We start from the raw sequence: 72,089 nt of genomic DNA, 5'->3' as shown, positions 1-72,089 counted from the left end.
GTCTTGCAGTTGTCATTCTATGGAGAGCAAAGGAAATTTCTGTGAGCTTTCCAAAAATGCTCCTTAGGGTATGCTAATATGGAATTATTTTCTTTCACCTATTTCCCGCAGCATATGCTTACTTGGAGGAAAGAGAACAGCCCCAGTGATTGAGCGCTTAGATAAGATAGCTAGTCTCTTGCTTACGGTTGATTAAAAGGAAGTCACGTAGTTGTGAAAGCTTCGAACCCTAAAGGAAATGGGTGGTATTTGATGGGATAAAACCCACTGGCTGCCTTATATTACAAGGTCTGGATGACATCTTTTTAATTTCTGCTGCCTATTTCATTGACTTCCCAGGTCAAATGAGTGAGACCTATTAATAAGATGCTTCACACAGTCTAAGTTGTTGAGTGGTCTTGGATTTAGTATCTCTGATTTGATCTTAGGTCTTTTTAAAACAACATCGCTTATTTCGAATAAACTTTGATTCTCCAAGTTAAAAACAAAACCCAAGAAACAAGTGAAGTATACCAATGAAATGTGTTGAAACCAAATGAATACTACAGAGAGACTGTAATTCTTTTTCACTCCAGTGATACGATTTTGTCAACAGGATTTTATTTTGTAGATAACTATCACTTTTAATATATTAATTTTATAGTTTTAAAAATCATTGTCTCTCCTTTCGCTCATTCGTGGCAGTGAACATATTTTTTGCACTTTTTTGTTCTAATTGTAATAAAGACACCATAAATGGAGTGTACTTTGAATCCTAACAGAAATTGTATTGGTAAACATCATAGATTTCCTCAGCATTATAATCTCTGGAAATAATTGATAATGTTGTCTTTATCAAAAACATATGAGCTCATATGTGATCACATGACCACCTATTACAGCATGGTACCAATCATGGAAAACAATTTTTTTCCCCTTTCAGAAACTCTTGCTCTAAGAAGTTTGCCATATAAGACATGAGGGATGATCATCACTGATTAGTCATAATAAGCAATAGCAGAAAGGTTATATGAGATCATATGAGTATAGCGTTTGGTGATACACATATTATTAATATACTGCATATTTGTTGGGTAATTTATTTAGGTATACAGAGCATTGTTTAAATGTATTCTCTCATTCAGCCCTCCAAAGATATTCCCTCTTTTACATATGAACAAACTGAGGCTCAGATAAATGAAGGGATTTTCCCTAAGATACACAGATGGCAAGTGTTAGAGCCAAATGCAGATTTGTTTTGTCCATATCTCATGTACAACAATTGGAGTTTGGAAAATAAATGTAGGACATAATTTCTGCCTGGAGGGAACATGCAGTTTAGTTGGGAAAATGACTGATGCCATGATAACAACTTGTATGGTTGGTAAGTGAGCACAGTCCTGGCACTAGATAGACTTTGCAGCTCATGTAAACCTGTTTCTTTGAGTTGACTAAAGTCATATGTAAAGTATAAAACAGAAAATCTTTGGACTGATCAAAGATGCTGTTAGAGACATTTATTGTCAAAGGATCTAAGACAATCTGCGATATAAAATGTCTTTTAGTCTCAATCTGCCATATGAAATGTCTTTTAGTCTAGACCTACCTCTATGCAAATATATAACATCCATAATAACGTGTGTTTCCCCAGAAGCCATGCAACACACAATGTAACTACAAAGAGGCAGCCAGACTGTGTCCTTGAGACACGCATTGAGTTTTGCCTCCTAGATAGGTAGGATCAATAAGTGATGCATGCACGGTATATTGATTAAACATGTTACTGCAAGTGACCTCAGGTTTCGGCCTATGTAAAATCACTAGTTGGTGGTTAATATTCAGCTGGGCTGTAAACTAGAGCACAAAAGTGGGAACAGGGTTTGCAATCTGTTAATGTTTTCTTAAAGTCTTGTTAAGTAAGCGCTAAGTTCATCATTAATGGGAGCAACATAAATTGTGTGTTGTGATTAGCAGTACAACTCTGTACCTTTGTAAAAGGTTATCTTTTATGTCTTTTTGTTCATTAACATAATTGTGTGTTTTGAATAATTATAGCCAAGGGGGAAAAACTGAGAACTGCAAAAGTACTACTGCTTAGTCAAACAGAAAAGTAAGTACTCCAAATAAGACATGTAATTAATTAGAATACTACTGAGGCAGTTAAGTTTCTTTGGTGGGAAAAGAGATAGGGACAATTTAAATATAACTCAGTATCTTACTCTTTATGGAGACGATGGACATTTATGGACATTCACAGAGTCTGGCACCTAGTAGGCATTCAAAAAATGTGCTAGCTTTTATGAAATAGTCATTCTGTTCATCGAAGAATATAAGTCCTTTATCACCTACTCCAGCTTCTCTGCTCCTGAAGCCTTCCATACTTCCCTGGAACCCTCACACACCATCGGCTGATGTTTACCTGACTTGTCCCATCCCCCACACTTGGGCTTTTTAAGGACAAGGACCACATTTTACATACTTTTCTTTCTCTTTTTGGTAATTAGCATGTCATCTGGCAGATAATACGTACTTAATAAATATTGGTTAAAGGTTACAGTAATGCTTGCATTTTCATTTTTACTGTTTATTAAATTTCATATTGCCTACCTGATTTCAACTAATCAAAATTAAAATTGAATGTTTATAACTTTTCCAAATTTTATTACCAGACACCTTAGCATACTTCAAGATTCCTTCTGCTTCTTGTCCATCGACTGCCCCTTTAATCAGGAAGCTCCCTAGAGTCTACCTCCTCAATAATTAAATACTTTGCCCCCTTTTCCTGTATTTCCATAGCCACTGCTTTAGTTCACGCCAACACTATTTCTTCCTTCAATAACTGCTGCAGCCTTCAAAACAGTCTCCCTACCTCTATCTAGCCTGATTCCCCTTGAGTTCATATTTCAAATTGAAGTCAGGGGCCATTCTTCACCAAATGTATGATCATGACACTGCCCTTCTTAATTAACTCAGTGAGGTCTTCATAGCTTTTAGTAAAGTTCAGACTCCTCAGATAAGTACACATGTCCTTTCAGACCTCAGACCCTACCTGTTCTCCTTCTCCATTTTATTCCAGTTGTATTAAACTATTTATTATCTCTTAGCTTGGAGCTTTTATCCCTCCCTCTACCTGAAAGACCTTGCCTCTACCTTCACCTCTTCTTCCCCTCGCTAAATTCAATTCATTTCTTAAGGTTCAATGTAAACTTTGTCTCCTCTAAAAAAACTTTTCTGGATCTTCCCAGGAAGATAGGAGACAATCTTTCTCTGTACTTAGTGCATTCCCATTGCATTCTCTGTGTTGGTACATACCAGACACTTGATACTGTATGCGTATCCATCCGTAGGATGTGAACATATAGGTGTTAAAATTCTTTTAAATACAATTCTAGCTACTTTAATTCAAATAGACATTCTCATATACTTCAAGGCTCCCTGGTTAGGATGGGCCAAGCTGGGCATACAGTGTAAGAATTAAATGAATGTCTATTGGCTTCTGTTAAAGTAATTTATTGAAGTTGTGATAGGACTAAAGGCTGTGAATAACACTCATTGGTAAAAGCATATTTTAAACCTGATTTATATTGTCTAGTTTAGATGAAAGGTGAATAAGAAGACCAAGAAAATGCTGTATCTTTTTTTGAAGGTCCCAAAATACATTATTTTCTACTTTAAGTTGGTTTCATTGAATGTTCAGTAGCTACAAATGCATATCTATGGGATATATGTAAATCATAACAAGTAATGATTCAACAAATCCCATGTACCCCTACTCAATGTAACTCAAAGAATACCGTATTACCTTTGAAATCCTGTGGCTCTCTCCTTAAGCCCATTTTCGTCCCTCTTCTCAGAGGGATCACTATATTGAATTTTCATCAGGTTCCTATATTTCTTTATAGTTTACCACCTGCTGGTCTTGCATGGTTTTGCACTTTTTATAGAAGAAATCATACTGTATGTATTTTTCTATGTCCAGTTTTTTTTTTCTCAGTATAATATTCCTATGATATAACCATGTTGTTTTATGTAGCTGTAATTCACTTCACTTCTGTAGCATATTCTATTATTTGAATATACCAGAGTTTAAAAAAAGAATGCATTCTATGGTTGATAGACCTTTTTGTTGTTCCATTTTTTTTGGCTATTATAAATGATGCAAACTTGTCTAGCATATCTCCTGGTATGGGAGTAGATATCCTTATTTTTTATATGTCTGATACAACTCTATAGAAAATAACACCATACTGGGGCAAGCAATTATTACTCACAATATTGTACTTACATGACAATGCTGCATGGCTACACATCACTTGGTTGTTAGAATTTGGTTGACCATTATAAGCTGGAATAGTTTCCACCCATTTCTACTTGCCATTACTGGCACTACACACATTCGAGAAACCATTGTGTTTAAAGCAATTGCCGTGCTTAACCATATATTATAATAACTTATTCATGTCTCTGTCTCCCCAGTGTGACTGGAAGTTTGGGGATAAGTTCAGTAGCTCTGTTATCTTGATATGCTTTTTGCTTTAGTGTCTAGCTCCTATTAGTTGTTTAGTAATTATATTTGAGTGGGCAAGTAGTAGGTACTCCATAAATATTGAATGATAATGGAATAAACAGTATTTACCAAATACCTGTATTATGTTGATTTTTTTTTTTTTTTGTCACGAGTGTTCTATATATATTTCCTCTCCCGCCTGCTCCTTTAAGAGATGAACCAATGAAGAGTAGGGTCTATAGCCATATACCCACTTTGCTTACAGCATTTGGATACAGCACATAGTTAGAAACTTTTTCTTCACAGACAACTTGACAATACAAATGCAATGTAACTGTACTTAATAAAAGCTCCAGGTGACTGGAAATAATACAAAATATACTAATATTTAAATATCCTGTTGCCTGCGTTATTTTTCCAAACTGAAGTGCTTATCTTGCTCTGAATTTGGTCATCTCTCCTTATCCATCCCAAACCTTCTTGCCACTACCAAATGTAACTTAATCTGCAACGATATTTTAAACACTTCTTTGAAGTCTCTCAAGTTTTTCCTTCTCTTAGCAGATGAAACAAAGTCCTGAAAACTTCTCATATTGAATTATGTTGAACAATCTCCAGAGCTGCTCAAGTTCACCTCCCATAGCAACACATCACAGTGTGGGTCCTCAGACCATCTGCATCTGAATCATCCGTGGTGCCTGTTTAAACCTGACCTACTGAGTCAGCATTGCTGAGGCTCAGATCCAGAAATTTGTGATTTCAGCAATCTCCTCTGGTAATTCTTATGCCCATTAAATCCTAACAACTCATTCTCTTATAGAGTAATAAATTCAGTGGGTGGGAGAAGCAGTGCCATAGGGGAACACATGCTGGTAGAACATGAGACAAAAACATTCTAAAGAGATTTAGAATACTTCAGAAATATACATTTAACCATAAATTTAAGCCCCAAATTTTGGAACAAATGTGTGGTAATCTTTACGAGTGTATCACAGTTTGACAGATCCATCCCGATCCCTTATTCTCTGTCTCTCTCACTGTGCAATTTCCCAGCTTCGTCATGCTTCGCAGTCCTCCACCTGCCCTCTTCCTGGTAACTGATTCCAGCTTTTCTTTAACAGGGAACAATGAGGTTACCAGGGACACTCCCTTAGCTTCTTGCCCCTGTGCTGTGATACTTGGTGGCACTTCATTCATCCTTCACCGCCCCCGTTCATCTTAGAAGAAGGACAGCCTCCATCCCCACCTGAGAACAATCCTCTCCACTGTGCTCTGCGCTTCTCATCTCCACCATTTCCCAGGCCAAGCTTCATCAGTTCCCTGTCTCCCTCTCTTTTGGCTATTCTCCTCGCTATACAGACATCCTCATGACTCTTTCATATTCCCCATCTTAGAAAACAGAGAGAAAAAAAAAACCTTCATCTGGTCATTGTTCATCTGGTTATCACTCTACATTTTTTCTTTTTCTTTTGATTTGAGACGGGGTCTTGCTCTGTCACCCAGGCTGGAGTGCAGTGGCATGTTCATGGCTCACTGTAGCCTCAGCCTCCTGGGCTCGAGTGATCCTCTTGCCTCAGCCTCCCCCACCTATCTGGGATTACAGGTGCATGAGAGTACATCTGACTTTTTTTTTTTTTAAACTTTTTGTAGAGATGGGTCTCCCTATGTTGTCCACACTGGTCTTGAACTCCTGAGCTCAAGTGATCCTCTGGCCTCGGCCTCCCAAAGTGTTAGCATTACAGGCATGAGCCACCATGCCCAATCTGGGCTTACTGGGCCCCCTGCCTCTCTTCTCCTTTCCCCACACTTCTCATGATCATTAATGCAATCCTCACAATTCCATCAGCATATCTTTAAAAAACAAAATATGATTATGTCATTCTTCAAAAATTTTTAGTGCTTTCATATGCCCCCGGGATAAATATATAAACTCCTTTTCTTGAAACACAAGGTCTTTCCGTGAGTAAAGTCTTATTTCCTTCTCCAGTTTCTTCTGCCACTTCCTTCTTTTATTTTACACTTCAGCTATACTGCAACATGTCACATCTCCATTTTTCTCAACTTTGCCAACTGCTTGGAACACAGTCTCCCCCGCACCCCACTCTGCTCACACACCCTATTACTTTTCTGCTTACCAGTCTCTCGCTCATTCTCCAGCTCTCAGACCCATTGTTACCTCTCTTGTTACTCCTTCCCCTATTCTCACAGCAGACTTAGGTTCCTTTGCCCTGTTCCCTGCCCCCTGCCCCCGAGGTTTGCATATATCTTTATTAAACCAAAGTTCTTGTCGTATGACAATTGTGAGTTTCAAACAATAAACAAAGTTTGGGTTTGCATGCTCTTCGCTTAAGATTGCAGACTTTTAGAGTAGGGTATTGCTTGGCATCTGATAGTAACTTAAGACATATTTGTTAAATAAATAAATGCAGAAATGGGTGAATGAATTTGATAGATATAACTATAAAATTATCTTCATAAAATCAGAAAAAAGGTTTTTTAAAACTCTGTAATCTGGAGATCTGTTGAAATGACTAATATTTCATGCAGGTCATGGTGGTAAAGCAGAAATAAAAGGAACATCAAGTCCCAAGTATTCAGTCTTGTTTCCCACAGGCACATAAACCAGATGTCCTCATACTTTTTTCCCTGTGCTTTCTGTTTTAAGAAAGAAAGGGACAGGACAACATAACCCACAGGAAATGTTCCATGACATGAAAGAATATCATAAAAGCTGCTATACAACTGGTGAGATGAATGGAAAATAAACTTAGTGATTTAATATAAACTGTCACTTGCTTCTGCGGAAAAGCAACATTGTGCAGCTGCACGCATCCTGGTGAAATCCACATGGGGCTCTGAAAACAGGATCTCTATCTGGTTCGTCTTTGCTTTCTTGACGCTGCCGAACACAGGCTGTACATGCAGTAGGTGTTTGTTGAATGAAAGAGGAAAGAAGAAATCTGATCAATTTTTAAAGAGGCATTGAACAAGTAATTTGAAGGGTACTGAATATTATCCTAATCTCTTGATTATGGTACTGAAGTCAAATGAATGCTGTCAGAAGTTCTTTCACTGCAAAAATAAGCAGTCAAAGAAAGGAAAAGATAATGTCTGCAGACGCCATTAAGCATAAGAAGGGACAATGAATCGAAGACAACGCATATCTCTGGTTACTGGAGGTATTAAAAAATGAGACTTGTTGTTTGGTTAGAAACAGCATGTTCTTGAATCACGTGCCTGCTGCCTTGCTCGGTGTTTTTAACTGCAGCTTAAACAGTGTAGCTTGGGACAGAGGGTGGCAGTAATTGAAGCATTCATCTCACGTGTTCTATCAAGAGCTTGTCTGTGTTCAGTAACTAACTCAGGTGTACTTCTTTCTTTTTGCCTAAGTCTTTCCCTCAACCAACTACCTCTCCAATTCCTCTCAAGATATTCATTGAACACCCACTCTGTTCCAGGCACTGTTCCAGGTGCTGGGGAGACAGCAGGATTCTCTGCCCTTGTTCTCATGGAGGCTGTGGTCTAATCCTGAAAAAGCAATGACAAACAAGTAATGCATAGTATGCCAGGTGGGGATAAGAATTATGAGGGGGGTTGGAGGAGGGAGAGCTCTTTTGGACTGGGTGCTCAGAAAATGCATCTCTGAAGAGGCGGCATTTCCTTTCATTTCAGTCCATTTTTCACTTGTATCCACATGATTGTCACAGGGCCTACCGTAGGTGAGTCTGTGGCTGATAGCTGTCATGGTGGGTTTGGTCCTGCTGGATTATTTTCTATTTTTCTTATTGTCCCCTGGCTGTTGTGTGCCCTATACAATTCTACAGAAAAAGCAATTCTCTTCCTATGCCTTCACTATTTTTTGAAGCTGCAAAAAAATATTAAAGAGCAATAGCCAAGAGTCTGAAGGCCCCAGTGTATACACACACACACACACACACGCACACTTTTTTATGCCAGTAAATAGTATGAATATTAAATGAGATAATGCTTTAAAATGTTTTGTGCCAGTACCTGATACATAGTAAGTACTCAATAAACACTGTTACATTATTATCATTACTTTTATTATTATTTCATAGACACTTGTAAAGATATTGCTGGATCTTGCATTCTTTGATACACTCCCGTTTAGACATCATATTCTCGAAGGCTTGCTGGGTGCAGAACTATAGTAGGTGCACAGGTCCTAGGGAAGACAGAGTTCTCTCCCTTTTTTTCTTATGAGACAGAGCACACACACCACCTGTTCAACTATTGAAAAACACTTCCATTTACAAAGCAGCCTAACCGGAAGCACAAATTAACACATCCAAATTAAAAGCCCAACTCTTTAGGGAAGGATGATTAAAATGTTACCTTCTAGACGATTTCATCTTTTAATCATAGTGCTCCTTCTTAGAGAGAAGCATAACACCCAGGAAGCCCAGTAGGAGAGGGTTCTATTATTTACCACTTTGAAAATGAGGAGAGAATCTGCCTGCTAGAGAGGGGAGAAGCGCTCAGGGAAATTTTTGGTTAATTAAAAGTAATTCTAACCCACTTGCCATATAACTCTACTCTCTTTTTGGTTTGACTCTTGTAATTTCATTTGGGATAGTTCATTACAGATGGAAGAAAATAAGGTTAGCCCGGATGATTCAAATATCTGAATCTCATATGCCAACTATATTTTTGCGTTTTCAACATAGTTATGAGAAATGATGGTATGGTGAACTCATGAAGCAGCGTGGCTATATTGAAATAGATCCATTCCAAAAATTCAGCCAATTAATTTCTGAAGCTAGGGGCATGACTTTAATTTGTAATTTAATTTCTTCCCAATACCTATGTTCCAAGTTACTGTTGCTTTATAACAAATTACCTAAACCTTAGTGACCTAAAACACACAAGTATTTTCTTATCTTTATAGTTTCTGTGAATCAGCTTCTGGGAAGGAAGGTCTTGGCTGGGGCATTTGGGCACATGATGCTCCTGTAGTTGTACACTTAGCTAACCTGGAAAAGCAGGGGCTGGGGCAGGTAGGGGCCCCGTTGATGTCAGGACTTCTTCACGTGATCTCTCTGGGGATGTTAGTTTGGGCTTCCTTCTAGCATGGCCGCCTCGGGGCAGCTGAACTGCTTCTGGGGCACTCCAGCCTCCTGCAGGAGTATTCCAGCTGCCAGGGCAGGAGCTGACCTAGCCTCAGAGGTCATGCACCATCACTCTGCTTCATCCCAATGCTTATGAGTGAGTCTCAAGTTTGCCCAAATTCAGGATGGAAGGGGGAGCTGCAAGGTCTTGGAGGAGCATTTGGGATAGGAGATGACATCGTGGCTGTCCTTGGAAAATACAGTCTGCTACAGCCTACTAATCACAGGTTGCAGGAGGAGGCCTGTGCCAGAAGACTGCCAAATTTCTCAGGAAATGAAAATGTGGTTTCTAGCATTTGTAGTGAGAAACTGGAAATGAGAAGTCAGGAGGGCCTAGATATTAGCTAACTAAACCTAAAAGGGGGGGAAAAACAAACGTTTTCTTGCCTTTTTTTTTTCATATTGGGACAAAAACACCATAGTTATTTGTAACAAAATTGAAGTGTGATTTTTTCATTTAGTACTGCCATATAATTATTCTATGATGAAAGATAATGATCCCGGATCTCTTTAGTAACTTCACCATTTCAAACCCTAACAAAAAACTTTAAAAAAGTTGATACTGATAAGTTTTTTCCTGCTGCCTGAAAGAAGTAGCAAAAAAACTCAAACACTTTATCTCACAGTCACAGGAGAAATGTGATAAAGACCTGTGCAAACGTTATGTGATACCAGTTAGTGCTGAAACCAGGGCTTGAGTCCCTGGTTTACACCTCCTACCTTGCCATTGCTTTATGGTTTGGTTCTGGTTGGACTGATTAGGAATGTAATAGAAACCACGTGGTCTTGAATTATAAATTAATTTGAACCAACTTTCAGGTGTGGGATTCTGTGATCTGAGAAGTAAATTACAACTCAGAACTACTCACTTTTTAATCATTTATTTTTTAAAATATGTGAAAATATTTCAGCCCCTACCACCAGTAGTTGTATTCAAGATGACTAAGAAAACATAATGCTCTGTAATTTGACTTTATTAATGGGTGACCATTAACATACTCTTGATCTTGACTTGGGGGGAATTGCTATATTGTTATCTATTTCATTCCATTATGATTTTGCACATGAACATTCCATCATGTGTATACAGGAGAAGGCAAACTCTCTGACAACAAAAGATTCCCCTTAGATTCATATCAGGCCTGAATTTGCTTCCAGTGTGGAGCATGATATTCACCTCCAGCTTTTTTTTTAACTTTAATTTTTTGAGTTTAAAAATTTTTACGGGGTAAATGTACATATATAATTTACCATCGTTACCATTTTCAAGTGTACAGTTCAGTGCCATAAATACATTTATATTCTCCTTTTCCCCTCATCTCCCTTCTTCCTCCCAATGTGGATTTAAATTCTGTGTGTGTGAGTGTGCGTGTGTGTGTGTGTGTCCGTGTGTATGTGCATGTATTGAGTGAAGGTAAATGTTTCAAATGGGCACAAAAATAGGTAGAGGCCGGGCACGGTGGCTCACGCCTGTAATCCCAGCACTTTGAGAGGTGGAGGTGGGCGGATCACTTGAGGCCAGGAGTTCGAGACCAGCTTGACCAACATGGTGAAACCCTGTCTCTACTAAAAAAACAAAAATTAGCCAGGCACAGTGGCTTACGCCTGTAATTCCAGCTAGTCTGAGTGCTGAGGCAGGAGAATCACTTGAACCTGGGAAGCGGAGGTTGCAGTGAGAGGAGATAGTGTCACTGCACTCCAGCCTGCGCGACAGAGCAAGACTGTCTCAAAAAAAAAAAAAAAAAAAAGAAGTAGATAGGCATTTCAGCAGGACTAGAGAAAGGATACACTCTGAATGAATGGAACAAGCTGGTCCTTATTTGTGAGATAAATACCCTGGACTGCGTGGCTGTCTCCAGAGTCTGTGCTACAGCAGCAAATAACTCAGGTGGGAAAGGCATGTGTCTCAGCTCACCAAACTAAGACTATGCATCTAATTAGCAAAATGTTTCATAACTCCCCACCCTCTTTTAAACAAAAACCCTAGGAGTTTCCTCCAGTGGCCTGCCACTGACAGTGGCTACATGAGCTTCTACTCTGAGTGTTCACATTGATATAGCTCTTAGCACAGATGGTTTGTAGAATCCTTTTTTCTGGAAGCCAATACTGTCAGACATTTTCTCAAAAAGAAAGTGAGAATATCAACAGCAGTAATTTCTTCATTTTACCTTATTTAAACTAAATTGTATGTAGACCCAGACAATTTTTTTTCAGATCTGCCTACAGTTACAGTTAGAGTGTCAAGGCAGACTGTGAAGCAGTTTGTTCTTTTGTCAAAGGGCAGTTAGGTAAATGCAGATGAACCCTTAAACAGCTCTTTAGTTACTACTGAATAAATTAAGCATGAGTGGCAGCCTGGTATTGGACCATTCTGGGTTAGTCTGACATGTTCCAACTGTCTTCAGGTTGAACTTAAGGATAATACTGTACTTCATCAAATACCACCAACAATTTCAAAACCAGAAATCACTTGTAGGGCTCCACTTCCTCCAAACACCTCCATTTTCATTTGATCCAGGAAAGAAGTTGGCTTTCTGTAACTGTTACTCAGACCTCAAATGCACAGAAAATAAGCCAGCTTGACAACAGAGGAAGAATGACAAATGTTATCTTTGGCCACCAGATCTTAAGTGCTAATGTAGGATAGCAGGGAATGGAGTTTGCAGAAGTGTTAAGTGACCAACATTACGGTGAAATGGGAAATGATGTCAAGGATGTTTCTGTCTAACTTCAGAAGACTCAGTTGCACAGACATTCAGGATGTTTGCACATTTCCAGGGAGAACAAGCAAAATTAGAATACTCAAGTCAAAGAAGAATCTAAAACCTGATGACTCACTCTCTCTTTTGCTTAAATAAGAGCCTCAAACACAAATATACAGATTAAATACATCTAAATACGGCACTAAGAAGACAAAACAAGTTCTCAAATAATGTAACAGAAAAGGGGTGAGTGGCAATTAACAACTTCTTAAAGATCTTCCTATTTAAGAAAAGATTCTATTGATTTAGTCATTTAGAATAGCCATTAAAAGTGGAGACTCGGTACTGAAATTGCTGTGTTCAACATAAAGACTGCATCATTTAGCAGGAGTGTGCCTTTGGGTAGGTTACTTAAATTTTGTTTACCTCAGTTTCCTTATCTGTAAAATGAGAATACTCATAATATCGATCTCTCCACTAATACTATACTACTATATTTATCTAGATAATATTAATACTGTAGTGTCTAGATAATGTGTGCAAAGAAAGTGCCTGGTACGTGGTGACTACTCAGTAAATCTTAGGAGTTATAATGATGATGACAATGATGATGGTGAGTACCATCTGGAAAACTAACTTCCTTAGGATGCCAGTACCTATAATCCTGGATGATTCCAAATATTCTGTATATTAAGACAATAATCACATTTACAATAACATCAAGGAAAATAAAATACTTCGTAATAAACTTAAGCAAGGAGTTAAAAGACCTATACACTAAAAATGATAAAACATTGATGAAAGAAATTGAAGAGTACACAAATAAATGGAAAAATATCCTGTGTTCATGTTTTGGGAGAATCAGTATCATTAAAATGTTCATACTATCCAAAGCAATATTCAGATTCAACACAATTCCTAACAAAATTCCAATGACATTCTTCACAGAAATAGAGAAAACGATCCATTTGTATGGAACCACAAAAAAAAAAAAAAAAGGTGTATGGAACCACAAAAATCCCCAAATAGCCTAAGTAATTTTGCCAAAGAAAAACAGTTGAAGGCATCATACTGCCTGACTAAAATTATATTACAAAGTGATAGTAATAAAAACAGTATAGTACTGGTACAAAAAAGGAAATGTAGACTAATGGAACAAAATCAAGTCCAGAAAAAATCCAAACTTATGGTCAACTAATTTTTGACAAGGCACCAAGAGGACACAATGTATAAAAGGTAGTCTCTTCAGTAAATGATACTGGGAAAGCTGGATTTCCACATGCAAAAGAATGAAATAAGACCTCTATCCTGCACCATACATAAAAATCAACTCAAAATGGATAAAAGGCCTAAATGTAAGACCTGAAAGCATAAAACTCCTAGAAGAGAACATAGAAGTTCCTTGATGTTACCCTTGACAATGATTTTTTGAATATCACACCAAAAGCACAAGCTACAGAAGGAAAAATAAATAAGTGGGATTATATCAAACTAAAAAGCTTACACACAGCAGAGAAAGAAATCAACAAAATGAAGAGGTAACCTGTAGACTGGGAAAAATATTTGCAAACCACATATCTGATAAGGGATTAACATCCAACATTTATGAAGAACTCTCACAACTCAATAGCAGAAAAACAACCCTATTAAAAAATGAGCTAAAAACCTGTGCAAATATTTATCCAAAGAAGACATAAAAATGGCGAAACAATATATAAAAAGTTGCTATTAACCATAAGGGAAATGAAAATTAAAACTACTATGAGATATCACCTCACATCTGTTAGGATGGGCATTATGAAAAACACAAGAGATAACAAATACTGGTGAGGATATGGAGAAACAGAAACCCTAGTACACTGTTGGTGGGAAAGTAGTCATTATGAAAAACAGTGTGGAGGTATCTAAAGAAGTTAAAAACAGAACTACAACATGACCCAGAAATCTCTTTTCTGGGTATATACCCAAAGGGGATGAGATCATCACCTTGTAAAGATACCTGCATCCTTCAATGTTCATTGCAACATTATTCACAATAGCCAAGATATGGAAACAACCTAAGTGCCTGTTGACAGATGAATGGATAAAGAAACTGTGGTATACACATACAATGGAATATTACTCAGCCTTATAAAAGGAGATACTGCCATTTGCCACAATATGGATGAACCTGGAGGATATTATGCTAAGTGAAATAAGCCAGACAAAGAAAGACAAATATTGCATTATCTCACTTATATGTGATATGTTTAAAAAAGTCAAATATACAGAGACAGAAAATAAAACAGTGGTTACCAGAGGCAATATGGAGCCAAGGGAACAGAGGAGGAAATGGGGCTATGTAGAATGAATGAGTTAGAGATCTAATGTACAACATAAAGACTGTAGTAACTAAAAATCTATTTTATTAGGAATCTTTGTTAAATAAGATGTTAGCTCTTACTGTGTTCTTGTCACAATAAAAAGTAACTATATGAGTAGCTATATATGTTAATTTGCTTTGCTATAAGTAATCATTTTACTATCTATATGTATCTCATAACATCATGTTGTAGACCCCAGATATACATGATAAATTTCTTTTTAAAATATTCTGTGTAACAGATTTAGTTTTGATATTCTTATGACTTTAAGACAATGACAGGAACTATAGTGGCTGGTTTTGTTTTTTAAATGAAGCAGGCTATTGTCTAAATGTATTAAAGCCAGTCAAAAGATTGACCACATGTGAAAATCTCAGCCAACAGCTCAAGGTGAAAGACAGAAAATATAGGGCTATAATCCTGCAATGTTTCTAAACACAAAGCAGTCACAGCACAGATATGCAAATGAAGTAAAAAATAGGAATCATCATTGCTAGTCTTGAAGGCTTTCTGTCCTAACTGGAGACTCAAGGACAAAGAAACCAAAATGATTTACTGTAATGCTCCAGAGACTCATTTATCAAACAAGGGTACGATTATAGCTTATTTCTTTCTTGGAAATATTTCACATTCGTCTTTCCCCTCCATACACTTTGACCCTACCCTAGCTGGCTTCTTATCCTCTCATGCCAGATTGCTGCCACAATCTAATTGTTCACCCTTATGTGAGACTATTGCTGTCATAACCCTAATCTTAATTGAACTCTTGCTTTAAGGAAGCTTCTGAAACAATTAGCAAAAGTATTCTAAATCCGAATCTTTTATCTCATTCTTCCATTTATTAAGATTCTTCATTACTTTCTACATTAAATCTAAAATTCACTTTCTAGTTTCGAAATTGCAAAGAAACTTTTTTCTTGATGGGAATTATATCTACATTGCTTTTAACATCTAGTTAGAAAATTATATATTGTAAAAAAAGTGACATTTACATTCAAAGTAGTTTAAATACAAGTCCCAACAAGAAAATTATAGAATGTTATAGGCTAACTGTAAAACTCATCTGGAAAATAAAACATGAAACAATAATCAATAAATTATTTTTAACGTAAGAGGGAATTTGATCTTTCATATACTGAAGCATGTACTTAAATTATAATAATTAAAACTGCCTCACATTCCTTCAAAAATAGAACAATAGGGTGAACCCAATAGAGAGTTCAGAAACAGAATAATGTATACATTGAAATTTAGTAATGATAAAGGCAATATCTCATATCAGAGTGAAAAGTAGAAACAACTCAGGAAATAATTTTGTGCCAACTAATTTTTCATTTGAGGAAAAAAGGTAAATTATTTAAATTACACTATGTGCAAAAGTGAACTTCAGCTGGGTTAAAAAGTTAAATAAAAATTGTTTAAAAATAATTTCAACTTTTATTTTAGATTCAGGGACTACAAGTTCAGGCTTGTTACATGGGTATGTTGCATGATACTGAGGTTTGGGGTACAGACGATCCTGCCAGCCAGGTAGTGAGCATAGTACTGATAGATAATTTTTCAGTCCATGCCCCCCTCCTTCATTATCCACTCTAGTAGTACTAAATGTCTATTGTTCCCATCTTTATGTCCATGCATACTCATTGTTTAGCTCCCACTTAAAGGTGAGGATGTGTGGTATTTGGCTTTCTGTTCATGCATTAATTCACTTAGGATAAATGCTTCCAGCTGCACCCATGTTGCTGCAAAGGACATGATTTTATTCTTTTTTATGGCTGCATAGTATTCCATGGTGTATATGTATCACATTTTCTTTATCCAAGCCACCATTCATAGGCATCTAAGTTGATTCTATGTCTTTACTATTGTTGATAGCACTGTGATGAACCTACAAGTGCATATGTATATCTTTGGATATATACCTAGTAATGAGATTGCTGAGCTAAATGTTAATTTGGTTTCAAGCACTTTGAGAAATCTCCAAACTGCTCTTCATAGTGGCTGAACTAATTTACATTCCCACCAGCAGTGTATAAGCCTCCTTGTCTCTGCAGTCTCACCAGCATTTGTTATTTTTTGACTGCTTAATAATAGTCATTCTGACTAGTATGAGATGGTATCTCATTGTGGTTTTGATTTTTATTTCTCTGACGATTAGTGATGATGAGCATTTTTTCATATGTTTGGTGGCCACTTGTGCGTCTTCTTTTGAGAAGTATCTGTTCATGTCACTTGCCTATTTTTAATGGGATTGTTTGTTTTTTGCTTGTTGATGTAACTTCCTTATAGATTCTGGATATTAGACTTTGTTGGATGCAGAGTTTGTATCCAACACAAACACAGCTGTTTAGGATGAATATTTTCTCCCATTCTGTAGATTGTCTTTAGTCTGTCGCTAGTCTCTCTTGTTAGGCAGAGGAGTTAAATAAAATTTAAAAACTGCTAAAGAATTAAGAGAAAACATGAGAGGATATGTTTACAAATCTGGTATAAGGAGTGTCTTTTAAGCAAGTTGCAAAATGCAAATACCATAAAAATATTCATGATTGAACTCTATACAAATTACAATGTTCTTGTACCATAAAAAAGTTAAGAGTCAAAGAAAAAGAAAAAGAAAATATTTGTAATACATAAAACAGATAGAGGAGTAGTATTTAGACTATATAAAGAACTCTCACATATCAATAAGGAAAACACAACTAAATAGTCAAATGAGCATAGGATAAGGATAGGAAAAGAGAAACAGTGGAAAATATGAAAAGAAGTTTCTCTTCAGCAACAAGGGAATTCAAATTAAAACAAGTGAGGCTTTTTGCCTGTTTAGCAAATTAAATAAAAACAAATTAAATAAAAATGGAGCTAATCTAAGTATTATATGAGGACATAGAGAAGTGAAGAACACTCAAATTGGTTAAGTAGTTTTCCAGAGAAGTTTGGGAATTTTTATTAATATTAATGACGATAGAAAAAGATTCCCATATATGTATAAAATGGCATTTATAAGAATATTCATTTCAGCACTATTGGGAAAAGTAAAAATTGCCAAGTACCTAAGGAAACTCATGACTAAATTATGGTACATTCATATGAAGTAACTATGCACAGATGAAAGAATAAGGAAGACCTATATTTGGAAAAGAGAAAATATTTTCAAGACTTATTAACTTAAACATGTTGCTAAACTAAATGAACAGAATGATCTCGTTTTTGTAAACAAAACTAAATAAAATCTCACATAACAAAACTAATTTTCTATATGTACGCAGATGTATGTAAATGCATAGAAAATGGTTTGAGAAGACACAAGGCAAAATGCCAATGGTAGTTTTTTTTGTAGCAGGTAACGAAAAATGAGTGGAATTGATTAAAGTGACAGAGATACTTTATCTGTATTTTTACAAAAAGATTGTTTTCATGAACAGCCTCTAAAATATATATATATTTTTTTTTAAAAGTAAAAAAAAAATGGTGATGAGATAACATTAGATAGATCATCTCACTCTGCCTAAGGAGCTATTGGGTACCACCTGGCAGCGTAAGCAAATGGTAAACTGAGTCAGGGATGTATATGAAGGTTGTCTTCACCTTTTTCAAGTTACTCCATTGTCAGCCATCTCTGCTAAAAATAATAGTTTATATCTTGTTGTTCTTTTAGATTTGATAAAGTGCCTTCCCTATACCATCTAATTTAACTAAGAATTTGGAATGCTGCTCAGATAGGAAGAATAAATTAGTAACTTGGCAGAAGAGAACTCAAGGCTTTGTGAACTAAGAAAAGAAATATGGTTGAAGACAATGGAGGAGAAGAAATTCTGTTGAAAGTGCAAGAATCAAGCAAGAATGAGACGGCAGCTCCGTGGGTGGTAGGGTGGTGGCTTCAATGGATATGTGTTTAGATTCTGGTTGTGTGCTTAGAGAACTAGTTGTGATGACTAAACTTAGTCTGAATTTCTGGCCAGTGAGAATACGCATCTTACAAATGAAATGGATCAGTGCAAGAACAGGAGCAACAATTTGTATGTGTTGGTTGGATTACATTATTTTGGCCTGAAATTTCAACACATTGTTAAATATTTGGCCTCCAGTTTTGCAACCATTGGTGTGGTGGCAGGACCTGAAATTCTATCTGCCCTAATCTAGCGGGAGTATGCATATTCCAGGTGATAGGAATGGGTTCACAGTCCTCACTTAATTTTGGCTAACACAGCTTCTTTCTCTCTTAAATCGAGTTGTCTCCCTCCTGGAAAGAATATTGTCAGAATAAGACAAACTAGGCCTTAAATTCCAGGTAGAAAGCTGATGGGAAAAAGGAAATTGCGCCTGTAATCCCAGCACTTTGGGAGGCAAAGGTAGGCGGATCACGAGATCAGGAGATCGAGACCATTCTGGCTAACATGGTGAAACCCCATCTCTACTAAAAAAAAAATACAAAAAATTAGCTGGGTGTGGTGGCGGGCGCCTGTAGTCCCAGCTACTCAGGAGGCTGAGGCAGGAGAATGGCGTGAACCCGGCAGACGGAGCTTGCAGTGAGCCGAGATAGCACCACTGCACTCCAGCCTGGGTGACAGAGTGAGACTCCGTCTTAAAAACAAAACAAAACAACAACAACAACAACAACAAAACAGGACAATTGCGTAGGAGGAGAGGAGGCTTGGGACCACAGTAAAATCATTGTTTTTATATCAAACCAGCCTAGTAGAAAGGAATGGAGGTTAAAGTGTGTGATTTAAAGACCTCTGAGTTCCCTCTCTCCAAGCAAAATCCTCCACACTTTCTCAACTTACCTATTTGAGATTTACCTAGGTTCATTAGTTACACTCCTGGGAATCAGTTTGATTCTTACATCTGGCTGAGGACAGATACCATACAAAAAATTATGACTGATTAATTTAAGAAGACAGACATAAAATACATTATGAGTCAGTTTTTGAGATCAGAGTCAAGGGCTAGCACAGCTTTTGGCAAAACTGCAATTACTTTTGCACCAACCTAATACATGGTAAGCACTATATAAATGCTTGAATAAATAAATAAATGAGCAAAGAGCTCTGTGATTTAAAACATGATTTTTGAGCATATGTCAACCATTTCAGGGTAGAAGACAAAATTCAATTTTAGGATCTTTGGAAACAAGAGAAACAGAGGTCAGAGGCCTTGACTGGCCCTACTTAAGACCTCCCCTTGCCCATATATTTTCCATTTCTCTCCTGCTGCAATGGAAACACTTTCCAGGACCAGGGAAAGGCTTCCTAGTTTAGCTGTGTCTCCAATGGAGGCTTCATGTGTTTGCAAACATCTAAGAATTTATTAAAATAAGTTTACCTTTCTTTTTCTCTCCTTTCTTTTTTCTTTCTCTCTCTCTCTCCTTCTTTCTTTCTTCCTTTCTTTCTTTCTCTCTCTCTCTCTTTCTTCTTTCCTTCTTTCTTTCTCTTTTCCTTTCTCTCTCTCTGTTTTTTTTTTTTTTTTTTTTTTTTGAGATGGAGTATCACTCTGTCACCCAGGCTGGAGTGCAGTGGCATAATCTCAGCTCACTGCAAGCTCCACCTCCTGGGTTCATGCCATTCTCCTGCCTCAGCCTCCTGGGTAGCTGAGACTACCGGCACCTGCCACCACACCCGGCTGATTTTTTGTATTTTTAGTAGAGACGAAGTTTCACCGTTTTAGCCAGGATGGTCTTGATCTCCTGACCTCGTGATCCGCCCACCTCGGCCTCCCAAAGCGCTCAGATTACAGGCATGAGCCACCGCGCCTGGCCTCTTTTTTTTTTTTTTTCTTTAAACAGAGGAACCTTGTTCAGGAAACAAATAACAAGTTGGCTTAAAGACTAAGCATAAGCAGAAGAAACATTTGAATGTTTAAAGTCTTAGAAAAAGCTAAATTAAGGGCCTAATTCTATTGAAGACTTTCAAATGCCAATATTGTGTTCAACTTACCTCTTGTTAGATTCATTTAGGATGCAATGTTCTGGACACGCTGTCAAATTGTTAAGAATGATGGACAAGATCTGGAAGATAAGGTAGTGGGTAGGGATGCATTTTAGGGTGCTTGTGCAAAAGAAGATCTGGAAAATTGGAGTCCTCAACTCCAAGAATGGTATTTGAGAGAGTACAATGAAGATTCCAAAGAAGATGGGTTGAATTGTAATTACAGGGAGAAAGAAGGAAAGACTGAGAAATAGATATTGGGCTTAAACATCTATTCAATCTACAAATCAAAAATAAGGTAGATAAGCAAGCGGGTAGGGAAGAAAATGAGCAGGTGAACAGGAGAAAGTAGGGCTAGTCGATCAAGAACATAAAAAAAGAATCAGATGAGAGTCAGAAGACTACGTTGGGGCTGGGTGCAGTGGCTCTCGCCTGTAATTCCAGCACTTTGGGAGGCTGAGGTGGGTGGATCACGAGGTCAGGAGATCAAGACCATCCTGGCTAACACGAGGTTAGAGATGGTGAAACCCCATCTCTACTAAAAAATACAAAAAATTAGCTGGGCGTGGTGGTGGGAGCCTGTAGTCCCAGCTACTCGGGAGGCTGAGGCAGGAGAACAGCGTGAACCCAGGAGGCGGAGCTTGCAGTGAACCGAGATTGAGTCACTGCACTCCAGCCTGGTGACAGAGCTAGACTCCATCTCAAAAAAAAAAAAAAAAAAAAAGAAGACAATGTTGATAGCAGAGTCAATGAGATGAAGTTTTGCACAAACACAGTTGTGATATTATCTACTTCATTGGATCAGTGGTATAATTCTTACCTCTCACCCAGGTTTGATTATTAATGATACACTTTATCTTACCTACCAATGTCCCAAATATGACATAAAGTAGTGCAGATGATCAGCTATGCTTTCCTTATACATGATCAAAGTGGTACATTTTATAGATTGACTATTTAGTGAGGTTTTTGGTTCTTAAATAATGAAATTAAGTGTGATTTTGAATTTGGATTAAATACTTCCCAGAGTAACTGTGCTATCATAAACCAAAGACTTCAGTTTAATTTTAGGAAAATGCACTGTTGATTTAAAATAAAGCATTTTCAAAGTATGCTGCCTGTAGTTTTCTTTAAAAGTTCAAGAAGAAAAATTCTGTAAACACCAAGGCATGACTATTTTTAAATGAAATAAATTTAAATGCATTTTCCCTGTTTCTTGAAATTTGCAATTTACAGTTTATGCAAAAATTATTTTCATTTGGCTGCTGACTTGGTAAATATTTGAAACACAAATGCAAAATATGGATGCAAAAAGTTTTAATATAATCTGCTTGCTGCAGTCTTCAAATTCTCTACATCTTTTGACTTCTACGGCTTTGTAACATATCCAAATTGACACAAAGCATTTATTTAGATGACTTTACCTTGAGAGACTTTAGCAAATCAAAATTCACAGGGCCTTTCATAAATTTATTTTTAAAAATCTGGATCTGACATAGAACTATGTAAAGAAAGGAAAGAAAATGTAGTTTAGTACACAAAATAAACATTTTGAAGACTCAATTGTTCTATTCATGGACTTTTTTGGATAAAAATATTCTTATCTGTGTTTCTGGCTGTGTTTATGCGGGACAAAGGGATCAAATGTAAATCAAAAGTTGGTTTGCATGGTCTGTATGAAGCTGTTTGTTTACAAGTCAGAAATCTCATACAATTTCTTGTTTTGTTTTTTTTTTTTTTAATTTGCATAGTTCTTGCTAGTTAGGAGCACTGTTCTTCATACGTTAGTCAATTCTGGTCTTAAAGTTAGCCAAATCTTCAGGTCTGTCAATCTTCTAGAAAGTCATGATTGAATTTTGTGTCTATGAATCACTCTGCAGTTTCCCATTTATTTTAATGTTGTAATGAAGTAAAACTTTAAAGCTATGACTTCAGCATATAGCAGAGGTTCTTCAGAATTATCTCCCAAAGATTAATTTGGTTAATAGTAATAATGAAGTATTTCTTAATGTATTAATTTGGCTAGTCATTATCTATAATCTCCTCTCCAACTTAAACTATGGTTGAAAAGACAGAGAATTTTATGATAAGAAGAGAGATAATGATTTCATGGTTTATTTGGAAACTTATCAACTACATCATTGCTGGGACATGTTAAGTTTGAAATAGGCACAGACATTTTTGATAGCTAATAGAGACTGGAAAACAGGCTGCAGAGAAACAAAAGTTGGTCTTCCACTTCCATTTGGGGATTAACGGGATAGTAGCAGAGTCTCATCTGCTGAAGTATGACAACTAGTGGTAGACAAATTTAATGAGCATGATTCTTACTTGAAATATAAGTAAAATAAACATTAGGAGAAATAAAGCTTTCAAATTTTTGTCATGAATACAAAATTTAAAGCAAAATATGTTCAAATGTTCAGAGAATCTCTGCTTATAATGCATAGTGAAATAAGACAAATCACTGAAACTTATAAATGCCCTATATATAAAGTTCTATATCTGTTTCCTGGAAAAGAATACCATTCACGTCATGTTTCTGGTGAGGAAAGAGACAACAAATAAGGAAATTCATCAATTCCAAATGATTTATTTTTAAATACATCATTTGGAAATGATGAATTTCCTTATTTCCTGCTACTCCTAACATTATTTGTTTAAACAATTCAAAGAATTTTAATAGACTCTTTCCTGTATTTCAGATGCCACATTTACTGGCATTTGTAGCTCTGTAAAAGTCAATATGTCAACATGCAATTTTGAAACATGAGGCCTACCAGTTGATGAGAAACTATCTTCCAAATATCAGACTTTATTATTATTAGCCAAATTAATCTTCGGGAGATAATTCTGAAGAGCTTCTGTTACATGTTAAAGTTCTTGCTTTGAAACATTGACACATTACAAAATTAAAATAAATGCAAAACTACAAAATGATTCATAGACACACAATTCAATTATCACTCTCTAGAAGATGGAGAAACCTTAAGAGTTGGCTAACTTGAACATACTGTTAATGCAGCAGCCTTCTGTATGTTCATCAGTGAAAATTTAGAAATATATTTTATCATATAGGCCTTAACTCTTTTCACAGAGATTCCCTAACAGACCAGGTCATAACTGGTGACTCCTTATTCAGAATCTTACAAATCTGCCAATGGGCTACCTGTGCTGTGCTAATCTGATATGCTTGGCTAATTCTTTTTATAAATCAGAATTTTTTTTTGCTGAACACATTTAGCAGAAGGAACTTTGCTTTTACATATCCATCAACCAATGATAAGGTGGTCGAGGTATCAGGTAACAACCCAGAAAAACTGAAGTTTTCTGCTTGAGGACTGTCAAAGTTCCAAAGGACTGATGATTTATTGTCTTAAACAAGGATTAAGACGATCTGGTCATTGTTGTATACAGATTCATGTTATGTGCACTGTAGCTGTACGTTTAAAAATAGACCTAATGAAAAAGTGTTCAACGTTACTCATTTTTAGGGAAATGGAAATCAAAATCACAAGGAGATATCATCTCAACCCAGTTAGAATGGCCATTATCAAGAAGACAAAAATATAGCAAAAGCTGGTGAGGATGTGGATGTGGAGGATGGGAATCTCTGGTACACCTTTGGTGGGAATATCAATTAGTACAGCCATTACGAAAACAATATGGAGGATCCTCAAAAACTAAAGATAGAACTGCCATATGATCCAGCAATCATATTTCTAGGTATATATCCAAAGTAACTGAAATCTGTAGGTCAAAGAGATACCTGTACTCTCATGTTTATTGCTTCCCTATTTATAATAGCCAAGATGTGGAATCAACCTAAGTGTCTATCAATGGATAAATGGATAAAGAAAATGTGGTATATATTGCATTTTCTCACTTTTAAGTGGAACTAAACAGTGAGCCCACATGGACACGAATATGGAAAACAATAGCCATTATGAACTACTAGATGGTGGAGGTGGAATGGTTTAAAAAACTACCTATTGGGTACTATGCTCACTACCTGAGTGGTGGGAGAGATCCATATGCCAAACCTCAGCATTACACAATATTCCCATGTAACAAATCTGCACATGTAACCTCTGTATCTAAAATGAAAGTTGAAATTAAAAAAAATATTTTTAAAAGAAAATGTGGTATATATACACAATGGAATATCACTCAACCTTAAAAAGAATGAAATCCTATCATTTGTGGCAACATGGATGAGCTTGGAGGACCTTATATTAAGGGAAACAGGCCAGACACAGAAAAATAAATACTATCTGTTCTCATTCATATGTGGAAGCTAAAAAATGTTGATCTCATAGAAGGAGTGAATAGAATAGTGGTTACCAGAGGCTAGGGAGGGTGGCAGTGAGGAAGACAGGGAGAGTTTGATTGACAGATACAAAATTATAGCTAGATGAAAGAAATAAGTTGCAGTGTTCTATAGGGTGGCTATAGTTAACAATAATTTATTGTATATTTTCTTTTCTTTTTTTTTTTTTTTTTTTTTTTTGAGACGGAGTCTTGCTCTGTCGCCCAGGCTGGAGTGCAACGGCCAGATCTCAGCTCACTGCAAGCTCCGCCTCCCGGGTTCACACCATTCTCCTGCCTCAGCCTCCCAAGTAGCAGGGACTACAGGCCCCTGCCACCTCGCCCGGCTAGTTTTTTTTTTTATTTCTTAGTAGAGACGGGATTTCACCGTGTTAGCCAGGATGGTCTCGATCTCCTGACCTCATGATCCACCCGTCTCGTCCTCCCAAAGTGCTGGGATTACAGGCTTGAGCCACCACGCCTGGCCAACAATAATTTATTGTATATTTTCAAATAGCTAGAAGAGAGGATTCTGAATGTTCTCAATACAAAAAATGATAAATGTTTGAAGTGATAGATGTGCTAATTATGTATAATTAGTACATGCCAGTGAGAAACAATAAAAAATAATGTTTTTACTTTTCTCACATTTTCTTCCTTTTTTTCCACTCCTTTTCCTCTTTTCTGATGAACGCATATAAATAAGACTAGATGCTTCCATAGCCAGCCAACCTTCCTGTCTCTGGCACACAGGTGAGCTCACAGTCGATCACAGCATCAGGTGATATTGCGGAACGAGGAGGCTGAAGTGTACAGATGAATCCTTCCTAGCGGTTCTCACCATAAATTTATCAGGTTGCCTAAACTACTGCCCACTCGGTTACCCCGGTTACAGCCCACATGATCCATTTTCTCACACCCATAGATGTTCGTCAATAAAACAAAATTCATTATTATCAAAAGAAAAATTTTTTTGGCTTCTTCTGTGAAAGGAACAAATTATTCTTGCATTGAATTTGCTGCCTACTCACAGCCAGTCTCCTTTTGTGCCTTCCTCCTTCTCCAGCCCTTCCTTCTCTTTCTGTTGCTGAACTTAACTGATTTCCGCCTGCGGAGCAGGTGCCCCAAGGCCAGGCAGCAGTAGCACAATAGACCTGCTTTGGGAAGGACAGGGCAGGACATCTGGCTTCCCTCCAAGATGCTGGCTGCTCCACTCCTTTTTCAGCCTCTACAAACTCAGAGCCTCTGTGCCTCTAAAGTCACGTATATTTTAAAAGCTTACTGATGTTACAACGTAAGGGCATAGTAAGTCACATTTCTTTTGGTTAAGTTAAAGTTGTGATGCTAAGGGCAAACAAAACTATTTCAAGGATTTCACAAACATCAATTATTTCAGAAAAGTAATGCTAGTGAGTGAGGTAATGGGGAGGATTAGGAGGAACTAGATCCCTCTGCCATTTTAAAAGGGTCAAAGTCAATTTTTAAGTGGCCTAGAACAATTTTTTAAAAGGACCGGATACTGCCTATGAGGCCACAACGTTTGTAAAACATTTGAATGTTTATGTAAACCATATACAAGACCAAACTTTAATAACGCATGCTAAGTATTTATGTGTTTCTATAATGCATGCAACCACTTGCCCACGAAACAGGTGTTTGTATGGATGTTATGTCTACAGTGTCAGAGTTCATCCAAATTAATCCGAGTTAATCCAAACTAACTCTGTGTAAGGAAGTGAACTCTGTAAGGCCTGAGATGAATTTCTACTTTAGTTTCCCCTAGTCAGGGAAATAAGCTGACGACTTGCATTTATTTTCCAGTAGAACTGTGGTCTGTGAGAAAGGTCTGCTGCTTTCCCTGGTGGGCAGGGCTCTTCACTGGCATGATGAGTTCTTAAACATCTAGCATAGATAGACTCTAAGGGCTCTTACAGTGAAAAAAATCGAGGGACCGGAAATGCTGCTGGAACATAAAGAGGGAAAAGCTTGTTTCTGTTCCACTCGCTTCAGAAAGTACTTAGTGTGCTTAGTCACTAGGGGAGATAAATAAGCTTAGGTGTTATATACATAAATAAGAAAAAAAGTCATTGCTCCAGGCCTGTCATTTGGATTCTAGACATAAGTGCCTCAAACCAGGTAGTGCTACAGGAGTGGGAGGCTGCATCTCCCAGCCTTGAAGGGGCTGAATCATTACAAGAATAGCACCCCCATAAGGCCCACAAGGAGCATTTTGCAATGGGACCATTCTGTCTTTTTTTTGTTTTCTTTTTTTCCTTTTTTTTTTTTTTTGAGACAGATTTTTGCTATTGTCGTCCAGGCTGTAGTGCTGTGTCGTGATCTCAGCTCACTGCAACCTGTGCCTCCAGTTTCAAGCAATTCTCCTGCCTCAACCTACCAAGTAGCTGGGATTACAGACGCCCCCCTTCCCCCGCCAACCATGCCTGGCTAATTTTTGTGTTTTTAGTGGAGACAGGGTTTCACCATCATGGCCAGGCTGGTCTCCAACTCCTGACCTCAGGTGATCCGCCCGCCTTGGCCTCCCAAAGTGCTGGGATTACAGGTGTGAGCTGCCATGCCTGGCCTGGACCACGCTTTATCCTTAACGAGATAGGCCAAATAAATAAGAGCCATTGGACAGAGAAAAACCAAAACCAAAACAGAACAGAACAAAACAAAACAAAAAAAACACCAAAACCTTGAAAAATATTGGTAGAAAACAATCTGTAGCCTAAACATTTCTGATTTTCATTTTAGCCCCTTTCTCTCTCCCAATTTATTCAAAGCACTTGACAGTAAATCAGAGGAAGTTTACATTCAGAGAAAGAGAGTCATGCCAAGAGTAGCCTGCATCCTCTCGTTTCCATTTGGAAATAGACTGTGACCGTGGAGTGGTAGAGTTTGTCTTTCTCTTCATTGTTCTGGCCTGATTCTGTGGTGGCCCAGGAACCTAAGCTTCTAGCTCTGATGGGCTTTCCTTTAGTTTGTCCAGCCCCGGCTTCCCTTATTGAACCAGAGGGAAGGACAGCTGCTGCCTTGTCCTCAGCTCCTACGTAGCTTTGAGGAAGAGCTGTTTGCTGGCCTCAAAAAACTTCTTGGACCAAAGGTTAAATAAAAATAGTAAGATAATCCTCTCATTGCTTCTGTTAAAGAATGAAAAGGAAGGAAGCCTTAAGACGTATAAAGTAGTTTAAAAATAGCATTTGATGTGGCCAGTTTTGAGCATTTAATAGGATAATAAATGTTCATTTATCCCACAAGCATGACCAATTCAGGTGATATAGTACCCATTAGCTGATGCTTTTGACCTTAAAATACTAGCTGTTATTTATTGAGTACCTACTATGTGTGAGCACAAAATATATATTAACTCATTAAGCCTAAAAACAACTCAGTAAGGCAGATGTTACTATGTTCATTTTGGTCATGGGGAACTAATATACTAAGAGATGGAATAAGTTGTCCAAGGTCAAAGAGCTAGCAAGTGGCAGAAGTAAGAATTAAGCCCAAAGCTTCTGAACTTTCCAGTGGACATTCCACAACCTCAAATGAGTAAGGGAGGGGTCTTTATCCCCTCGACAGGCCCCAGTTGCACTCCACTGCATACAAAGTGGGAGCACTGACCTCAGTAATTACTGTCATTGACCTCACTGAATTCACATGCCAGCCTCTCTGAGTTTTCCTTTAAGGACAAATAACTATGTCTCAAGTCAAAGACAGCTCATGAAAACCCCGAAACCTCAAAGTGGCTGGTCTCTGTCTTAGAAAAGTAACTGATGATTATTATCTACATAGGTAGGGAATTTTCCAGCTTCAGAAAAGGGCAAGGGAAAGAAAAGGATGAGAACATACTTCTCCCGAGAACATCCATGGTGGCTCTATGTCAGCACAGCCATCCCTGAGAGTGACAGTGTTTGGCTCGGTGTCTGTGCATAATAAGTTCTTGATAATCGGTGAATGCTCTCTTGAGTGTGGAATGACTCTGTCCTTGGGGAGGTGGGAGGTGGCCATTCGAAGGGTTCAGGACTTGGGCAGGATTGTCCGAATGCACCAATTACGAGTTATTTCTTATTCAGCTCTTGAGGAGCATGGCCGTGACCGTTTTGCTCTCAATTCTTATTTAATTTCTCACCTCTTTGCCTAAATTATTCTCATGTAGCCAAAGCAACATAACTTGACACTCTCATTTTATCCTCTATCTTTTGTCCAGGTCCAGTTTATCTGATCTCTACTGTTCAGTCTGCCAAACAGAATGTCCCTGAAAGCATTAAGACTGTTTAAATTAATATCCTACCAATCCAGAAAAGTTAGAGAAGCCAGTGAGTCTTCACAAAAGGACAGCTCTTCTTCCTTAGCATGATTAATCAGTGAGGGGAGATTATTTTTATAAAATTTAATTTAATTTAATTTTAAGTTTCAGGATACATGTGCAGGACGTTCAGGTTTATTACATAGGTAAACGTGTGCCATGGTGGTTTGCTGCACCCATCAACCCATCACTTAGGTATTAAGCCCAGCATGCATTAGCTATTTATCCTGATGCTCTCCTTTACCCTGCCCAACTGGAGACTATTAATTCCAAGAAAGTAACTGTGAGAACAAAAAGTTGCTAAACAGATGGAAAGGTTCAGGATTAAAAGATATAATATATGAAAAAAAATTAGCTCAGTTCCTGGCCCAGAGAATAGACTGAACAAATGTTCATTGTCTTTCCCCACAAAGTCTTATGTCACAGAGCCTCTAAAAATATTAAAAGACATAATGTGTATTTCTTTTCTTTCTTTCTTTCTTTTTCTTTTTCTTTTTTTCTTTTTTTTTTTTTTTTGAGACGGAGGTTCACTCTTGTTTCCCAGGCTAGAGTGCAGTGGTGCGATCTCAGCTCACTACAACCTCCACCTCCCGGGTTCAAGTGATTCTCCTGCCTCAGCCTTCTGAGTAGCTGGAATTACAGGTGTGTGCCACCACACCTGGCTAATTTTGTATTTTTAGTAGAGACAAGGTTTCATCATATTGGTCAGGCTGGTCTCAAACTCCTGACCTCAGATGATCTACTCACCTTGGTGTCCCAAAGTGCTGGGATTACAGGCATGAGCCATGGCACCTAGTCATTTTCTACATTAACGTTATAAATACACATTATTGGCCGGGCACGGTGGCTCAAGCCTGTAATCCCAGCACTTTGGGAGGCCGAGACAGGCGCATCATGAGGTCAGGAGATCGAGACTATCCTGGCTAACATAGTGAAACCCCGTCTCTACTAAAAAATACAAAAAACTAGCCGGGCGAGGTGGCGGGCGCCTGTAGTCCCAGCTACTCGGGAGGCTGAGGCAGGAGAATGGCGTAAACCCGGGAGGTGGAGCTTGCAGTGAGCTGAGATCACCTCACTGCACTCCAGCCTGGGCGACAGAGCGAGACTCTGTCTCAAAAAAAAAAAAAAAAAAAAAGTAAATAAATAAATACACATTATTGTGATGATATAAGGTTTAAAGTTTGCACATGATCTCTTTTTTGTTACAGTCACCTGCCAATGCTCTCGGGCCATTTCTCAATCCTTGAGACTCCCAGTCCGTCTCTCATTTCCTTTCCCTGCCATAATCATTGTAGTTTCAATAGTCATAGCAATGGTTCTTCCAGGACCTTCGTTTCTGGGATCTTTGACTTTCCCTCCACCCTTCCTCAGCCACTCACTTCGCAATCTCAACTGTAAGCATCCTGCCCTCTGCCAACACCCTGTCTCTTTCCAGCTTGCTTCCCTAATAAGCCATTGACTTGCTATGATCCACTGTCCTTCACCCCCTCACATTTTCGTTTGACAGGCAATGGGGAAGAAGGAAGACAAAGGTACAACTATGCAGGTGTGAACCACCTGTGTAGGCATCATAGACCATGATATGGAATGTAGATGTGTTTCCACGTACTTCTACATGAAAAAATCAGTGAATGGAGTTGATGGAAGCAGATAAGTCTGATTGCTGTGTGAAGAAATGACTTATGAGGACAAAAGGAAACAAATAATGATGAGGCAATTGTAAGAAACAAGGGGAGAAGTAATTGCACATGGACTGGGGCAACAAACAATAAATTGGAGAAAGCAGGCAGGGATGTCACCTATTTTAGAGGCAGACATGACAGGACTCTGTGATAGCTTGCGTATAGTAACCATGAGGGAGAGGAAGGATTCAAGGATAATTTCTAGTATTTTCTGTTTGTGCAGCTGGATGCTATCATTTACAGAGCTGTGAAGACTGAGAGACAAGCAGATATGAGGGAGGTGAGCACTGGATGAAGGCTGGGTTTTAGACATGTTAAGTTGAAGAGGCCTGTAGGACATTCAAGTGATCATATAGTTAGATTTATGTGAATGGAACTTAAAGGGGTCATTTAGCTGAGAAATACAAAGTTGGGCATTATTAAAATATAGAAGGAACTTAAAATCACAGGAAAGCATGAGATAACTTAGGAAGAGAGTTACAGAAAGAAGAGCTCAGAGCCCAGGACCAAGCAATCATAAACAACAACTTCAGAGGTTAAATGTAGCAAGAGAAAGCAACAATGGACACAGAAAAAGAACAACTAGTGAAGACACATTACAGAATCTGCTAGAGTTCTGGAAACAACATGTGGTGGTATTTAGGCTTCTGTTTGTGAAGAACAGGAAGACACGTTTTCACTCAAGTTCTAGCCTCCTTCTCAGATTGTTTCTCCACATTCCTCCGCATCCCCTAGGCTCAACTCCAAAATAATTGAGAGACACATTTTTAGTTATTTAGTCTAAGAAAGAGAAGGCTGAGTTGGTGGGTTACAGAGGTGGGAAATGGCCATCTAAAAATTGTCAAAAAGATTAAAAGAGATTATGGGTGTTTTCTGTTATTTCCCTGTTCTCTCATTCTCTAGTTTTACTTTCAGGAAGAAATAATTTCTAAGCCTCTTCTTCTTTTCAATTCACAAAGAAAAAAGACAGAGGGAAAGAAGGAAAGAATAGCACAGATAAATTACGCTAAATGATGATGGTTTCTTGATTAAATTAAGTGCACTTTAAGTATGGTACATAATCAAATCAAGATTATCTTTGCTTTTTAATTTATTGAATATTATCAGTACAATTATTATACTGAGAATCATTTCTGGGACATATAGAATTCTTAAAATTACAAAGAAACTAATATTCTCAGGGAATCATTTGAAAGTGCTGGTATAAGATGTCTACCTCAGCAACACCAGCTGAACTCAATGTGATGATCTCAACAAGTAGGCAAGTATTCCCTGTAGTTTGATGACCTTCTTCCTCTATTTCCGTATGCCTTCCTGGAGAGAGAGCTGATTAAATAATGAGAAACCTCCATTTTTTGGGCCTGGGAATACAGCCAGTAGTTTTCGTATCCAAGATTGTCACTGAAGTACTCTGAGATCTGAGAACCAAGAAGATAGGAATGAGAGCAAGAAAGCAGAGAATCAATGAGCTCAAGTCTGTTGGAAATTGTTTAAGTGCTACTGTTCTTAGTTTGCTTATATACTGGATCGGGTATGGAAATTCAGGGCAAAAGTCAAAGATAAAGGATCAGGGACAGACTAAAGAGAAGTCCTTGGTTTTTGTTTTTGCTTTTTATTGTTGTTTATTTTTTATAAACAACAAAAAATTGTGGTGGGCCCCCATAATCCCCACCTGGTATTCACTCTGTTGGGTGTTTGCCTCCCACTTTGCATCAGGGTCACTCTTAGTTACCATTAGAATGTGGCTGAAGCATTGGTAAGCGACTCCAAAGTTAGGTGATAAAAGGCACTGGACTTCTACTGTAGCTCTCTTTTTTGGATTATTCACCCTAATGGAAGCTAACTGCCATGTTGTGAGGCTCTCAAACAGCCCTGTGGAAAAGTCTATGTAGAAAGGGACTGAGAGCTCCAGAAAGTAGCTTGGTGGGCTGTTCAGGAAGTGGACTCTCCAGTCCTTCAGATGATTGTAGCCAAGGTCAACATCTTGACTGGGGAATCCAGTGGAGAGACCTTGAGTCAGAACCAGCCTGATAAGCTGTTCCCAGATACCCGACTCTCAGAAAACATGTGAGATAATAAATACTAGTTGTTACAGGCTATTAAGTTTTGGGGTACTTTATAAGCATCAAAAACCTTCCTTGTTGTTGTTCAAAGCTGGAAAGAAATAGGGCTTAGTAAAAAAAAGAAAAAACAAACAAACAAACAAAAATAAAATAAAAATTAAAAAAAAAAATAAGAAAGAGGGCTTAGTATCTTTTGGTCTGTGTAGACTTAGTCCTGAAGAAGTGTGTAGCAAATGAAGAAAGTGTGAGGTCACAATTTCTGGAGTCAGGTAGACATATAACGAGAAATCAACTGTAAATAGTAAGAAAAGTTTCATCTAAGCAAGCAGAATTTCAAGAATAGAGAATAAACAACAGGTAATATGTGGCATCCTGTGCTGCAATTATGATGTCAGGAGCACCCCAACAAGCAGAATGAGTAACAGCAAGGAGTCTATCAGCAGGCTGTATACCCTTGTATCCAGACAGGCAGCACCAGGGAAGACTTTTAGCAGGTAAGAGCCTCAGGCTGAGACTTCTGACTTAGCGCTCATGAAAGAAGATGGGCATGAAGAAAAAGAGACTGGGAACAGGATTATCAAAACGAGGCTCAGGTACTAAGAAAAGTACAAGGACCAAAACTAATAAGTAATCCACAAAGAAGGGTGAGAACTCAGGAGTAAATCTAGCTGCCAGAAAAGACCCATGAAATCAAAGCTCAATTACTGAGGAAGCTGATTTGTTTAATCCCCCAGAAGTTACCTGGAGCTCCTATGAAAGTGATGAGTCCACCTGCCTAGTATTAATAGTGGTCACTGATCCTAAGATAGAGATAGATATGTGGGCATGATCCAGGTCTGAAAGAGAATCAGGGTTAAAAGAACAGAAGTTTAGGCAAATCCCAAGAACCTGGATTGTTTCTTTGATCTACATAGATTGCTGACAACACTAGAATCTCTTTTCCTATTTTATCCATAAGGATGTAAGAATAGAATCTCAGATTTTTTGGTGTTACCCAGAAGTAAAATTGCTTCCACTGGAATATTTGCCAGATAAGTTTATGTTTTGTTGTCCTACCCACATGGGAGAAATAGAATGAGATAGAGACCCCCATTGGAATAAGAAGTATCCTTAAGAAATATAAATTTAACCAAGCAAAATGTGTAGACCCATGCCAATTGCAATGCTGGGTCATGTGCATGATACTGTTGTGCCATACTACAGATAATTTCTGATGAGCCTCTAGTTATTTACTGGCATATTTGATTTTTTTCCCAAAGGAAACTGAGGACAGATTCAGTAACTTTTACAGAGCAATGCTAAGTATACCTGTACAAAACTTTATCATCACTTGTTATTTACTTTGCAGTCTATGTAATAAAGTCACACTGCATTTGTTTGGAGAAACTAGAGATTGGTTTCTAGGCCCAATCTAATTAATTAATTTATTTTTATTTTAGTAAAACATAACATAAAATTTATGATTTTAACCAATTTTAAGTGTAGAGTGGCATTAAGAACATTTACATTGTTGTGCAGCCACTACCGCCATCCATCTCTAGGATTCTTTCATCAAACCATGTTGACACTCTGTGGCAATTAACTCCTCATTCTTCCCTCTCCCCAGCCCCTGATAACTTTTCTTTCTCTATGAATTTGACTACTCTAGGTTCCTCATGTAAGTGGAATCATACAATATTTATCTTTTTATATCTGGTTGATTTTGCCTGACATTATGTTCTCAAGGTTCACATTGTAGCTTGCATTAGGATTTCATTCGTTTTAAGGCTGCATAATATTGTATTGTATGTACACACCCATTTTGTTAATCCATTCATCTGTTGATGAGACTTAAGTTGTTTCTACATTTTGGCTATTATGAATAATATTTCTATGATGATTGGGATACAAATATCTGTTCTAATCCTTGCTTAAAATTATTTTGTCTGTATACTCAAAAGTGGAATTGCTGGATCAAGTGATAACTCTATGTTTAATTTTTTGAGGAACCATCATACTGATTTCCACAGTGGATGTACCATTTTGCATTCCATCAGCAATACACAAATGTTCCAATTTATCTGTGTCCTTGCCAACATTTGTTATTTTCTGTTTTGTTTTTTTTTTTAATAATAGCCATCCTAATGGGTAAAGTGGTATCTCACTTTGGCTTTGATTTGCATTTCCCTAATGGTTAGTTGTTAGTGGTGTTGAGTATTTTTTTCATGTGCTTATTGACCATTCATATATCTTCTATGGAGAAATGTCTGTCAAGTCCTTACCTCATTTTTGAATTTTTTTTTTTTTTTTTGGTGTTGAGTTTTAGGAATTCGCTCTATATTCTGGATATTAATACCTTATCGGATATGTAATTTGCAAATATTTTCTCCCATTCTGTGAACTGCCTTTTAACTCTGTTGATAGTGTCCTTTTATGCAGAAAAGTTTTTAATTTTGATGAAATACGATTTATATATTTTCCTTTATCATCTGTCTTTAGTGTCATGGCCAAGAAATTATTGCCAAATCTAAGATTGTGAATCTTTTCTCAATTTTTTCTTCTAAGAGTTTTATAGTTTTAGGCCTTACATTTTGGCCTTTGGTTCATTTTGAGTTAATTTTTGTATATAGCATCAGGTGAGAGTGCAACTCCATTCTTTTGCATGCGGACATCCAGTTTCCTTAGCACCATTTGTTGAAAAGACCGTCCTTTCCCCATTGAATGGTCTTGGCACTCTTGTTGAAAATCATTTGACTACATATGTGAGCTTTTATTTCTGGGCTCTATAGGCTATTCCATTTGTCTGTCTGTCTATCTTTATGCCAGTACCATGCTGTTTTGATTACTGTAGCTTTGTAGTAAGTTTTGAAATCAGAAAGTCTGAGAGCTACAGCCATGCTCTTTCTCAAGATTGTTTTGGGTATTCGAGGTCCCTCAAAATTCCATGTAAATTTTAGCATGCATTTTTTCATTTCTGCAAAACCTTCATTGGGATGTTGCTAGGGATTTCATTGAATCTGTAGGTTGCTTAGGATAGTATTACCACTTAATTAACTTGTATGTAATAATCAAAATACTAACAAATGTTTACTGAGTGATTACCATGTGTTGGAAACTCTTCTAAGCACTTTTCATGAATTATCTAATTTAATTTTTGTGACATCATGAGTTAGGAAATGTTACTATCTTCACTGCACTGATGAGGAAACCGAGGCTTGGCAAGATGAAGAGAGTTGCCCAGGTCTTTCTTCTGCCTGGTGAATAGCTGTGCAGTGGCATTGGGGGATCCAGGTCTGATGCCAGAGCTCTCCTAAATGAGTTACCACAGATCTTGCAGCTCATTCTGGAAGGCACTGGAGCTGGCGTCTAGGCCAGATGTCCAGATCCAGACACCAATTGCAGAATTACTACCTGGGCCTCATCAGCATGTGCCTGGGTCCTGAAGACCTCTTCTCATAGCCAAGAACACTTGCTGTCCATCAGCAGGTACAGCATTAATCCAGAGCCCTGGCACACAGGCCTCACTGTTAGGAAAGCCTGCTCCTGAGATCATGGGAAAATTTCAGCACAGCTTCCTCTCAACTCCATCTGCATCTGATGTGCCTCCTAGATAAACTGTCATATTATAATCTTTTATCGTAAGTATCTTTGCCCTAATAGCTTTTGAGCACATGGTGTGCAAGACTCATTTCTTTTTCACTTTTCTCCCTCTTGAATTGAGCCTAGTGCCTGGTCTATGATAGGATCTCAGTAAATACTTGATCTTTTTCAAATACACACAAACATATAAAAGTGAGATATGTGTATATATATATAGACACAGTATATATTACACATCTATTTATATTGAATATGTATGTCCTCAACTATAATTCTATTACTCTGGGGGAAGAAGAAAATGGTTTTTAGTGTCAGGGGGCAGTCTCAGCTACACATGGTTCCCAGTTATAATTTCCACCTTGTGTTCTGTTAACTAGAACCTAGATTGATTGATTGATTGATTGATTTTTGAGGCAAAGCCTCGCTTTATTGCCCAGTCTGGAGTGCAGTGGCACAATCTGGGCTCACTACAGCCTCCACCTCTCGGGTTCAAGCGATTCTCGTGTCATGCCTCAGCCTCCCAAGTAGCTGGGATTATAGGCTAGTGCCACTATGCTCGGCTAGTTTTTGTATTTTTAGTAAAGATGGGCATTTTGCTGTGATGGCCAGGCTGGTCTCGAACTCCTTGCCTCAAGTGATCAGCCTGCCTCAGTCTCCCAAAGTGCTGGGATTACAGATGTGAGCCATCATGCCCGGCCCCTAGTTTTGATTCCTGATATTGAGAGCTTTTTTTGATGTAAAACCCACTGTCCTCCTCTGACCAGTCCTGAGTCCCAGGGTCCCTCTCGTCATTACGTAGAGAGGCTGAGTCCAGGAGCTTTGCTGTCAGCTGTGAGTAGACTCCCTTGAGTCTACTGTCTATCTGTCAGATCAGCCACATAAATATCAGCTACAGCGTTCTACTGGGCCACTGGGAAATCTTGTGGCTTAGGTTGAATTTTCTGGATATTATCTGTATCTTGTGGACCTGTAACCTGCATGCAACATCCACCTGCCAGCCTGGATCTCCACTTAGAGCTGTGACTGCCTTCCAGCCCCCACACGGACATATCACGAGTTCTAAATGGCTGCATGCCCTCTAATGAAAACCTAACAATTACTGTGGCTTCTAAAACTTTGGGGGATCATAAATCCATTTTTAATAGCTGATGAGAAGTAAATCCCTTCTCTGTAGAAAAAAGAAATATATGTATATATATATGCAAGCATAGATACAATTTTGCATTTAATTTGCAGTTAGCGAACTTCCAAACTGAGGATCTAGAGACTTGGCAGGGTTGGGGGTGGGTCAGGCAGAAGGAGTAGGGCAGACACAAAAGCCACCACCACAGTGGCACTGATTGTCATCACAGTTGTTGCTTCTGCCAGATGGGAGAGGGATGAAGACTTTCATTTGTGATGGAGGACTGCCAGCTCTGGGTGGCAGTTACTCAGTACGACAGGACTCCTTTTATATGTGATTTATTTTATGTATAAAAGGAGTTTTCAAAAATCACAGTCTGTAAAGTGGTTTCATGAATAGGTTGTAATGTGATTACTGAACAAAAAAAAAGGAGTATGTTCTATCTGTCAGCAGGGGACGATTGCCACCTTTTGCTTAATGTCTTCAGTGTTGAAAAGAAGCGTGGGCAAAGTGAAAAACCCACAATCTAATCTTTCAAATGTGTATCAATAATCATGAGTTAATGGGGCATGAAAAGGAAGGAATTTGAATAATCTTGAGCAAAGATTGCTTCAGATTTTTTTTAACATCAATTTTGTAAGTAATTCTAAAATTGAATCAGAAGAAAAAGTAAAATCAGAAAGAATGTTTGGATTTTATTGCTACTGAAAGGTAAAAGAAGAATCTTGTGGAAACCTGAGCTGAAGGTTTTCAAATCATTCTTTCACACACAGTTGAACCAGCCCTGGCTAAACAATTCTGAGGTTAGCTTGGCGATGGCTTTTTCATATTTTGCAGATTAGTAAAGAAGATTAAGTCCACAGAGGGCCGGGCGCGGTGGCTCAAGCCTGTAATCCCAGCACTTTGGGAGGCCGAGACGGGCGGATCACGAGGTCAGGAGATCGAGACCATCCTGGCTAACCTGGTGAAACCCTGTCTCTACTAAAAAATACAAAAAAAAAACTAGCCGGGCGAGGTGGCGGGCGCCTGGAGTCCCAGCTACTCGGGAGGCTGAGGCAGGAGAATGGCGTGAACCCGGGAGGCGGAGCTTGAAGTGAGCTGAGATCTGGCCACTGCACTCCAGCCTGGGCGACAGAGCGAGACTCCGTCTCAAAAAAAAAAAAAAAAAAAAAAAGAAGATTAAGTCCACAGAGGATATGTAGTATGCATATATCAACATGTAGTATTTACATTTTGTCATTTTACAAACTATTGTCTTTACAGTTACTTGATACTTGTCAGATTCTAGGAATAGATTAGTGATTCTTGTGAAACCAAGTATTGTGTCCACAGGTGGTTCCTTCCAGCAGCTTCATGGTCTCACCAACTTCAAGAATGAAGCCATGGACCTCCGCAGTGTTACAGCTCTTAAAGGTGGTGCAGACCCAAAGAGTGAGCAGCTGCAAGATTTATTGTGATGAGTGAAATAACAAAGCTTCCACAGCGTGGAAGGGGACCCAAGCAGGTTGCCGCTGCTGGCTGGGGTGGCCAGCTTTTATTTCCATAATTGTCCCCGCCCATGTCCTGCTGATTGGTCCATTTTACAGAGTGCTGATTGGTCCATTTTATGGAGTGCTGATTGGTCCGTTTTACAGAGTGCTGATCAGTCCATTTTACAAATCTCTAGCTAGCCACAGAGCACTGATTGGTGCGTTTTACAATCCTAGCTACAGAGTGTTGATTGGTGCATTTTACAATCCTCTTGTAAGAGAAAAGTTCTCCAAGTCCCCACCCGACCCAGAAGTTTAGCTGGCTTCACCTCTCAGTATCACAGGCCACCAGGACAACAATGTTCATTGGAGTTAATTTCCTTAACAGTTTTAGATAATGGAGAAGAATCTGATTCATCCATGTTAAACAATTTAATCTTGAAAGAAAAAAAATTTTTGTTATATAAAATGTGAATAGAGAATTTATAGTTCCTGTTGATAAGTAAGGCAAAAGTTATTCCTTAAATGAATTTTTTAGTAATTATTCCCATTTTGTTTTACATAAATTTATCTGATTTTAATTTTATGTTCAACTATTTTATGAGTTATAAGAATCTAGAGCTCAATTATAGCTATTCTTTCCTTTATTTAAATAACATGAAAATAAATAAATAAATGAACACCCTTTCTAACTCATTTCTGCTTCCTTAAGACTTTTCATCCTTTTTTTTTTTTTTTTCAAGAGCTACACTGCAACCTCCACCTCCTGGGCTCAAGCAATTCTCCTGCCTCAGCCTCCCAAGTAGCTGGAACCACAGGTGTGCACCACCACGACTGAATAATCTAATTTTTGTGTTTTTAGTAGAGACAGGGTTTCACCATGTTGGCCAGGTTGATCTTGAACTCCTGAACTCAAGTGATCTGCCCGCCTCAGCCTTCCAAAATGCTGGGATTACAGGCATAAGCCACCGCACCTGGTCCATCCTTTATTTTTGAAGAGGAAATATTTATTTTTCCTTTTCTCCAAATATTATATTGGTGCAAAAGTAATTGCAATTTTTGCCATTACTTTTAATTATGCTGTGTTAGCATAAATAAGGAAAACTCTTAAAGTAAGCAATTGAAGAGAGTGGTAGACTCCTAACTATGCACCCGTATATGATTTCTCACTCCTTTGAGGCGTATGGGAGAATTACACATCCCAGTCCCTTCCTTTGCATTGGGGTGAGGCTGTGTGACTGGTTCCATCTAGTGGGTTGTGATTCAGTTCCAGAATTGAGCATTTAATTGACAATGCCAGACCCTCTAGAGTTCTTCTGCTACTACAGTAACGATGTAAGCATGCATGAAGATGAATTCCCCTTCAGTATGTGTCCTTGAGAGTCTATGATGAACAGAACAGTAAGCTGAGCTTACTGCCAACCCACATTGGTTATTTTTCATAAACTAGAAAGAGATCATTGTCAGCTGGGCATGGTAGCTCATGCTTGTAATCCCAGCACTTTGGGAGGTGGAAGGATCCTTTGAGGTCAGAATTTTGAGATGAGCCTGGACAACATAGCGAGAACTTCTCTAGAAAACATTTTTAAAATCTTAGGTGGGCACATGGTACTGGCCTGGGAGGCTAGGGCGGAAGGGTCACTTGAGCCCAAGGGTTTTTGGGTGCAGTAAGCTATAATCATGCTACTCCACTCTAGGCTGGGCAACAGAGTGAAACCCTGTCTCTAAAAAAATAAAAATAAATTTTTTAAAGCCTCTGTTGATTAAAGCCCCTGAAATTTTGGGGTTGTTAGCCTGTATAGTTATTTTAACGAATGCAGAGAGAACAATTAATAATTTCTAATAATTTTAATGAAACAACTAATAGTAATTCAAACAAAAACCGATATAGATTTGATACATACTGTATGTTAGATGCTTAAAACTACCCTATGAGGTAGTGATTAATATAATTCTCATTTTATAGACGAGAAAACCAAGTCGCCGAGAGATTAAATAACAAGATTACCCAATTAAGAGGCATTAGAATGAGGATTTGAATTGAAGTAGATTTGTTGCCTAGCTTAACTATTAACCAGCATGATCTCCTAATACCTCTGTAATGCACCCTGCAAGATTTTATCAACATGCCCTAGGGAAAATGATGTTCTTGGCTATAACTTTAGTAGTTCTATCTTTTAGTCAGTAACTGTGGATGAGAAACATTTAACAACAAGCTAGTTTTCTTCTCCCCTAAGAAAATCATATTTAAAAATTTCGAAGTTGAATGAACATTTACGGAGTATCCACTATGAACTAGGGATTCTTCCAGTTCTTCTAGATACGTTTTTTCACGTATTTTTCTTTGAAGTCCTTTGTCCTTTAAAGTTATGACATTATTATTATTATTATTATTAATTTTTTTTTTTTTTTTTTTTTTGAGACGGAGTCTCGCTCTATCGCCCAGGCTGGAGTGCAGTGGCCGGATCAGCTCACTGCAAGCTCCGCCTCCTGGGTTTACGCCATTCTCCTGCCTCAGCCTCCCGAGTAGCTGGGACTACAGGCGCCCGCCACCTCGCTCGGCTAGTTTTTTTGGTATTTTTTTTAGTAGAGACAGGGTTTCACCAGGTTAGCCAGGATGGTCTCGATCTCCTGACCTCGTGATCCGCCCGTCTCGGCCCCCCAAAGTGCTGGGATTACAGGCTTGAGCCACCGCGCCCGGCCTAAAGTTATGACATTATTACCCTCACTTTATAAATAAAGAAATTAAGGCTCAGAAGGAGACGTAATATGCCAAACAACACTCAGCTTGTAGGAGGCAGAGCCAGAGTTCAAACCCTGTTCTACTTGACTCAGAATCCCATGCTTTTCCAGTAGGAGATAATTCATACAAATAAACCTAGTAAATGAAGCAAAACTCTGTTAACCAGATTCTTTTAGGATGGAGTGGGCCTTGAACAAAGTTGGCTTAGGAAACTGTGGGAATTCCTGCCAGCTCTGGATTTTTGGCAGTCGGGGCATATCTCATCATGCTGGTTCAAAGCGTGTGCTGTGCTCAGGCTTGCAACCCAACAGCACTGAACTGTGAAATGACTCTCCGTGTGGTTCTTGAAGTGAAAGTTCAGAACGGCTTTCCAAATATGCCTGCAATGACACTACAAAAATGACAAACGCACCATCTGTTACAGCTTCGGGTTATTCCAAAGGTTTCGTCCTGAAGAACCTAAAATGTCTCCCTGAAGTTGTGGTTCTTTTAGAGTAAGCACTAGGACTTCAGTCAGCTACAACTTCCTGGCTTCCATAGCACTCAGATGAATGTTTCAGAACATGATCTGATTTCTGTCCTTCATTCTGTCCTTCATTTACTTCAGACTTTCCTCTGCCGTTGCATTTTTTTAAACCTTCACTTTAAAGAAAGCATGAAGTGAACTTTTTCATACATTACCCTTTAACAATATTACTGACTTGTCTGTAGAGGCAGCATCAAAACCAACTAAGCACTAAAATTTACATTTACATTCTATGTGAAACTAAGATTGCCGTAAGAGCAGTAGTAAAACCAGGAAGACTTGGTTCCTGTTATATCCAATCTTAAGCATATTTGATTTGTCAGGAAAATTCCTCAGCAAGCTGGGAGTGCCTTGCTCCAGATGTGATAACAGAATATTTTATCATAATACAAATAAGTGTAAAGCCCTGCCCTTTACTTGCTCTGAATTTCAAAGTTTATGGAATGTTCTGAATTCCTGATCCCTCTCTCTGTGTGAAATGCTTACCTCAGCTTCTTTACACAGGTCTTGTCAAAGGTTAAGATTTTTGACTCTGTTTTTGGAACTAAATCAAATGTAGTTATAATCTTGATTCTGTTTTAGAAACTAAATCAAATTTAAAAGCGTCAATGTCTTTTAAGACTCTTTCTATGAGTGTCACACAGAGCCTTCTTGCATGCTTGTGGTTTACAGGACTGAAATTGCTTAGAAGGTGGGTCTGGGTATTGTTGACAAGCCAGAGAAATGTCCAATGTCTAGATCTTCTCTCTCATCCAAAACCAGATGAAGGATCACTAGAAGGCAGCTTTTCCTGCCAGACTTGCAGCAGGAAGGTGCTTAGCTCATCATAGTAACTTTCTTTTCAAATTATTTTGTGTCACTGGATATGCTAATGTTTTTTACATGATAGCATAGAATGTAGAACATTATAAATAAGACAAGAAAACAGTGTTAGAATGTTATCATCTTGTTAGCCTCAGAGATAGAACATCTACCTGGGAGAAGTAACTGACTTCAATTTCTGCATATTTCTTCAATTTCTGCATCTCATATTTGAGTTTTTTAATATTTTCCTTCTTACATCACTCCCACCCTCCCCTCCATCCCCATTACTGCTACCAACCTGAGCAATGAGTAAAATCAAACTAAAGAAAGAATATAGTTGCAAAGGGCAGAATTGTTTCTTAATAATAAAAACATTTATTGTCCTCAGTATTCCATTTAAAATTGGTCAAGCTGTTTTCACAACCACGACAACAAAAATATGAGCGCTGAAAACATGAAGAAAAGAAAGTTCTAAGCCACTGAAACTTTGTCTCAAATTAAAACACAAATGTTACATTTAATCCTCCTGTTTGTGGAAAATTAGTGTCTCCTGAGAGTGTAACAAGTATTTTCACCCTCCCCAATCACCTCTCCCCATTACATACATATACCCTTAAAGAGTTTTGTAGTCATCAAGTTTGGGAAACTGCCTGCTCTCTCTTCTTTGTGATTCATAATGTATATATGTATTTTAAAGCCTCTGGGGAGTTCTAGTGAAGAGGACGCTGTGACTTTAACAGAGCATCATTCTCCTGGGAATACTGATTATATTTTGGTAATCACAATTTCAGAAACGCTGGAGTAGAGCTATACATAAGAATTAAGGCCCAAATTTGCAGCAACTTAAATACCGGCTGAGCTGGAACCTTGTGTGGGCAGGGCAGTTATTAATTGTTGCAGAGGTGTTATAGACCTACATGATCAGGGACATGAGCCTGGTCGTCAGAAATAGGGCTTGAATCCAGCTTGGCCACCTAATATTGTGTGTTCAAAGGCAGATTACCTCGCTTATCTTCAGCTCTGACTCCTCACCCACTTATAAAAACTGGGTATGTTAATATATACCTTACAGTGTTATTGGGAGGAGCTGGCACATTTGAACACTGGAATACCTTCAAATAGAAATTCTCTGGGAAGTTACTGGAAATTTGGAAATCTCATTAAATAACAGTCTCTTTAAAGACAATGAATGACTGTGGAAATGTCAACCAAATCAATTTTCTCTCCTAATTTTTTGGTAATTATAGGCTCACAAGAGTCTCTTTTCTTTTAGATCAAAGCAGGTAGTCTCCCTGAGTAATTGTGGCATGATTTCATGGCTCAATGCAAATGTGAAGATGGAATAAGTCTGTTTTTCTCAGGCTGTGAGAAGAATTAGTGAAACAAATATAGTTCTGAGGGCATCAGGGGAAGAAAGTATATCTTTTTATCGTGTATTCATCTTGCTGCTTTTTATATTAATGTTGACTATGATATTTACTAGCTTTCATTCATTGCCCTTGTGCCTCCCGAATTCACATCGCATGTTAATTACAAGAAAATTACAGGGGTGGGAGAATTGCTTGAGCTCAGGAGTTTGAGACCAGCCTGGGCAACATAGTGAGACTCCTATCTCATTTTCTTAAAAAAGAAAAATATGTTTTTTTTTTTTTTTCCTTTTCACATATGAACATTTTGATTCATAGAAATGCACCACAAAGATTGGTCTAGGGAGGAAGAGGAACCCTGGAAATAGGATAAAAATTCTATGAAGTGAGAGCTGTCTTGGAGGGGATGCAGAATATAATGCTGGCAACTGCCTTTGAAAAGATTTGGATGCCTTTGTCCCTGAGTAGAATTGTCAAGAATTTGGCGATGTGAGTCATAGGGAAATGCAGGCTTGGCATACATGACAATACAAATACCCTGCATGACATCTACTATAGATTTTTATATATGTTTCCTGAGACTTCTGCAAGTAGATTTTTTTTTTTTTCTTGAAAGATTCTTGCTCTGTCTCCCAGGTTGGAGTACAGTGGCCCAATCTTGGCTCACTGCAACCTCTGCCTCCCAGGCTGAAGCAATTCTTGTGCCTCAGCCTTCCAAGTAGCTGGGATTACAGGTGTGTGCCACCATACCCGACTAATTTTTGTATTTTTAGTAGAGAGGAGGTTTTGCCATGACGGCCAGGCTTGTCTTAAGTGATCTGCCTGCCTTGGCCCCCCAGAGTGTTGGGATTAAAGGCTTGAGCCACCTTGCCCGGCCTGCAAGTAGCTTTTCCTTAAGACTATATCTTAGTCCATTTGCGTTGCTATAAAGGAATAGCTGAGGCTTGGTCGTTTATAAAGAAAAGAGGTTTATTTGGCTCATGGTTCTGCAGGTTGTACAGCAAGCATGGCACCAACATCTGCTTCTGATGAGGGCCTCAGGAAGCTTCCACTCATGGCAGAAGGTGAAGGGGAGCCATTGTGTGCAGAGATCACATGGAGAGGAGGAGACAAGAGAGAGAAGGGGGAGGTGCTCTTTTCAACAACCAGCTCTTGCTCTTTTCAGCAACCAGTTCTCACGGGAACTAAAAGTGAGAAGTTGCTCACTCCCAAGACAATGGCACCAAGCCATTCATGAGGGATTCCCCACTGTGATCAAACGCCTCTCACCAGTCCCCACCTCCCACATTGGGGATCAAATTTCAACAAGAGACTTGGTAGGGCCAAACAAAACATATCCAAACCACAGCAGAGTGCTTGTCTTGTATTTCAGATCCTGTTAGAAGTGTGGGTTTTGAGAAGATATGGGTGTGAATTATGTCTGCCGTTAAATGAAAATAATTTTGGAAGATGTGTGTAAAATTGTGCAGATATATCTTCCACACATATTTTCTTCCCTCAAAACCCCTTCATCACAGTGGGGCCCTTATTGCTGCCAGTAGTGATAGTCTTGAAACCATGAATATTGATTCTTGCCAAATTTGAACAATTCTGCTTTACTCTATCATAAAAAAAAAACCAAAAACAACAACAACAACAAAAACAGGGCCAGGTGTGGTGGCTCACGCCTGTAACCCCAGCACTTTGGGAGGCCAAGGCAGGCAGATCACCTGAGGTCAGGAGTTCGAGACCAGCCGGACCAACGTGGAGAAACCCTGACTCTACTAAAACCACAAAATTAGCAGGGTGTGGTGGCACACACCTGGAGTCCCAGTTACTAGGGAGGCTGAAGCAGAAGAATTGCTTGAACCAGGGTGGGCGGAGGTTGCAATGAGCCTAGATTGCGCCATTGTACTCCAGCCTAGGCAACAAGAGCGAAAGTCCGTCTCAAAAAAAAAAAAAAAAAAAAAAGCAAAATAGCAAACAAACCTCAATATATGTATTTTGGAGATGTTCTTTTTTTAAAAAAGTTAATAACCATTTTGGGTTCAAGGGCACACATGCAAGTTTGTTACAGGTGAATTGTGTGACACAGAGGTTTGGTGTATGGATTATTTCATTGCTCAGGTAATAAGTGTAGTACCTGATAGGTAATTTTTCGATCCTCACCCTCCTCCCACCCTTCACCCTCAAACAGGATCCAGTGTCTCAAAACCAATATTTTTTTCAGATCCTTTTGTATATTGAATATTGTGCTAGGTTGAATGCTTGTATTAGGGAAATACAACAAACACACATTTACTTATTCAATAAATATTGAGTACTTACTATATGCCAGGCCCTGTATTAGGTCATGGGATATGCTGCTGCACTGAATAAAAACACACACACACAAAAGCAAGCAAAAATTCCTGCTGCCGTAGGGCTTATATCCTAGTTGGTTAACTGGGGATGACAATAAGCAACATAAGTAAACTGTAGATAAATTAGATAGTGATGAGGAGTGTGTGCTGAGGATGAAACATAGCGCAGGGAATGAAGGGTGGGAGAAGGAGTTGAAGTTATAGACAGGGTGGCCCAGAAAGGCCCCGTGAAGAGGGTGACGTTTGAATAAAGACCCAAGAAGGTCAGAGAAGGAGCCCTGTGGATATCTGGAGGAAGAGGCCTGGGTAGGAAGCATGCCTGGCATGTTGGAGGAAAGGCTGGGAGATGGAATGGCTTGGAACAGGTGAATGAGGGGCAGAATAGCAGGAGAGGAGATCACAGGGTCACAGAGAACCAGGCCACACAGAGCATTGTCCATCTTAGAAAGACTCGGGCTTCCACTCTGAGATAGAAAGACATTAGAGGGCTTTTTGTTTGTTTAGGTTTTCTTATGTATTTATTTTTTGTAGATGAGAGAAAGATGTGACTTCCATCTGAACAGCATCACTTTGTGAGTGGTGATTAGAGGGAAGGAAGAAGATGGAAGTGGGAGACCGTTCGGGAGGCTACTGCAGGAATCCAGATGAGCCATGATGGTGACTTGCTGTAAGTCAGGGTGGGTGATAAGTGATTGGACTTGGGGTACATTTGAAAAGTGTATCTGGAAGGACTTTCTGGTGGGTTAGATTGGAAAGGAGGAACGCCAAAGTCTCTGAAGCTTTCAGACTGAGCAAAGGAAGAGATGAAGTAGACTGATGGACAAGCAGGTCTGATTGGGTTGGTGAGATCACTGTCAGTCATGCTGAGCTTGAGGTGCCCATTAGGCAAGTGGCTGTGTCAAGTAGGCGAGTGGATATGGAAGCCTGGACTTGCATGGAGAGGTCTAGTTTGGAGATATCAGTCTGTAAGTCGGCAGCTTAGAGATAGTATTTAAAGCAATAAAACTGGATGGAATCATCTAGGAATACATTTGGATACAAAAGATAAAAATTCAAGGGGTACACCCTGGATCTCTTATAAAACTAAAGATCTGGAGAACTGGAGGAACCAGGAAAGGTGAGTGAGAAGGAGTGATTTGTGAGGTAGTAGGAAAACCGAGACAGAGATGTAGCTAAGCATAGAAATTCCTGGGGGAGGGGTACGGAAGAGAGAGGGGTGTGTGTGTGTGGATACGTGGTATGTATGTCATATAAACTGTATGAAATGCAACTTGTAGAAACTAAATTGACTGCTGCATTTAGCAACATGGAGGTCATCTGTGACCTTGAGAAGCACATATAAAACAAAAATAATGGAGCACAGATTAAGTGACTCATGTGTGGTAGAGACCCTGCATGTGAGAACAATTTAAAAGTCTTGTAAAATGTACAGATTCCTGGATCTTATTCCCCAGAAAATTGAACCTGTAACTCTAGTATGGTGCCTGGGAAGCTTTCTTTTGAAAATGTACCATTTCACTTAAATGACCAGCCAGATTTTGAATTCCCCACTGTAGGTGCTTCACAATCAGGAGACAGTAGTAATCACACTGAGCACAGAATGTTACCTGAAGCAGAAAAGTTACAGTTGAATAACCAGAGAAGCTAGGAAACCTTATCAACGCCTCATGAGCAATGCAGCCAATTGACCATAATAAATGAGGAAAAAGTGCTCAAATTTCTCCAAGGAGCTCAAACTAGGGAGAGAGGATTTGGAAAAAGGACGTTGAAGCTGAATGCTGCAAACTGCAAGTCCAGCTAAGTCTGTGTGGGTAACCAAGAGTCACCGAGGGCATCCAAACCTGAATGGGACATTACGAAGTTAATATTTTGTGAATATTATATATGGTAGCATTTTTAAAGAAAATAATTTGAAAAATAATCCATTGTGAAGGTTATCTTTCATCTCTAACATTGGTAGGTACTCTGTTTTTCGTTTCCTTGTGGACCTCAGTTTTAGGATTTTTATAATCTTTCTGGCCACTGCCACATCTTTGCAGTTTCTGTCATCACTCTCTTTTCTGCCATTTTTTACATTTATCTTGAAAGCAATAAACTCTAATGTTCTGATGAGCCCACACATTTTTATCAATATGTAATATTTATTTTTATGTCATTGGGTATAAAATACATTTGTCAGACAGAACCCTGAGCGGAGTGGATCTTGCATTAAAATATAACAGAGAGAAAGTAAGAGGTAAGAGGAGGGTGATGGTACAATCTATCATCCATGCAAGGACACTTTTGGGAGTGAAAAGGGGTGCCATCAACAATAACATCAGGACAACAGGAAGGAAGTGGAATTGTTCAGGTAAATAGGGACATATGGACATCTAGGAACTATGTGTTTTAAAGCTAAGTTTAAAGCTAAAAAGAATGCTCTGCTTATGGAACTTATGAGAACTTTGCCTTGTGAATACATTGAGTGCGCCCTGGACTACAAATAGCATTATTTAAACAGCTGCTAATGGGCAACGAGACAGATAGTGCAGGAAATGTGGATACTTTCAGATAAACTGCAAAATACTGTGGCTCCTCTTTCATAGTGGTTGTGCCTTGTGATTATGTGGATCGTTTACATCTATTTTGTGGTTTATACTTTGTATGTCTCGGCTGTGTAATTATGGTAGAGGTTATAATGCCTTCTAATATGCTGCAGAAACTTCTACTATTTGGAAATCCTCAGTGAACACAAAAGGAATGAATACAACTAACGTTCTCCTAGTGATTACTGAGAGAGTTTCCCTGAAGGTTTGTTAAGATAATAATTAATAATATCAACTCCTGCTAAACACTTCCACTCACTTCTAGGAAAGTTCTCCTAGTTGGCATTTCCTCTGTCTTCAGACATCTTCTGGTATCTCCTAGCCTAAATAAGAAAAACTCAGCATGGCCCTGACAACATTTCTATGCACCTTTTCTTTTCAACAATTACCACACTGATTGTTGAATCTAAAGATATATTTTAAATTCATGCTGTTCGATGACCTCACATTATTTTTATACCATTGATCTCTCTCCTTCTGAAAATTCTCTTTCTTTGAAACATTACTATTTGTTTCTGCTTAAACCTTCTAGAACTGCTTCAGTGATGCTTTTTTCTCCTCCATTACCAAAGCTCTTGGTATTGTATGTGGGCAATTCTGTGTATATTCTTGATGTTCTTCTTTTCTAAATTATTTTTATTCTACCCTAGAGGTTTCAATATCACTTTGTTATGCAATGACCCCAAATCATACTGTGATTTTTTCTTCATCTCTCTCTCACTTATTGCATTTTCTTTTTTTTTAAATTTTAATTTTTAATTTCTGGGGTGCACGTGCAGGATGTGCAGGTTTGTTACATAGGTAAACATGTGCCATGGTGGTTTGCTGCACCTATCAACCCATCGCCTAGGTATTAGGCCCAGCAAGCATTAACTATTTTTCCTAATGCTCTCCTTCCTCCAATCAGGCCTCAGTGTGTGTTATTCCCCTCCATGTGTCCATGTGATCTCATTGTTCACCTCCCTCTTATAAGTGAGAACATGCAGTGTTTGGTTTTCTGTTCCTGCCTCAGTTTGCTGAGGATAATGGCTTCCAACTCCATCCATGTCCCTGCAAAGGACATGATCTTGTTCTTTTTAATAGCTGCATAGTATTCTATGGTGTATATATAACATAGTTTATCGTTGATGGGCATTTGGGTGATTCCATGTCTTTGCTATTGGGAATAGTGCTGCAATGAACATACATGTGCATGTATCTTTGTAATAGAAAGATTTATATTCCTTTGGAGTATATACCCAGTAATGGGATTGCTGGGTCAAATGATATTTCTGGTTCTAGATCTTTGAGGAATTGTCACACCATCTTCCACAATGGTTGAACTAATTTACATTCCCACCAACAGTGTAAACACATTCCTATTTCTCTACAACTCTGCCAGCATTGAATTTTTCGTAATACCTCAACTTCAGCTTATCCCAAGGAAAACCCATTCTGTTTTTTGCATGACCAGTCCCCACATTCTACTTCCCTGCACAGTTCTCTACAAAGATTGACTGATGGATACTTTGTGACTGAATAGCATAGCCTTTCACACATTCACACTGTTCTTCCAGTGCTTAACAGTGACAGTCACAGGACATTTTTCATCTTATAATTCTACTTCAGAAATCCCAGGGGCACTAGTCAATTCATACCATCTTAACCCCAAGGAATGGGCAGTGCAGAACTGGGACAGCCTCCCTGCAAATGGGCAAAGGTGGACTCCATAAAAGCTTACAGCATAGAGTTGCTGAACAGAATGCATAATTCACATGGGTAGCTTGTACCTAAGAGAAAGAGGAGGGGATTAAACTGGACTTATCCAGTTTTGCTTCTAAAAATTGCTGGCCAGATTAAATCACAGAGACTAGGAGAGTTGTAAAAAGGGCATTTCATTCACGTTAAAAAAAAAGAGAGAGAAAAAAAAAAAGATCGCCTCTCAATAGTCCCAATTTTAATTTTTTTTTAACTCATTGGGCAAATAGTTGGAAACAATAATCAAATCTACCTCTTAATCCAAAAATAACATGAGAGTAATAAGGTGCCCCACATTTGATCATAAAACCCAACCTCAGCATCAGATGGTCAAGGAGAATGAGAGTCCAAAGATAACGTTTCTAAAATTCAAAATCCAAAGTAATTCAAATCCATAATCAATCTTCCTGCCCTTGTGGGCTAATTTCACAGGAATTAAAGTCCAAAATTCATCAACCACCTCAACTTCCTGCTCTTCTCAGTCCCAGCCAGATGGTTCTCGATGCCTGAGGAGTGCTATGATTTCTTCAGCAGCTGCAGCCAAGTCTATCTCAAGCCAAATCTCTCATGCCTCACTTGACAGTCCCAAAAGATTATCTGAGAACTGGCCCTACTCACCCACCAAATTTAGAAAACAAGCCAGTCTCCAGGCTTCTGGGCCAACTATTTCAGACAAAGATGTGTTTACAACTTAGTGGAAACCCACCATACCCAGTGTTGCCAAAGATCTTAGCAGATACTCATGGCATCAGAGTGATAGAGGATAGGTGGGAAAAAAATCAGATTTTTGCAAGGAAAAAGAAAGCACAGAGGTAGGCCAGGTGTTACACTAGTGCAGCTCCTTTCACATTGAAGGAAGCATCAGGAGTGGGGAGGAAGTGTCCTTCTCACCAACAAAAATTAGAAGTTCAGCATGTGATTTTGCTTAGAACAAATCTCTTTTGTGATTATTTTCTGTCTCTTGACATATATCCACATTTCAAGTAATGGAGTATTTTCATGACTAAATTATAAATGTTTTATTCATACAAAATTAGCTGGGTGTGGTGGCGCACACCTGTAGTGCCAGCTACTCAGGAGGCTGAGGCAGGAGAATTGCTTGAACCTGGGAGGTGGAGGTTGCAGTGAGCAGAGATCATGCCACTGCACTCCAGCCTGGGCAACAGAGCGAGACTCCATCTCAATAAATAAATGAATACAAATAAAAATAAATGTTGTATTCATAGATGTCAGCTCTAGTTCATTTATCCAAACTCAGTAAATGACATCTTTATTTCCTGATTCCATTTCATGCAAGAAGCAATGAGAAACTCATATGATATCTGAACCCAAAGGAAATTGTCTGTTGTTTCAAAACTATAGGAGCATTCAAGTTGTATATAATATTAGTCAATTAATCATTAGCATGATAACTCTCAAGCTAGTTCACTTCTTAAGGCCATTTTCTCAGTCAACAGCAGTTTCTGAAGAAAAATAAATGCTTTGGCGCTTTTGAATTTAACGTCGATTCCTTCATCAAAAAACAGATAATCATAAATATTCTATAATAGGATTAGTAACCTTTTTCTGTGAAGGGCCTGACAATATGATCCCTGTTGCAATTACTAAACCCTGCTTTTTAGCAAGAAAGAAGCCACAGATGATAGGTAAATGAATGAGTGTGACTATGAAACGATAAAACTATTTACAAACGCGAAATTTGGCCCATTGGCCATAGTTTGCTGACTCCTGTTCTACAGGGATTAGTTTAGGACTCAGTGAGATAATGTGCCTAACACAATGTCTGACACAAGATAGCCATTCAATAGATGCAAGTCTCCCATCTTGCTTTTCATTAGAAGAATTCCTCCAGAGCCTTTTAAGTATTTTAGCCAATTACATATATTCTTTCCGGCTTGGGAGCTCCGAAAGCTTAAAAAGAACAATTATCATTAGTTCCAAGGTATTTGAATAATTACTAAAGTTTGTTGCTTAATTATTGTTGCAAGAGTTCAATAATGCTTGGATCCAGGCTACTAAATTAAAAAAATATGTATTCAAAGAAATTAATTGTTTTTAAGCAGATTCTGAATATGTGAGACTGCTGTTTAATTAAGTTTCTACCTACGACATAAAAACTAATGTGATATCTAGTAGTCTTCCCAGAATGAAACATTAAAAAATAATTATGAGGATAAGCTGGCCCTTTGAATCAATTTTTTAACTAAAATGAATTTTGTCACCTTCGCTTCCTAAACCAATAATTTCCTCTCTTTTACAATAACGGAATAGGAACCTACACAAAATTTGTTATAGAGAACTTGACCAAGCCCTTGATGTATTGCGTATTAAACACATACACATGTTTATGTATGTGTGCGTATATACACTTTCTGCTCGTGTGCAAAATATACAGCATTATCTTTCCCATTTTTAATGGAAATGTGTTACTTTCATGCATAGGACTTCACAACCTAAACTAAGTTTTCTCAACTCTGCCTGCATATTTGAATCACCTGGGAACCTATAAAGTCACTAAAGTCAGGACCTTGTCTCCAAAGATTCTGATTTAATTTGTCTGGAAAGGGTTCTGCACTCACATTTTAAAAAAACTCCCCAACTGTTTCTCTATATTGACAGCCCGAGTTGTTGAATCTGGCTCTGTACATTGAAGAAAGTAGAAAACTGATTCTGGGAGACAGCTCCTCTTACACCAGACATGAAATTACTGATTTTTGCTGATCAATCACTAGGTAACTATAAGTGATTTTAAAGAATAATTGCAAAAGGATGTTAAATCACACATGAAAGTTTAAAGGAAGTTTCTAAGGCATAGACATCCCAGCTGTTTTAGCTTCATGTGATATCCTTTCAGCAGCCAAGTTTTGGCAAGCATAGGAGCTGCAGGAATATTCTGTTAGTCCTGAGGGCTTGCTGTAGCTTCAGTAGTTTTATGTAAGCCAGTTAAACAAATGGATAGATACATTTTCTAAGCGTGAAAACAGTTGTGACTTATTTGGACTTTTAATTTCTAAAAGCAATTAATTTTTCCTGGCTAAAAATTAGCCTAGAAAACAGGTTAAGCTGATTGACACAGACTGAATATTAATATTGATTGGCATTCCATCTTAATATTATTTTTAATTGCTGTTAAATACAAGGATTCTTACATGATATGAATTTAGGAAGTTGGACCAGATTAGGGGAGAGGAGGAGGAGAGAATGCAAAGAACAGTCATTTATGCCTAGAAAGGCTTCAGGCGTAATTCAGTTCGCTGGCAGCTGGGCTACTCTTGTTTTGGTCAAACTCCAGACAACACCTGCTGGAACTCCACAAACATAGCAGCCCTGTGTCTGAATATTCCAGCTGGGGATGGGGATTTAGCTTTGCTACATTCCAGCTATAGCCCACTGCACAGCAAATTGAACTGTCTCCCCAGAAGTTCATAACGTTCATTGATAACATTCCCTTCATCTTATCCCAGTCCATGATTTTAATTTGAATTTGCCCTTTGATTTTGAGTCACACTTCAGTGCAAGCTTGAGATTTTGAAACAATAGTTTATGCTCTGCCCCATGGCAATACTTAAGAGCAATAGGCTTTTGCTGCCTTTCCAACACAGGCTGGAGAATGGTTCATGTGGTGGTCACGGTTTAGTTTTTAAAACTAAGAGTCTGAGCTGATTTTGTAGCCTGTATTCCAGTTGTGGCACATTAAAGGATTTTTACACAGTCCTTTTAGATAACCCTCTAAGCACTGGGCACTGCACTTGCTCCACCCCTACAACATATTCTCCACTGGAGCTGGGGCTCCGGAGAAGCTCTTTCATTCTGCCAATAGACAGGGGTTAAGACTGTGATCTAAGTGGAGGATTTGAGGATGTGCTACTGTTTCTATACAGATAAAAATTGTAGTACTCAGAACCCAAATTAAAATGAAGTGCAAGTTAGTTAAATTCTCCTGGCTCACCCCTTTAGACCCTATTCTTTATCCAATAAATAATAGGAACTGAGATAGGCTGGATTTGAATTCTGTCTTCCCATTACCATTGTGTCGTCTTGAGCTTGTTTCTTTTTCTTTTCGAACTTTGGTTTCTCCATCCAAAAATGGGAATAATGATGTTCCTACCTCATTGGATTAGCAGAAAGATTAAATGAGATAATGTTTGCAAAGTACTTAATGTCATGTCTGACCCATAATAAACGCTTTGTCTATAATATTATTATTAAAAGACAACAAAAGTCAGCTATTACTATGCTGTCTGACACTTAAGCAACTTGCTTTAAGATTGTTTTGTTTTCTGTGGTTCATGTGGTTACTCTCTCTCCAAAACCAAATTATAAAATTTACATCAAAGACAAAGATTTGGGTTTTTTTTCTTTTTCTCTTCTTTCTTTTTAAATCCACTTGAGTTGTTCATTACAGAAGCAAGAGTGAGTGCAGCGTAAACAGGAGGACTAGATTGCTTTGAAATGTATCAATCTAAAATGTATGAGTCTGGTAGGACGAATGTATTTTTTACCTTGTACACTATCAGCAACAGACACCCTATTCCCATTTTGTTTTTAACCTCTGCTTTGTATGGAAAGATTATTAATAATTTATAGACAGGGCATTACATAATCTTAAATCATAAAGTGAGAAAATTCTTTCTCCTCGATTATCTTTCATTCCTTCTGATCATGTCAAGGAAAGGTGTCTCAGCTTCAAATTAATAAGGCTTTATTATCTTACTAATCCTGTTAACAAAGAGAGAGTAGGGATCAAAGAGCAGTTTAATAGGCAACAGTATTTAGTGGTAATTAAATAAATAATATGATATTATTGAAATCCTTCTACATATTTTTATTTAACTCTATTTTTGATGAATTAAACTGGTTAATAAAATATCATTTTTAAAGAAATGACTTGAATAAAAAATTGAGCCATTTCAAAAAATTTATTTACTAAATAATACTACAGTTGATACTCATATATGGAAAGAGTACAACAGTGGCAATTCAACAGCTCCAGATCGGAAAAAGACTAGATGACCTGTTATTTTCCTTCAGACGTACTTCAGGGACCCTGAATGGCAAAGGGAGGATCTGACTCACTCCTTTAGTGCTTGGAGGAACTCATCTGCAGGGTAATGACTCAAAGAGCCATATTGGCATGAATACTCTTCCTTTACCTCCTACTCTGCCTACTTTATCCCTGTGAGTTGCAATGAACAGGGAAAAAAAAAAAAAAAACTAGAAAAGAAAATGAGATTGGGGTAGGAATAGGAATATTCATTTCCAGATTGTCTGAACATGACATATGCTTTCTCAAAAAAAAAGGTTCTCTCATAAAAATGAAAGATACTGTAGTCTGAACACAAGTCTCATGTTTTAACCCAGCAACTAAGATATCTTATTAGTCAAAGCTGTCAGCTTATTCATGGGTTTGCCTTTTTCCCCTCCCCCCCCCGGCGAGATAGGTAGCTACTCTCCAGTATCCACAGGAGACATTTTCTACCTTGTGGATTCTATCTATATGTCTTATCTATCTCTCTATCTATCAATAGTTATCTATCTACCTACCTACCTATCTATCATCTATCATACTCAACATTGTCTTTCAATTCCTTTTGCTGTTCTATACTATTCTGAGATGTTTTTTCATTATTACCTAGAGAATAAGAAATGATTTGATCACTGAATTTAATAAAACAGCCAAAAGACTATGAAATCATTCATTAGAACATTTTAGTCTGATAAAAACTATTTCTTGATAACCTACAATTGTGTCGTGTTTATGCAAATACTGAAAGTTGACTGGAAGTTCATCCTTTATGCTTTCTCTGCACTGAATCCCAACAATGTCCATTGAATGAGTAGGCCTATGATTTCAATTTAAAACTGATTATTCATTAAAAAAAAACTATTTCTATAAGGGGTAAGATTTTACATGTATTTATTAGAGTGTGAGTATGCTCAGTTAACAGGAGCTAAGTAACAGACCACTGGAGACAGGAAGAATTTCAGAGAATAACTAGTTCTTCTCATGCACTTTAGGAGTAGGTAATTAGAGGTCCAGAGAGTTAAATAAACTTGCCGAAGCTTGCACCTTTAATGGTTGCACACAGTTAGAGGTGGAGTCCAGCCCATAGCTTCCCAGGTAAGGGCTCTACCCTGTTGTTTACCCACCAAGGCATACAGGACAAGAAACCATTTGTTTTAATTTCCTGTGACATGTCAATCTTCACGATCTTGGCAGCTATTTTAAAGAGAAGGTAATTCCTTCAAATTAACAGTACAAAGCCATTCATTACTCTTTACTCAACTTTTTATTAAGCACTCCATAGTATAGCCTCTAGGAGCTTTTGATCCTAATTTATTATTAGTTGTAAACATGCACTTTTCGTAAATAACTCTATAATTGAGATCAAAGCTGGTATTAAAGCTTTCTCAAGAGCTGAGTTTCTTTCATTTCCTTTTTCAGGCATTTGAACTTTAGGAAATTGCACATCAAGCTGTAGTTTACTAGGGGATCCATCCATCTTCCCTTCAAAGCAATGTCTTTCCTTTCATATTAGTTCCTTTGATAAACAGTGTTGAGAGAGCATTGCTAAAGGGAAAATAGAAAAAAAAAGTTATCATCTAGGCATGAAATGATTTCTTCAGAGAAATGTTTTGAGACATATAAAGTAATGTTTTATCTGATAGGTTATTTTGCATGTGGATATGGATGGAGATCATTTTACAAGATACTTTATGCCTATAAATGGTTGGATGAGTTCATCTTTATATTATATATAATACACATACACACATAGATATATAATATACACACATTAATGTGTGTACGTTAATATTATATTAACATGTCATCTTTACATTGTACTCCTGGACCACAGTTATAAGGAGCATTTCTGGAGTCAATGATCTAGGCCAAGCCCTAGCTAGTTAACCCTCTAAGCAATATATTTAAATAGTATGATTGAAATAAGGCTGTATAATTCACCTACTGAAAATGATGTAAGCGTCAAATTGCCCTCACAATTTCTTAGTTTTTTTAATGGGTAAAAAAAAATTCTGAGTGAGAGAAAAAGGAGTATTAAAAACTCAGAATTTTAGTTAAAAGTCAATGTTAATTCAAGGCTAGCTTCTGTGCTCAAAAGCAACCCAGGGCTGGGCACAGTGGCTCACATCTTGTAATCTCAGCATATTGGGAGGCTGAGTTTGGACGACCACTTGAGCCCAAGAGTTCGAGGTTACAGTGACCTATGATAATGGCACTGCTCTCCAGCCTGGGTGACAGAGTGAGATCCTGTCTCTAATGAAAAAAAAAAAAAAAAAAAGAAGCAGAAAAGCAAAATAAGAATGCTTCCCCCGCAAAATACACACACAAACCAGGTACAGAAATTTAAAAAGAAGAAGAAAAAAAACTTTTCTTTTACAGAAAAGATAAAAGTTGGTTCCATTGTGTCCAGTACTCCCTAAAAAGAAATAGACAAAAAAATCTAGGGAGTAATATAATCCTTCTAGTCAACATCCAAAATATGAACCCCCAGCTCTGCAGGGCCTTGTGTTGCTCTTGCCTTTCCAGCTTTATTGTGATAGATCTTCAGTCTTATTATGTATTTGACAGCTACGAAAGCTTTCAGGTAAGGCAAATTCTCTCCTCTGAATATCTTAAAATTATATGCCACATTTTGTGGGAATGGATACCAGTTCATCTATTTCTCTGGGAAGATGGCTCACAGAATTTATCAGTCTCAAGGGGATTTGTGGCATAGCTAAGGTTAAGAACCACTGCAAGGGGTAATGTACTGAAAATGGAATTTTAAACATCTGGCGGCAGTTGGGGAAAGACTCTGGGTAGGTCTGCATGGTCTGCACCCCACCAAAAAAGGGTACACACTATATGATTCCAGGTACATATAATTCTGGAAAATGCACACTAAACTATAGTGATAGAAAGCACTGAGGCCTGGGAGGAGGACACAGTGGGAAGAGGAACGGGTTCTGTTTTGAAGCTTTTTTTCTCTTGAACTCTTAGACTTTAATATTGAATGAATTTTCATTTTAGGAAGACAAATCATCTCTGATTCCTAGGGATTCCATTTCCCAGGGATGGTTGGTGGGGGTTGTCAGACTTTTGAATATTCCTTCTAGTTCTAGCTACCTCATATTATTTTTCAGTACAACAGTCTTCTCTTACCAACCCTGATGGTTGTTGGTAAGAAAACTGCACTCCATGCAGTTGCAAACCAACCCGCTTCTAATGCAAAGCTAACTGCGAATACCCTGATTGTAGGTACATATGGCAGGGATGGTGTTTTGAAAATATTATCTATATTAATTCTCACAAAAATTCTATAATAGGCATTCTTCTTATATTATACCAATGAAAAAATGAAATGTAGCAAAATTGAGCAATTGACCCAAAGTTACATAATTACTAAGCAAGAAGGTAATAATTTGGAGCAAATAGGTCTGATTCTGCAGAGTCAATACTTGGCTTCACCTCAGTTTAACGACTCTTCAGATAATAACCAATAATTGACACTCAAATTAAAGTACTGGTTTCCTACCAACTTACATCTTAGGTTAAAAAATTGCTTGACTTGAATTTCATCTCATATTTCTTCCTTTGATGGAGTCAAATTGCCAAGTATATGAAGAGAGACAAAAAAAAAAAACTGGGATAATCCACCATGATTAGTAATAATCCACAAGATGAAGACAAGTTTAAAACTAATTCTTCAAAGAGCATGATTGTTGCATCTTTCTACTAGAGTAGTCATCATCCACAATCATTTTTAAACTTACTATGTATGTGTCCTTATCTGTCATTTTCACAAACTACTTTGCCCATACATGTTATTATTTTGAGTGTTTTTTTTTTTTTTTGAGACAGAATCTCACTCTGTCACCCAGGATGGAGCGCAGTATGGCGGGATCTTGGCTCACTACAACATCTGCTTCCCAGGTTCAAGCGATTTTCATGCCTCAACCTCCCCAGTAGCTGGGACTACAGGCATGCACTACCATGCCCGGCTAATTTTTGTATTTTTAGTAGAGACAGGGTTTTGCCATGTTACCCAGGCTGGTCTTGAACTCCTGGCCTCAAGCGATTTGCCTGCGTCGGTCTCCCAAAGTGTTGGGATTACAGGCATGAGCCACCACTCCCGGCCTACATTAATTTTTTTTTAAAAATGTCATTTCATGGTGGGGGGGAGCAAGGGACTTTTCATGAAAACTACAAGCCACAATATGTCTCAGTTAGTTATTTTAATTATATGATACTGTAGTAGAATAGTACTTCTTTCATCTTTACACATGCTAGGATTAAGTGTTTTGATATTGATTTTTAAATGAAACCATTTGTACTCTTAACTAGTTTTATAGACTAAAAGACATTGCTATTAAGAGTTTGCATTGCCTTTATTCTCTTGGACTATGACTATTTAAGGAGGGGCCGATCTATAATATTGCCTCCTGAAACACCCACTCTTTACATAACCACAGCCCTAAATCTGCCTAATGTCAGCGTATGCACTATTCACTGAAGGCCATTAAGTCTTGGCATTGCCAATATGCTCTGTTACTCAGCTGTCAAGGAACTATCCTCAGCAAATGTGGTCTCACTGAGCCTTTACACAAAATTTGACAAGGCAAGAAGGCGGGACCTTGAGAGTCTTTGCAAACTTTTTAGATAAAATATATATTTTCATGGTTGCTTTTTCTGCCTACCAAACCACACGATAAGTATTATTTTTGCATATATATGTATATGTATTTGTGTGTGCATAAAATCAGAAGTAAGTGGTTTTCCCCCGCTGGTACCCTCATTCTTTTTTCCTGCTTTATTTTTATCTCCTGTTCAGTCCAAAATTTCAAGCAGATGTATTAACTGTTTACATGTATATTCCCTCTTAGTTACACTGGGTTATCCAGTGTCTGGTTTATGACATTCAGAACTTCAAAAGGAGGGAGAGTTCCAGTAAGACAGTTCTTCATAGCCAAATGTCATTTCCTGTTAGAATGACACTACATGTATACATTCTTTCCTCTGGTCTTTTCTTCTCGAGTTTATCTATTCTAAAAGATCTTATGGAAATTAATTCAGAAGAGAAGGAGTCCAAGAATTTCCCTAATCTCTTCAACAAAAAGTCATTGAAGGTAACAAATTAAACTTTCATAATTTAAGAGAAATTCTTCTTCCCACAACTATCAGATAGCCAGTACATGTGGGAACTGGAATTAAATATAGTAAGATTTAAATAAAGTGCCACGCTTACCACTTATTGTATCTGTTTTTTGGAGGAAGATTATTTTCTTCTCTAATCTACAGGTTTTGACTTCTGCCTAGCATTTTCTACCCATATGTAGCAAGATACAGAGTTGCAATACTTGCAGATATACAGCAATTGCAGCTAAAATGTTATTTTCATTATTCACCAAGATTACAGTTGTCCCTAATTTGACTGATCATTTAATGTTATTACCCTTTCATCACAGCTGATTCAATAAATTCTCCTACTTCTGAAGGAAAGGATACCTGAATAAATGGATTTAAATATATGATTAATGGCCGGGCACAGCGTCTCACATCTGTAATTCCAGAACTTTGGGAGGTTAAGGTGGATGGATTACTTGAACTCAGGAGTGTGAGACCAGCCTAGGCAACATGGTGAAACCCTGTCTCTGCAAAAACACAAAAATTAGGCAGGTATGTTGGCACGTGCCTATAGTCCAAGCTACAGGGGAGGCTGAGGTGGGAGGATCACCTGAACTGGGGTAGTTAAGGCTTCTGTAAGCCATGATCACATTACTGTACTCTAGCCTGGGCAACAGAGTGAGACCCTGTCTCAGAAAAAAGTATTAGTATCAGTCTCTCTAAAATATCTAAAACATTATCCCTTAAATATTATGCACCCTCTATGTTGTCCCATTGTATTAGTATAACATCATAGATACCTACATAGATATTTTAGCAGATTTACTGACGTATACTTGAGTATAAAATGTACGGTTTGATAAGTTTAACTTATGTTTGCACCTGTGAAACTGTTATTGCATTAATGTAGCTATATTGCTACATAAATTTTTTTAACCAAAGAATTTTTAAAAAGAGAAAAATTTTAAATAAAATCACAATTTAGGCAGTTAACTGCCAAATTGGTTCATTTTCTTTACCCAGTTTACACACTCAGGATAACATAGTTTGGTTAGTAGATGAACTAGAATAAATTTTACAGCAATTCTAAAATGACCAATATTTTTATTTACTTGTTTTTAACCTAACAGTTTCTTAATGTTATTGTATCTCACTGGACATCTTTGCAGCCCAAATTTTTCTAGATTCTGTAATACAGACTTTACTTATCCTTGTAGCTAGTATTCACATGTACAAATTCCAAAACAAAACGAGATTATTTACACAACTAGCTCTCATTCTAAAACTATTTATGACTCCAAGGTGTATTTCCTTTTCATTAGTCTGTACCTGAATTAAACATTTCCAAAGAAAAAAGTGTGCGTCCTGGAAACCCTCTGTGTTGTCAGTCCCAGCTGTTCAGAAGGTGCCCTGGTGGTGTAACCGGCCTGGTCGTCTGACGCCTGCACCCAGAGATAGCAGTTAGATCTTGCCCAGCCAGAGTTGGTCTGTGACGTGCCTGCAGTGTCTTTGTGTCAAAAATGTACATTCTCCTCCTGCATCTCTGTGACCGTATGAAGGAGAGAGCAGATTGCAACTCTTTTAACACATTTCTCAGAGTTCTGAAGTGAGTTCTTTTTCTTGGAACTTGATGCCTGGGTGCCTTGTTTTTCTGAGCTCAGAAAATTCATCTATTTCTGATCTGTAAAAACTTGCCTTTAGCCCCACATGGATATTGATTTTTTAATATCTTTATTTCTTCTAGCACTTGTTTCTTTAAAGATATCTATGCTATTTTATTGCCTAAGGTAAAGGGGATGAAATACTGTTTTCTATAATGTCTTCCCCATCACAGCCTCAATATAAACATTTATGCTTAAAAAGAGTGTCCCGTGACACTGCTCCCAAACAGCTGTGATGTTCTCAGGAGGTGGATGGGGTCCCATTCTTGTACATCTGTTTTAGACTGTAGGTCTCTTGAAGGTAATTTATTTTTGCATTTTCACTGTGCTGACAGAGTCCTCACATGTGGCCAATGCTTAACAATTGTTTATAAAATTAATCTTTTTTGGGCCCAGAAGAAAGGTGAAACACAGTGCTGTATTCTGTCAGGCTAGAGGCAGCAATGATCATAAGAAAAATGCAGTTCTGTGTGATTTATTTTTATTTTTTATTTTTATTTTTTGAGATGGAGTCCCACTTTGTCACCCAGGCTGGAGTGCAGTGGCTCCATCTTGGCTCACTGCAACCTCCGCTTCCTGGGTTCAAGCGATTCTCATGCCTCGACCTCCAAAGTAATTAGGATTAGAGGTGTGTGCCACCAAGCTCAGCTAATTTTTGTGTTTTTTTTCTAGTAGAAATGGGATCTGGCCACGTTGGCCAGGCTCATCTCAAACTCCTGAGCTCAGGTGATCCGCCCACCTCGGCCTCCCAAAGTACTGGGACTACAGGCACGAGCCACTGTGCCTGGCCTCTGTGTGATTTTGAAAATTAATATTGGATTCTAAAATTTATTTGATATATATTTAAGTGGAGATTTTAGAGGTATGCCATTATTGCCCAGATCCTAAGAAAATGAATGTTTAGTGCTATTTCTGCATTGTTAATTGCAGACTTTATTTGGTTGAGAGACGGGCAGTTTACACAGTGCTGTAAACTCAGTGAACATCAACACTTCCACCATCTCGTGGAGGATATCTCAGAATAAAATCTCACTATGACAAAAAAAAATACAAAAATGTAAACTATAAGAAAGCATTTTTAGAAATTTGTCTTATTTTTTTCCTCAGGTTAGCATAAAGTTCTGTGCAGATAAATGGAAGTCCAAAACACTGTTAGAGATTCTTATCATCCTTAAGATTCTGAGAAAGCCTGAAAAATGAAGAGAAAAAGAATAACATCTAGTTATATCTTAGTGATAAAGAATAAATGAATTCTTTTAATTTAATCCTCATTGAAAATTCTTAAAATATATTGATCCATATCTCTACCTCAATAAAGACATTATAATTGAATCTTTCATCAGAAGTCTAGACTCTAGTTCCTTGAGTCATGGTAGTTCTGTAATTGTTAATCAAATTCTTGATGAATTTCTAAAACATTATTAATGTGGAGTTCAGGAATATGAAAATATAAAAATTATGTTCTCATATATAAGTTGAAGAAGTATAAAATATACAGACAAGATCTGTCTAGTGAATAAGGTAGCATTTCAAATACTAGTAAGACTAATTTCCATTGACTGCAAGATGCCAGAAATTATGATATATACTCTTACTTTTTGTGCCACTCAAGGAGAAAAGCAGTTAGTTACATTTGCAATATGTCGTCGATTGTTAAGATACATCCTGATTTGAGAGATACTGAAATAAGAAATGCATCTTAGAATTAGGGACACACTGCATATTTGGTATAATAGAAAGAGTCAATGACACACTGCTTATTTGATGTCATAGAATAAATTGTAATCAGTACTCGTTGGCTTTGAGATGATAACTGCATTGTGACCACATGAGGACTGGTAGGCAGGACATCATCAGGAAGAACGGGGAAGGTCTGAATAAAAATGGAGAAGAGTGGAAGATGAAACATTCCAGGAAGAGCAAGGGAACATAAATAAAAATGTACGATAACTTTAGGTGCAGAAACAGAAACGTATGTTAGAATATATATGTGCTAGATCTAGGACATATCTCCAAATTTGCTTTTTTGAATAAAACTCTAGTATGTACTTTCTGGATTTCAAATAAATAAAAGAAATCCTAGATTTCAGAATTATCGGAGATCTTAAAATATTCGAGACTAATATGGTGTCCTTCAGACATTTTTAGTTTACATTTATATCTGAGACAACCGAGTCCATATGAAGAGACATGGATGAGAGGTTTTAAAGCTAGTCAGCAGTGAAGGGAAGATGATGCCTCAGGTCTCCTACCTCTGAAATCAGTGCCTCTGGTCCAGGACCAAGGAGCTGCGGATTCCAGTGAATGGGAATCTCAGGGTATCCTTCCATGTAACACATGTAACACAAAGACAGCCGGGAGTGCTCATTTCCAGTAATGCTTATTGGGGTCTTCTGACTCATTTCTAGTTAATCACAGAATTATTGTCCATTTAAACCCTACACTCTAAGAAATGTAATTGATAGATGCCACCAGCTACTAAAAATATTTCTAGTGGAAATTGTTGCTAGAGGCAACAATCATTAAATGAACTGGGCAGTATGAGGCCAGAAATATAACTTATTGAGGAAAACAAAATAGGTAGTTGTGACCTTCATTAAAGTGTAAATAAAGTACTTGAGTATATGCTAAGTGCTTTTAATAGTACAGGGCAGTTAATACATATCAGTTGTTATCATACCTCCCCAATCTGACAACAATGACCTTGTAAGCTCTAGAATTTAGAAAAATATTGTCTGATTAGCCAAGATAAGCCGTGTGTGTGTAGGTATACATATATCTATATCTATATCTATATCTATATATCTCATTTAAAAATATATATATTTGATTTAAGAATATTGTGGAGAATTCTGGATGATGCAGGAAGAGGGCTTTATCATGTCAAAAAATGCTACCGCAACAGAGAAATCAATGGAAAACTGCAAGACTTGCTGTTTTTTTCCTGCTTTCATCAGTGTAATTTTAATTGTCATCATCTGGTTATATAGTTAATATCACTTTCAAAGAACTGTTAGGAAGTTGGAACTAAAGTTCCTGAAATGGCATATTTCTTTAGGAGCCTGAATATGATATAAACATAAAATACAGAAGGAATATTTATCATTAAAATTCTGTTCAAGCCAAGTATTCAAAATAGCTGCATTAGTTTAATTCCTTTGGGTGATTGGGAGAGGTTTATGATATCTAAAAGAGTTATTAAGAATGAGCAATACAAACACAATTTAAACATTTAAGTGATTCTATGATAATGTATATTCTGGATATGTGCACATTTGAACACTCACCCTACCCACTGTTATCATCTTCCCCAAAATTCTTTGGGCTATTTTTAAAATGAAGAGCTATAAATATTAAGAATAAATATTCTTAGCACATCACTTAATCACTGCAGTTGCTGGATAGTATATTCCTTATCAGGGCCTGTATTTGATCATGGTTTAGCTGAGCTTCAGTGAATTCATTTCAGATTAGGTATGCTTGCCAGAGACAAGAACCTGGTAAGGATATTACATCTGGGTTACACTGGAACACAGAAAATCCATTCAAATATCCAGGAGATAAAGAACAAAAACATAATTTATGTATATGTGCGATAAAGACTGTGTTAAAAACCCACAGTTCTTACCTTCACAGAGTTTTAATAAGCCTTACATAGGTATTTACTTACATAATTCATAACAATTATTCATAATAATAATTATAGTTCTATTTGCTGAATTTTCACCATGGTCAGGAGCTGTGTTGATACATTATTGAACTGTTACAACAGCTCTGTTTAGTAGCCATATTCATTTACATCTTACAGTTGAAGAAATTAAGTACAGGGAAGTACAGTGGTTTGAATGAGGTCACACGACGACGTGTCACAGACTCAACTTTGAAGTTGGCCTCTATGTTGTACTATGGCGGGAAAACGTGTTAAGTATTCCGAAAGAGACGTGAGCAAAATGTTGCAGCAAGAGGAAGCCCAGATATTCTACTTGTGGGAGTGAGGATGGCAGATGGGTGGGTCAAAGAAAACTTTACAGAGAATATAACATTCGAACCTGTGCTTGAAAGATTGCTAGGAATTCACCAAGGAAAGACCAAAAAAATGTCTCCCTGAAGCTGGAGGTCTGAGAGGGATGTTTGAGGAACAATGAGGACTTCCCATGTGTATAAATAATAGAGGGGGCCTTGGTGACAATGAGGTTAGATGATGTTAAACTGATGCTATACTGCAAAGAGCCCTGTAGACCCTACCAAGGTGTTGGGTTTTATCCTGCGTGCAAAGAGAGTGTATTTATCCTGTGGTTATTGGGATGATTACCTTGGCAGCTTGTAGACGGATGACCCACATTAGTGACACAGGGGATGGTGGAAGAGGAACCTCATTCAAGAGTAATTTCTAACGTAGAATTAATAAATGTTGGTGACCAAGTAGATGTGAAGATTGAGGAAGAGAGAGTGAAGAATATCATAAAGGCACATCATGATGTTTATTATGTAGGCATGACAGATTAGACCATAAATATACATAATCCTCATAGGTTTACTTCTGAGATTCCAGCCAAGTAATGGAGACAGGTTTGTCCTTGGATCAACCAGTTTTCCCCTGTAAAGAATAACAGATGACAGAATATCTCGTATCATGTAACTAGGATCATTTCATTCTGATAGCTAGAGTTACATTTCTAAACCTGCATGTCAATTTTAAGTCTAACCCAGGGCAATTTGAATGACTAAGAAGGCATTACAATTTAGACCATTTTAATAATTTGGTTTTATTAATAAGCAGCCATTTGCTATGATTAATTTTTACCTTATTGTATGGAAACAGTGGCCAAATATATAGTTTTGCACTGAAATCTGACTTCATTCTGACGGTCCCTGGAGTTCTCTGAAACGGGGTGACTGTGCATCACTCTGTGGCTCCCTCAGCCTGCTCTCTGCAGTTTAGCCTGCCTGTTCCCACACCCACCCTCTAGTCAGGGTCTCTCCAGCAAAAATAGTGTTGTTGTTCTCCTCAGCTCCTAAACTGGGGTAGCTGTTGGGACAACAGAAGCTTTATTTGACATAAGCAAAAGAGATAAGATCAAAGTCCTAACAAAAATAGAGTAAGAAGTACCCTCCCCTTTGAAACCTTGGCTGACTGCGCTCCAACCTTCTGTTTATAAAGCCTTCAGCATATCACAAAGGAGACAAGAGGACAGAGACACTGAATGAGATGGTCAAGTTTCTCCATATTTGGAGTTCAGGAGAAGCCAGTTATATATCTTAAAATCCCTTTTCTCCCCACCATTCTTTGAGAGGTTCCCTAAATCACACCTTGTTGAAACCAGACTGAAATGTTCCTTTTGCTTTATGAGAACATGCTCAACTGAATTTTTAAGGTATAATGAATAACTTAAAAGTTAATAATTTAAGGTGTGTACTTTAGAAAAGAGGAATAATCAGAACCCTACATAGGTTTAAGTGTTTGTAGATCTGCCATTCTATTCTGAGGTCTAATAACAAAAATTTAAAAATATTTCTTCATTATTAATAGTCCCCTCAGATTAATTCTTAGAACTGATCTAATCCTTTTGCTAGATTTTGTGTCCTGAAATTTTTCTTTCTTACTTTTTATTTATTTTATTTCATTTTTATTTATTTTTATTTTTCTTACTTTTTAAGGGAAAATATAGTAATAAGTAAGTATATTCTTGTATAGAAGAGTTTCTTGAAACATAGAATCATTCATAAAATATTTCTATTGCTTTAGGTTTAATAAAACATAGATAGAGTTCAAGGATTCAATTTGGGCCATATAACTAGGATCTGTATGATTGATTTTTTATTGACAAATGGTGACTTAGGAGGGCCCAGGTTTAGCATGTAGAAAGTAGATCTAATTGTAGTACACATTAAAACCTTATTTATGCATTCCTCATTTTACTGAAAAAAAAAAAAAACAGGTATGTTGAAATTTATATAATTCACCCTGAATTTATTTAATTCAAGATGTTCTGATTATTTATATTTTAAAAAGCATTGCCAAAGCTACCAGGAAGTTTGGATTCTTGGGCTTCAGTATCTCTGCTCTAAAATGCTTTTGGGGACCTTATCTGAATGGTCAGAGTTCTAAGAAGTTTTTCAATTTTCCAATAGTGATTTTGAAAGAGCACAACACACACAAATAATGAATTGCACATGAAAATCATAAAACCACAGGAGAGAAAGAACACTCCAGAACTGTTAGCCTGGTATCCCAGGAGGTAAAATTTTTCCCAGGAGCATAACTCATCTTTGTAAAGATTTTATGCCTCTTCTCTTTAGCTTCTCAAAGAAGTCCTTGGCAGACAAATGGTTAAAAATCCTGGTCTAGGCTTTCCACTGTTTGAATGCTAATCAACCTTACTTTTGCCACTAGATTAGTACCCAGTTAACCAACAAGTACTATATTAGTCTCTAGGGCTCAGGTTATTTTTATATATAGGAAGGCCGTAAGTCATAGCCACAAAAGCAATGCCTCCTTTCTGGTGTGTGTCCTGCTACATCATCTATTACCTCCAAGATTTTGGGATTTCTTTGGGTTTTACACATTCAAGTCAGTGAGGTTGTTTGCATAAACCATGAACTCCAAGTGCTGACTTACCACCCACTGCCTGGGTTAATCTGGTCCCCTCACAATGCCATAGACACTGTCACATTCACCATGAATCAGGAAAGCTAAAAATGTTTAGGAAAAAAATAGGTTCATGGTAATATTTTATTCCTGAAATGTATTCTTATTAGTTGATCCATTTAAATATGAAATGAGGCAGGCATAGTTAACTACTGAATAACTATATGTATGTATGTGTGTATATATATTACACATATATTTATATATAATAAATATATATAAATATAAATATTTATATATATTACATATATATTTATATATATTACATATATATATTTATATATATATTTAATTTACTTTTATTCCTCACAGGAATAGCAATCTTTGAATACCACTTCGCAAGATGTTGCTAAAAGAAGAAATCAAGAATTACAATTTCATCATAATCACTATCTTCAACAAGTCTTCTAGATACATAAGAGGTCTGTGGACTAGTTTTACTTGTAATCTTCATTGCTGTGGATAGCTGCTTTCACAGCTTTACAAGAAATGGGGTCGATTGAAAGCAAGAGTTCAACTCTAGGGTACAACTTCCCTAAAGAAATTAACAAATTTTATTGAGCCCTTGCCATGTACAAGGTTCTGGGAATGAGGCAAAGATAAAAATGAGATAATTTTGATCTTCTCTCACCAAAATGCATGAAGGAGTTCATAGACTCAATTAATCTGTGTATACAACTTGTATAAATTAACTAGGTGAACTATATCACACTGTTATCCTGTCATACTCTGAGAGAGGAGCAATACGTTGTAATGGGAGGAAGGCTTCACAAAAGAAGCAACTTTGTTGGAGGTCTTAAAGACTACCTAGCATTTGTGTGATGTTTGTCTTCCCCTTCAACAGAAAAACAGGGGAAAGCAGGGGCTGAAACAAGGAGATGTGACAATGCTTGATTTGTTCAGAGGCTGGTGAGCCATCCCAGGTGGCCAGAGTGAAGAGTGCTTGAGGGACGTGGTGCGAAGGAAAGCTAGGAGGGTAAACTGTGGACAAAATGTGACTGGCTTTAGATGCAATGTGAAGGGATTTAGACTTTTTTCTACAAACAGTGGTATGCAAAGTAGAGTGGGCAAGGAGATGCATTGTGTGCTGGAAAAAAGAATTAGGGTCTCCTTTATAATTTATTTTTTGTATGTTTCTTTTTAAATGTCTATTTTAAATGTGCTTTCTCAATTTACCTATTAGTGGAACATTACACGAATATCATGTGCCAATTAATATGCATATATTGGGAATCCATGTGCCACCTTTTCCGGGCTGGAGCATACAATCAAAAGCTTGGAGACCACTGCAAAAGATAAGAAATTTCAGTTTAGGAGTCTATTATACAACATGGTGACTGTCGTTAATAACAATGTATTACATACCTGAAACTTACTAAGAGTAGATTTCAAACATTCTCACCACAGAAACTGATAAGTACATTAAGTAATAGGTATGTTAATTAGCTTGACTTGGCCATTCTGCAATATATGCATATATATAGTGCACCATAAATATATAGAATTTTTATTTGTCAATTTAAAAATTTAATGAAATGAAAGTACCCTGAAACATGAAGCCTAGGACTGTTGTTGTAAGTGCATACCTCTTGTCCAGTCTCGAGAATGGAAACAGATCATCTTCTGAATGGATGATGCTTACTAGATCTGGCCTGCCAGATCTATCACCTCAGAGGTGATATAATTTAGCTCAATTTTTCTACAGATGAACTAGAGTCCAAAGAATCTAAATGATTAACCAAAGCTTTCCTAGTGTGTTGGTGGAAGAACCTGGTCTGGAGAATCCATCTGTATTTCTATGGGAAGCCCACGTTTTTTTTTTGTTTGTTTTTTTGTTTTTTTGTTTTTTTTAAAAAAACCAATGATGTTCCTGCCTTTTAGCAAGATTCTACCAGCAAATTGAACATAAGTCCTGTGTTATGGCACTGATGAATAAAACACAAATAACATTAGCTGAAGCATGATGGAAAGAAGATATATGAAAGTTTACCCTAATGATAGGAAGTATTTTAGGAAAAAAATGAAATTTTAGAAAGAGTATTTAAAGTGAAAGCTTGTTATCTGGAAAACTGTCATCTGGTGTAACTTCTTACTCTCCAACCCGCCTGATAAAACAATGCTCCTGTGCCATGATAAGAGGAGAGGATATGGGTGGGAGGATGATCTGACTCTCAGGACCCTTCACAAACCTCACTCCTTTGACTTGAATTTGAAATTTTTACAAAACAATATTGTGTTGTTTGGAAATTTCCCTCCTTTATCCTTTCAAAATTAATTTTTAGTAAGAAACCACACCCAGACATCAGCCTTGAGGTGGGAAACCTTAAAAGCTTTTTATTTCCATTGATTTCTGTTTCATTGCAAATGGGTGCATTTTTGGTTTGTTTTTTAACGATTTCCTTAACTATTTCA

This window comes from Theropithecus gelada, chromosome 8 (assembly GCF_003255815.1).
Source record: "Theropithecus gelada isolate Dixy chromosome 8, Tgel_1.0, whole genome shotgun sequence".
Taxonomy (NCBI): domain Eukaryota; kingdom Metazoa; phylum Chordata; class Mammalia; order Primates; family Cercopithecidae; genus Theropithecus; species Theropithecus gelada.
The sequence above is the reverse complement of the archived record's forward strand: the minus strand, read 5'-3'. Positions refer to the sequence as shown.